General features: G+C 32.4%; 2 protein-coding genes and 1 long non-coding RNA gene across 3 annotated transcripts; 2 read left to right on the top strand and 1 right to left on the bottom strand.

Annotated features, from left to right (window-relative positions):
* Nucleotides 1-52,733: 52,733 nt before the first annotated feature.
* LOC120165851 (putative disease resistance protein RGA1) lies at nt 52,734-56,669 on the top strand. Its single transcript, XM_039175289.1, has 2 exons — nt 52,734-55,835; nt 55,914-56,669. Exons 1-2 carry the CDS (start codon nt 52,829-52,831, stop codon nt 56,609-56,611), a joined length of 3,705 nt encoding a protein of 1,234 aa, XP_039031220.1. The 5' UTR covers nt 52,734-52,828; the 3' UTR covers nt 56,612-56,669.
* Nucleotides 56,670-58,549: 1,880 nt separating this feature from the next.
* On the top strand, nt 58,550-61,759 carry LOC120165847 (thioredoxin-like 3-2, chloroplastic). The gene is made up of 5 exons (XM_039175287.1): nt 58,550-58,978; nt 59,926-60,000; nt 60,783-60,849; nt 61,332-61,349; nt 61,516-61,759. Exons 1-5 carry the CDS (start codon nt 58,632-58,634, stop codon nt 61,618-61,620), a joined length of 612 nt encoding a protein of 203 aa, XP_039031218.1. The 5' UTR covers nt 58,550-58,631; the 3' UTR covers nt 61,621-61,759.
* On the bottom strand, nt 61,518-62,601 carry LOC120165848. The gene is made up of 3 exons (XR_005519866.1): nt 62,570-62,601; nt 62,194-62,200; nt 61,518-61,637 (listed from the first exon to the last, which is right to left on the bottom strand). It is a non-coding gene; the product is annotated as an uncharacterized LOC120165848 (long non-coding RNA).
* Nucleotides 62,602-72,089: the final 9,488 nt, after the last annotated feature.

Genomic DNA, 72,089 nt, shown 5'->3' with positions numbered 1-72,089 from the left:
TGATATTCCCTTCAGACAAAAGAGGAACATATCCCTCTCATTCAATATTTGATATTCCCTTCAGCAAAAGCGGAACACATCCCTCTCATTCAAGATTTGATATTCCCTGAGTGACAGCGGAACATATCCCTTATCATATTTCAAACCATGAAGTTGACCAGACAAAAAAACACATTGTCTCTTCGTCTTTGCCCTATTCTTGTTGACACAAAAATAGGAAAAAGAGGGGCAGCTGTTGACACTCGTTTTTTTCATCCTAAAAATATATTATTATTATTATTATTAATTATTAATTTATATTTTGCAGATCCAATTTACAAACTCGTATTACAACAAATCCCGGAGCCCAAAAAAATCAACCCGAATACCCGAAGAGCCGAGACACCTCAGCCGAAGCCAACCGCTGTAGCTGAGCCATCAAGCTTCCACTGAGCCACCATGGGTCGTCACTGCATATGTCAACGAACATCTTCACAATATCAGACAAAATCCCATTCAAACCCACTCAAATCCCACAAACAATAAAAAAATTGAAACCTAATCGTCCATTAAAGAATCCTCAGTGGAACAACCACCAGGATGAAGCATAAAGACAGAGGGCTCGGTTCATCGAAGGGTGGAGAAAAAAAAAGGGATAAAGACAGAGGGCTCGGTTTTTCAACAGGGGGAATTCACAGGGGAACGAAAAGCTAAAAAAGATCATTTGTAATAGAGGATTGAGCCTCCATTGAAGAAAGACATAACCATTGTAATCATTCAACTTCAATCAAGAATAGAATACTGAACGGAGTTTTTTTAAGGTATATATATCATTTTCTTTGTTTGTTTGTTTCTTTTATTCAAATCGAAACCAACAGTGGAATCATAGGCTCATTAGGTGTTTAACAATTTCACATTTCATCAAGAAATCATACACGAAAATTATAAGCAAAATAAGATTTCGATATAAAAATAATAATATTAAAACAAAGAGGATTTGGGGTTGATTTACCTGAGTCGTGCGAATTCCAGTGGAGTCTCGATGACTCCATGTTATTGTCGTTTGGGTCTCGTTGACCAGTGTGAAGAGCTTAGAAGCTCTTTGATGGGTGTTGAAATCGGCTCTGTGTGTGGCCGAGAAAGAATTGGGAGAGTGGAAAGAAAGGAGGCGCATGTTCTGTGAAGTTGGGATTGGGTTTAGTACATATATTATTTAATTTAAGTTAAATGATAAGCTAAAGTTACAAACCAAATGGCAGTGTTTAGGTTTAGTGAAACTCAAGCCTGGCAAAAGGAAAAATCATGTGTGTGATCCTCTGATCTTTAAATTATTGTGTTTTGGTCTTCAAGTTTCTAAAGTTTCTGTTTATGGCTCCTAAGTTGACGTGTATTTCATGTTAGTCCTCAATTCGAGTTTTTTAAGTTTTTAATTTGGTCTTTATATTTTATGCGCATTTGATTTTAGTCCCGGATGCTAAGATATTTATTTATTTTTCATTTACACATTTGGTCTTCAAGTTTTTGCATGTTCTATTTTAGTCAATTTGGTTTGTTAAATTGAATTTTGCATTGTTTTGTCCTACTACTTTAAAAGTTTTTACTTTAATCCCTATATTTATCATCGGATCCCTTTAACTTTAGTGATAAGGTTGCTTTTTTAGTTAGTGGATCATTGTGCTTATGTTTAAAGTTAGATTCTTTTAATTATGTAATATATTTGTTGACTAACTCACGTGGTTGTTGTGTTTTATATATATATATTATGTATGTTTACTTTACTTTTATATTGTATATTAAAAGTGTGGTAATTCCCATAATATATTATATGTCTTTTACTTTGTAAACATATATAGTATATAATATATTTTGTAAACATATATTATTTAAGTATATATATATAGGTATATACAGTAGGTAGAATGTATATCTATTTTATTATCCATATTATGTAATACATATTATAGCATATATGCGTAACACTTTTTTGTATATATATTATAATTATTTTTAGTAATTTACTCATATATATATATATATATATATATATATATGATTTATGCATATTATTATTTTTATTAAACATCAATTTATTAATATATATATATATTTAGTTGATAATTTAGTATTGGTACAAAATCAATTTTTGTTTGTTTGCATATAGTTAGTCATTTTTTACATGAATAGTGTAATATCTTCATTAATATCACTTAACTCGATTTGAAATAAATTGACTAAGAGTAATATTCGATCATTTTATAATTATCGAAAGAAACTTTCTAATACGTGAATATTTAATCTATTTTAATATATAACATTAAGTATTAATACTAGAACTTACATTTTAGATTTGAGCCCTATGTTCCTTAATTTTCATAATTTGACATTTTAAGTTAGAAAAAGGCCTTGATTTACTTTTAGTTAATTAGGACAAATAAAATTTTATTTGATTGCGTTGTTTTTATAAATCTAAGGCACTGTTCACTTATTAATGAATTAATAGTATATCCTCCGCGATCGTGCTCAGGGGGTGACTACTGGTAATTCCCCAAATAAGTCGACATCTTTTTTTAAAACCACATCATGTTTTCTAAAAATGAGGCAATGTTCGGTTATTAGACAAAATAGCTGATCTTCCGCATTTACGCTCGGGGGCGAATACTATCGGTCTCAATAAACGAATACCCTTTTCAAACTCTGCATCCTTAATGATTTTTAAATTAAATAAAGATCGAACTCAAAATTTCCGATTTTAAATATAAGGTAATTAACTAGGTACCAATTTTTGGGCGCTTATGGGAGTGCTAATCCTTCCCCATGCGTAACTGACTCCCGAACCTGATTTCTGGATTTTCGTAGACCCCAAAACTCGATATTTTGATAAAAATAAAATGTTTTATTAAAATCACCCAGTTTTTAAGGTATTCCAATCACACCTCAAATGATTGGTGGCGACTCTTCACCTTTCGAAATAATTTTCAAAGAGAAAACCCCATCGGTATCGGTCTTTCCCCTTCTGGGCGAAAAACGGTTACGACACGTGCTATACTTTTTAGCTTTGCTGGGTGGTTTTAGCTCATTTGGGCTGTGTTTTTAGCATAACAAACTATTGGTGTCGGCGATTAATTCTTCCTCAAGCTGTGATTAAAAGGATTGAGCACCTTTGTGCTAAATTTTTCTACAAGGGCGATGATGTGACTGCTAGAGTCAGTTGGAAGCAAATTTTCTTATTGAGATCTGAGGGAGGTCTTGGTGTAAAGGATATAGCTGGCTGGAATAAGGCATGCATTTTGCAGCTAATCAGAACCATCCTTGCTGGGGAGGGATCTCTCTAGGTAGCTTGGTGTCAGGCATATATTTTGAAGGGTGAGGACTTCTGGCAGATAGAGGTTCCCAACAATGTTAGTTGGAGTTTCCAGAAAATCTTAAGATGAGGCATGACACTCAGTGTTTATTTGTTGGAGAGGGTATTGGTTTAGTAAAGGCTGTCAGGATTTGGAGTAAGATTAGACACCAATAGTCTTATTGTTTGGTATATTAGGCGTATTCCCAAACATAGTCTTATTGTTTGGATGTCTATTCTTGACCGTCTTCCTACTAAGGTGAGGCTTTTGAGAATGAGTATTCATGTGGAAAATGACTTGTGTGTGATATGTGGTTGTCAGATGGAGAACATATATCATCTTTTTTCGGCTGTGGATTTGCAAAGGATCTGTGGGAGGGCATCCTAGATCTTAGTAGGCTTTCTCGAAGGGTTAGCTATTGGAAACATGAATTTGCTTGGTGTCTTGCTCATCTTAAAGGTAAAATCCTACTTGTTAAGATTCTTAAGCTTGACTTGGATTGTCATGCCTATAGTGTGTGGGAGGAGCGAAATAGAAGAAAGTTTAGGGGTGCCTTCCGCTCAGTTGATTATGTTTTGCAAAGTATAAAGGAGGTGGCGCAGATTCGCCTCAGGGATTGGAAGATTTCTCAAGATTATGTGAACATTACTCTTTGTATGCGCTGTGGTATTGTTTGAGTTAGTTTTGAATTGGTCTTTTTTTGTGTTTTTTGCTGCTGTTGCTATTTTGTGCTGAGATTTTGTATTTTTGTATCAGGTTTTTGCTTTTTTGGGTAATAAGTGAAATTTATCCAAAAAAATAAAAATAAATTAGGAGTAATTTGAAAGTTAAGTAATTAAATTATAAAAAAATTAAACTTTGGTGACCAAAATAGGATTAAGAAGATAGTTGAGTGATGTAATTTACCCATAAAAAGTACCATGTGCAAATAACCCGTTAGGCATGATTTTGAAAAAATAAAAAATTTGATACTAAAACATATTAAAACTGATAGTTTAATACTAAACGTGTAATTTATCCCAAAATATAATATTATTAACGGAACGGAGAAGGAAAAAGGAATAAATTGCATGTAATGTACATCACTATAGATCCAGTATGGGTTCTAGGGACAATGTAAAACATGTTAATTTCTTTTATCCATTTAAAATAAAAAAATCCAAATCTATGCACATGGATCACTTCGTGGTTGTCTGCTGAATGGATCAGAATGCAAGTCTAGAATCGATTGGAAATTAACTTAAATCATATAAAATGCATATAGAAATATAAATTTATAATAATTTATTTCAATCTCACGCAAAATCATAACAACAACAACAATTATTATTATTATTATTATTATTATTATTATTATTATTATTATAAAGTTTAATTGTATATAAATTTATTTTACTGAGTTAGATATTCGAATTATTTTTTCTCAAACTATATATTCTTTTCAGCAGTTCAGATTTTTCGTCAACGAGTGTTAGTACAAGTGGTTAAGATTCAAAAATGTGAGCTTATAAGGTCAAGTTCGAATCCGACCATAATCACTTTTGGTGGGTAATCTGTAAATTCTTATTTACAGAGACGGACGCAGAAATTTGTGTCAAGGGGTGCAAACATAAAAGATTATATTAAAATCTTAGGGGTGCAAGATAATAAAATCTCAGGGGTGCGAAATTAAATAATTCATATAAAATACGAATAAAATATCTAAAATACAAGGGAATTTTAAATTTTTAGGGGTGCGACCGCACCCCTAGCACTCCCTCGATCCATCCCTGCCTACGTAGATCATAATTGGGTCTTAGATATACACTGACCCTGGACTGAAAAAGCCACCATAACTTAAACTTTTACGTACAAAAAAAAAAGCAGTTCTGATTTTTCTTAGTCAATCAATCATGTAAACACTCGTCTCTTAATGCACCTTTTCGAACATGATTTTTTTTAAAAATAATACTCAATTTTACTGTCGAGATCATTTAATAAATTTAAATATTGTATCGATCAAACTAAATATTTAAATTATCATTTATAAACATTTTGAATCTCACCATTATCTCATCATTAAGGTAGAACTCATATTATATATATATATATATATATATATATATATATATATATATATATATATATATATATATCCAATTATTTTTAGTTTTTAAACTAGGTACTTAAATTATTATTTTTATTGAACTAGACAATAAACTACCATGAGTAGCCAAACCCCAGTGTTATCTCTTCTATTTAAAATGAAATAACAAACTGAAATTATCACGTGACAATACAAAAAATTGCATCATAAAAAAAATTAAACATTTCAAAAAATCTCAAAACCTCTAAAAAAATTATAATATATTTTCTAAAATGTAATGAAAGAATCGAAAGATGAAGAGATTCAAATCCAATAATCATTAAAGACACCAAAATAACTTATAATTACTAAAAAAATTCGTAGACTTACTTGATCTAACGATACGTTGGCCTATACCCTTCCAGTTGTTAACGATGATATTCACGTCACTATCGAGAGGCAATATAAATCTTAAACAGTGACAAATAGAAAAGCTCTATAATTGATGAAATGCATTCATTTTAAAAGAACAATACCTGTGAATTGATTCAATTATCGAAAGGTAAAAGAATAATCATATCAAAGTGGGTATTTGTAATTCCCTTATTTACAAATTGATCCCTACGATCCAATTATAAATAGGTCTAAATTCTTTTTTGTTCATTTGAAACCATCATAATCATCTCTCCTATCTGATTCTATCTTCTTCCATTTCTAATATTTTAGAAAAAGAATTTCATTTGTTTGTAGAACTCTAGTGGTAGTGAAGTTGTTATTGGATGATGGTGCCCGAAAAATAGAGGTTCGTTGAATTTAGTAAATTTGATACGTTCTCTTCATTATTTATTTTGTTTGTTCAATATTAGTAAATTTGATACGTTCTCTCATATTTATTTTGTTTGTTTAATATTGTGTTTTTCGTTGTATCTCTATTTTCAATAATTATCGAATTTATCCTCTATGTATTTTGAAAATTATAATTTTATCATTTCAACACAGTTTTAAAATTATGTTAGTGTAAAAAATTACCTATTTTTCTGAATATATATTTTTAATATACCTTAAAAAACTAAATTTTTATATTTTTATTAAATAAACCATGATTTGAGCCATATGACAAAAAAGATTATTATCAATTATATATATACTTTAGCATCTTCATCTCATTTCACAATTTTTTAGTATATAAACATTACGATGGTAACTTATTTATATATATAATATTTGTTGATATAAAGTAAAATTTTTAGATTTTATATTATTTTAATCATTGGATAAAAAATAGAAAACTAAAAATTAACTATAAAAAAATAAAAGATCTATATAAAAAATTGTCCTTAATTTTAAAAGTTTTAATATCAGTCATTAAACTTATTAATCCAACGATCTAATAAAAGCCTTATAAAATTTAAAAAATGTATACTGTATAAACAAACCCTGACTCTTCATATTAAAAAACGTATGATATAAAGTCAAATTTTTGTTAAAAATTTCATGTTAGTTCTAATTGACATTGATTTTGAAGATTTATCGTAAATATTCTCTCTTTTTTGTTTTATAAAAAATATTGAACGTTAAAAATTTCAATTTTTTATTGTTTTGTGAAAAATAACATTAGTACAATAAATGATACATATCGGAAATTTGATTATAATAAAATGATAAATATAATTTTTAAAATTACTATAAAGATAACAAATTTGTTTTATTTAATTATTCCTCAATAGGAATCAAATTCAAAGAATATATAATATTCTTTTGTTAATCCCATTGAAAACGCATGCATATCAAACTCAACTCACCCCAACCAACCACTTGCCCCATTTTCTTTCAATCAGGTTTTTTTTAATATTCTTTATTATATTTCTATAAAAAAATCACATATTAAGATAATTTAGCTTTCATTTAAACATAACAATCATATTTGGCTTGTTGACCAACATTTTCTTCTTTTTTTCTATCATATTCCTTTATGTCATGAGTTTTAGACTCATCAAAAACACCATTTTCTTTCCCCTAGAGTCACCCTTCCCCTCTAGATAAGAGTAAGACTAGAATTAGGATTTGTCAAAAAAGAAAAAAATCCATTTAAACAAATGTAACTAAAATTAAGTAACATATATACTTAAATAATTAACTAACTGAACTATTAGTTTATGCTTATGTGGATGCCAGCTGTTTCCGCGTCAGTCAATATTGTTGACGTGGTGATATGATGATGTGGTATATATTTAAAAAATATTTTTTTAATATTACCTAACCTATTTTGGGTGGCAAAAATCCTTAAAATTATAACCTAATCCCCTCCGCCCAAATTCCCAAAATCTCAATATTAGATCCCTACTCAAAAACCACAATTCAAACCATTCCCAAAAGCTCAATATTAGATCCCTACTCAAAAACCACAATTCAAACCATTCCCAAAATTAAACTTTTCCCCCAAAATAAAATGATTCAAACCGATTCAATACATTCCCAAAATCCCAACATCTGCAAAAAAAAAAATCAAAAGAGAGAAAAAGCAGCTTGTCGAATGTGAAATATCGAGAGAGAAAAGGGTTTAACTCGTTGAGAGAGAAAACATCAATCGATAAGTTTTATGGTTTTGTTATTCCTTTCTTGCTCTAACTAGTTTTAGAAGTTATAATTTTTTAATCAAACGCCCACAAAGTTTTTGTCTTGTTTTGATTTATATACACTTTGACACACAATTTTTCATGGCCATGTTATTTTTTACTTATTCTTTTGGCCATGATCCTCATGCTTTTTACTAGAAAAGTACTTAGATTCTTTCATTTTTTTTGAAAAAAAATTATATTCCTTACAAGCTGCTTTTCATAGAAAACAGCGAAGATTCTCTATTTTTTGTTTGTTTACTAATTTAATTTGGATGAATAGAAATTTCTTCTATTATTAAATTGTTAATGCGTTTATTAACATCATGATTGTTGTGTTACATGATGGGTATTGAACCAGAAATTTTTATGTTACAATATCACCATGGAAGTAAATTTATACGTTCGCCTAAACTTGAAAAGTTACAAGTTGACCCGGATAGACTTTGTTATTGGGATATAATTGGGAATATGAAAGATTTAGGGTATGCCTCTGATTCATGGTTGTACTATAAGGTACTGGATGTTACATTCAATACTGATGCATTGGTGGTAGTTGTAGATAGATGAATCAGTTAGGCAATGTTTAGGGATTTTGATCACTAAGGGTGTTATAGAATTTTATGTGGACTAAATAAATAATTATACGGTAGGTGACACCATTAAAAAAGTAAAGAGGTAGTTGAGGGTATTGATTTTTCTAGCCAAAATAACAATGATATTCATGGGGGTAATACTAAAACTGAAGGTGTGGACACTGTGCATATTAATGAAGAGGAAATTGATGGAATTAAATATATACCTTATGTGGACACCGGTCTTGAATAAAAGAATGCTGGAATTGAAGCTGTAAACACTGGTATTGAAGAGGAAAATGTTGAAATTGAAGTTGTTAACACAATAAACACTACTTGAATTGAAGATATACACAATGATGATGATCCAAACTTCTATGAAGTTGGTATTGGTGAGGAAGAAGCATCAGAAGAGTCTCTTAATTTTTTTGGATGTTGAAATAGTTTTTGATGTAGATGAAGAAGTTGAATCAATTAGGGAAACGTTGAGAGGTAATGGTACCAATAGTTCATCAGTTGGTAGTGACAGTGAAGACATTATTGATTTTGAAGTTCATGATCATGTAGTTGTTGAAAATGATGTAGTACAAGCAGATAGACCAAAAGAGGATAATGGTAAATGGATAGCCTTGAAAGTGATTACTTAGATTCAGATGATCCAGGAGAGTATAATGATACTGATAATGAGGATAATCGAATATGTGGAGCATACAAAGGAAATATTAGAGTAGGGAATATATATTATAAGAGTTGTAAATTTTCTTTGTAGAAAACAAGACTTAGATTTACATATCACACTCAGTTCAAGGAAGCGATGAGAAAATATGCTCTCATGAAGTGTGTTTCTTTAAGGTTCATTAAAAGTGAACAAAAAAGAATGAGGGTGATATGCAAGAATTGTTGTCCTCGGTTATTATTTGCAAGCTTTGATCATAGGTTTGGCTGCCTTATTGTGAAAACATACAATCCTATCCATAAGTGTTTTAAGATAAATAAGAACAAAATGATAAATTCTAGGTTTATGGAGATGAAATTTAAGGATAGGATTTTAGTTGACCCAAAAATAAAAGTTGCTACTTTGAGAGAGATGTGCAAGAATAAGTTAGGTGCATATGCTAGCTATAACCAGTGTCAAAGAGCTGGAAAATGGGTGCTTCAAAATAAAAAAGGGTTCTTACATTGATGAATATGCTAATCTGTGGGGGTATACCGCTGTTGGAAAACATACTGTTACAAAACAAGACATTAACTTTGACTAGAAATATTAAATAAAATATTTAAATAAAATGATAATCATGTCATGGTAATTCACTTCCTTAGAATCAAATTTTCCTGATTTGTGTAACAGCTACAATAGATGAATTGCCCCCGAGGTTAGCACGACTCTCCAAATTTTGTACAACCGAAAATTAGATTATATCGAAACTCAGAACTAAAACTCAGAAACATCATGAATACACTACGGAGAATGAAAGTGCTTCAAAGCAAATAATTGCTTGGGATGATTAAAAATGAGAAGATTTGCCCACTATTTATAACCTAAATAGTGAGGGCAAAAAATGTCATTTCATTCATCACATTAAAGTGTCATTTAACCAAAATTAAATAGCATTAAAAGTGTTATCAATTCTAAACATTACCAATATCCCCCCACTAACACGAAAGCATTCCTTCGTAAAAAAATTATACCAATGAAATTAAATCACGAGAAGAGTAATAGCGAGATTAGTTGCTTGAGCACTAGTGAACGTATCTGAAACTAGCACATAGTGATGATGAGTAATTCTTCAATTAGATAAGTGAATGAATCTTGAACTTTCTAAGATTATGGTGAACTCATAACACACAACTAACCCTTCATCCACCGAAGTCATCAATGTGTCTACAAAGAGTATATACAATAGTGCATATATGTTTAGCCCTCTTTCTTCAGGATTATAATAAGTGTAATAGAAAGATGACCCAACATTTTTCGTAGAAGATGGCTAATCCTTCTCACTTACGTAGGTTATTTCATCAGGTTTATCTTAATATAAACCACCCAAACTGAGCTATGAAATAATTAAGAGCTTCTTTAATAACTCATCCTCACAATAGGTATGGTGAATTTCTTCAAGTTCATTTTAAATAAACCGCTCAAACTCTGTGATAAGAAATCATTAAGAATAAATACTCAAACTCATTAATCAGTGAATTCAATATGTCATTCTCACTAGGAACTCCCAAACTCTTGGGTTTGAATTCATTAAGAGTTTTAATAAAACTCATCATCTCTAGCGGTAAGTTCATCTAGTACTTTGCGATTAGGACCACCCATTCAACTCTAGGATGTGGACTTATTAAGAATAGATATTCAACCAAAATTGATAAATTCATCAAATGTTTCTCACTAAGACCACCCAAAACTTTGGCTATGAATTTATTAAGATCAATTAAGCTCATCATATGCATGTACATTATTCATCATAGGGATAGGTAGGTAGAAATATACACTATGAGTCTTTACATGGCTTTGTTTGACCACATTGAACTTAGATAACTAAGTTGGGTATCCACCATGAATTCTTCAACCAATGGGCTTTAAACCCACCCTCATCGATGAATCAATAAGCAATTTCTGACTTAACCTTTTGGTTAGCAGATCAATTAGGTTCCTCTCTAACTCTAGTCATAATTTTAAGACATGCCCCACATTTCTAACATTTTTAGGATAGAAATAAATCCAAAAGTGTCTTGAACAATGTTAAACAAATTCTATTAAACATATACTCAATCATACTAGAGTAAAGTTTATTATCAGTTTTAACCATGAAACTATGTTTTAACAAACACAAATCTTGTTTACTCATTGTATTATAAAATTTTGAGAAGTTACTAATCATTGAGATTAATATTCATAATCTCAAACGATCATGAAATTCTTTATGTCTCATCAATAATCATTCATGACTTTTTCTCATTCAAAAGGATTGTCAGTTTTCCTAATTCTTCATAAGAAATAATTAGGAAATTATGAATATTATGAAAAAAATTATTAGGAGTTTTCAACTTTTCCCAACAATAGGAAAATTATCTCAAATTTTTCATCAAGTGATTTCAACACAACTCCTTAAGATAGACAACTTTTTTCATTTACTCTATGTAAGAGTATATTCAATGGCTAGAAACCATCTTTTAGTCACACTAATGTCTATCACTTTTTCATTCATAATATTCAACATATTAGCCTTAAAGAGTTCTACTTAACCAAATTAATCTCTACTCTTTTATACTTCTACACTAAGTTTAAAGAGTTCTTAACACATCATAGTATTTTATAAAATTGAAATAGTGAGCATAATAGTGCATCATGTAGGTTTCTATGAAAGAGAGGTGGTACACTAGGCACATTTGAGTACCAGGTCTTCATAGAACTAATCCTAGACATGTACTTTCATACTTATAACACTACTTTCCAATAAATCATTTAAGAATTTTCTCCTTTTTAAGTTTTCTTAAAGAATTATGCTTGATACTTGTAGTCACAATAGTATCTTATTAAGCATATACATTTTGGGATCACTACTACCTTAGCCTTTGTAGTTTTTATTTACTAGTGGTTTATCTCATTTCATAGTATTTCCACTAGTTTAAAAGACTAATTCATGTGCCATTTTAAGAATGAATTAATATGCCACAAGTCTAAATAATCTGACCTCGCGGCTAGAGTTATAACCCCCAAATAGATTTATTCATTCTCACCATTCGTGCAACTTCATTCTTCGCATATCATCTTTAATAAAAAAAAGTACCCTAAATCTAACATGATATTCATTTGATTTAACATCTCTCTTAAATCTATTAATTATGCACCCAAATGAAGATTTTACATTTTTTGTCTCAAAAAATTATTTACTAACAGTAATATATAATTGATAGTAATGAACTCTTATATTCTCAATCATGTCCCTTCATTCAAACTTTATCAACTTTGCCTTCAGCTCAAAATAATCTTTAGCGGATAAGTTTATGATTGTCATGTTATCTTTATAAATTTCTCAAAAGAAATTATTAGTACGATAAAAATATTTCATATTTATTTTTACCTTAGTTTTCATGGATTGAACAACTTATCCCACACGGGAATAAATGGTTTCATATCTTCATATGAACTAATTATCCATATACACAGTTACGTTAGTATATATATATATATGTAGTTATAAATAAATTGAAAGCAATAAAAATATTGAAAATACTCATATTTTCAATAAATACTAACCAATATACCAAGGAACCAAAATAATTCATACCAACCAACAATGCATTATTATGTATTAAAAGCTCATTAAAGCAAAAACTATAATTAGTTATAGGCGTTTAATAATTTATAATTAATCACTTTTATTGATTAAACTAAGGTGATTACAAAGTAATATCTATTCTAAATACTCTCAACCATTTGATAATGAACGCTCAATCACCCTGTTGCAACCGCTAGTGCTCGTACCCATGACCTCTAGGAACAACAACAATTCCTTAACTATTGAGGTAAGTTAGTTCGTACATAATTAATATGTCAAACCTTAATACCATTTTTACACTCCTAGAGATTAGGCCCAAGACATGTGCGCTTGAGACCGGAACAGAGGTTCTCAAGAAGGTGTTGGGCGTGACAAATCCATCATACTTGGCCCAGTCCATGGAGAAAGCTAAGGATCCCATTCACATTGAACCTGCAAATATGGAAAGTGACATTTATCATAAGATGATCACAGGAGCTTGGAAAAATATGGCAGGGGATGATATCATATCAAAGAGGATTATGGGGGAATCTTTCCATATACAAGGAGACATTAAATAAAAGAAAAGAATTGGACTGATTGATTTGTATGGATGTTAATTTGATTGAGTTTCCTTATATAGGAAGATTTGTAATTAATATGGCTCATCTTATCCATTGATCTAGATTGACCTTAGTCGTCCAATGTAAGGAGATTCAACTATAAATAGAGACCTTCCCCAAATTATTTGTATTCACTTCACTTTTCATTTCATTTGGTGGAATAAAAGTAGCATTCACTCAACTCTCTCTTGTTTGTGTGAGCTATCTCCTTCCCAAGTTCTTTGTGCTTCCGTGTTGTACTAAGATTTCTAGCTTAGTGTTTTTCAGGCTGACTTAGGTGAAAAATGCCCAATAGTGGTTCTGAAGCATCTAAGGCCACACGTTCTTGAGTTTAAGGCTCCTAGGGCGTGACAAGTGATATCAGAGCGAGTTTGTTACGGTAAAAGATAAGTTTTCAAGCCGATTTTAAGAGAGATGACACCACAAAACTAAGAAAAATTCCTCGTTTCTATTGTGGGAGTTAAGACTCGTGCTGCTAAAAAGAAGTGAGGAAAGTCTAGGGATACTATTTTATTATTGGAGAAAAGGGTAACTAGGTTGGAGAAATTGGAAAGCCAGACCCAAGGGGAGGTGCAAGAGCTTCTCGACGAGCTTAATGACAAGACGGTTTGTGAGTGTGATTCGATTAAGGCCGAGGTGGAGGTACTAAGCCAAGAGATGAGTGAAGTTAAGAGTACCATCGAGGATATGTCTCAAAGCATCCTACAGTTTGAGGCTGCAGAGGAGGGACTCGGTGAAATGAGTCATCAATGAAATGGTCGAGAAGGTTTATGAGCAGATCAGGGGTCTCGAGAGCATGTTCTTGGCCATGAAAGCATACATGATGCGAGATATGAAGGAGATCCAGAGAGTGGTGTTCGTTTACAAGGTTTTCGTGATGAATGGGGGGTTAGGAGAAGCACCAACGGCAAAACCCAGGATCGATGTTCTGAAGCTGAAGGAGTCTAGGGGAATCCGCTCGGCACATAAAGTTGAGAAATTCATTGGGAGTATAAACCAATATTTTCGGGGCATGAGAGTCGAGGATGAAGCTAGTAAGGTAAATGCGGCTTCCAATTACTTAATTGATGTTGCTCTGTTATGGTGGTGACGCAGATGCTCTGAGGAAACGAACCAAGAGATCCCTATAAAAAATGGGAGGAGTTCAAAATGGAGTTCAAGGAACAATTCTACCCCAAGAATGTCGAACTTGAGGCGCGAAAAAAGCTATAACAACTAAAGCAAGATGGTTTCATCCTGGAGTATGTGAAAGGATTCATAGAACTTAAATTGCAAATCTCGACCATAAGAGAATATGAGGGATTCTATGCCTTCATGGATGGACTACAACGATGGGCCGAGATGGAGATCTAATGAAGGGATGTCCACAAACTTTCTAAAATACTAACTGTAGACGAGACCATAGCACAGTTTGAGACTGTGAAAAGCCAAGATACAAGGGCAATGGTAGGGAGATAGAGACAAGTTGTCCAAATATGAAACTGAAGAGCCTCAAAAGGGAAAGAAAATGCCAATAAGTAGAGGATCCCAACTATTTCGTATGAAAGATAAGTTCAGGTCATCTGGTGACAAAGACAGAGACCAAGAGAGAAACATAGAACATCTCACATGCTACCTTTTTGGGGACAAGTACATGGCAAGAGATTGTGTAACCCCCAGACCGATGCGGGTAACACGATCTGATCTGGGGTGTCACATTTGGGCCACCGGAGCGACTCACTGTAAAAATAGCGGAAAATTTAAAACTATTTAAATTACATGTAAACTAATAAAATCAGTTGTCACTATTTAAAAATAAAATAGATTTCCAGACTCATATATAAATCAAAATACAATTACATGCCCCCTAATCACATGTACCATACTCTGTAAGCAATGCCAGAAGAATTCCTTTACTAATGTCGATAACTGCACTGGTACAATTCTTTTTACCTACAATGGTGAGTAATAGAGTGAGCTTCGAAAAGCTCAGTAATACAGAACTACCAGATGATACTGAAAAACGTGCAGATACAGATAAACATATTTTCCTTATTGGTTCAGATATTTACAGATCTTTATGTTGAGCTGAGGTCTATTGATATTGCATGTAGTAACAAATAGTATTCATTTCAGATGGAAATATTTCGGATGTCTAGGTTTAGGACATCAGAAAAGGTTTTCTAGTGTGTTCCCAAAAATCATGTAACTTTTCAGATCTTTTTAAAACATATATATACATACCCCCATCCGTCAAGTCCAAAATGTGTAGTTTCCCCAGAACCATACACCCACCGTCAAGTCCAATAGGCCCTGAGCACACAGCCGAGGAGCCGGTAAGTAAGGCCTTGAGCACACAACCGAAGAGCCTCCAGGTATACTTCCTCCAACATTACCCCCAAGTAAAATATGTCCGTCCGTAAATGGATATATCAAAAATCAAAACATAAATCAGGTCAAGTATCATATCAGAAACCAGGTCAAGTAACAGATCAGAATCCAAGTCAAGTATCAGATCAGAATCCATGTCAGATATTATATCAGAATCCATGTCAAGTATCAGATCATAATTCAAATCAAAAATCAGATAAAATATTCATGTGAGTAAGGAACACACCAGAGTTTATGGATATTATTTAGAGGGACTGGATAATCTTAGCAGGTAGAGGAACACAGATCTTCAGTATATCGATAGAATATCAGAATTCATAATCACTATTAGAAGAGTTCAATAACTGACAAAATCATCAATTATTCAGAATATGACTTGAGTTGGTAAGGAAGAAATGAAGGTTCAGGACATTTACAATCTATGTCGATTGATCAGATTATCAAACAACTCTTAGATGAATAGCTCCCAAAACTAATGCTTGTCAATTGATCAATTCATTGTTCTTCCAGGGTATTTACTCTTTAATACCACAAATTCTTGTCCATAGATCATTTTCAGAATCATCACTGAATAGATCTTCCAATGTCTTTATTTTATTTTTACGCTTCCACTATATCATGAAATACTGACGTGCTTGATTTGTTGTTCATGATCCAGAAGAATAGTACATCGTGTATGTTCATTAACGTTTCCAGACTCATTCACATCACTTACTTAATCCTTAGTGCTTGAGGTTACTTAGTTCATTTAGCATTCAAGTCTATTCCAGTTACTTCGGGATTTTCCAGAGTAATTCCGGACGTTTCTGAATTTTAGATACATATTTTACTTCCGTTCAGTTCAGTTTGGTATTCGTGGTTGATTTGTCGAACAAATATCCAATTCTTAGTACCGAATGCAATCTAGAGTTGAGCTGAGCTGAATACTTCCAAAATTATCATTGAGCTAAACTTGAGTAGACGAACATGCATTCAAGTAATATCTATGTCGTTCAGGTACTGACATATTATTAAGGTTGATCGACTCACTTAAGTTATGTTCCATAACTTTTAAAGGTAGTCCAACACCTATGCTTATTTGGATTCATTAATTAATCCAAGACATTTACTTAATATAGGCCATAAGGGTATTTTGGTAATTTTGGTGTTCAATTTTATTCCATTCATTTCAGAGCTCGAGGATATCCAATCATTCCTGAGCTTGGTGATATTCTTGTGTCATTTCCATTACAGGGGTATTTTGGTCATTTTACAGATCCACGATATTTCAATATTTTTCTTCCATCCGGTCTTATTATTGAATTTAAAATTATCATTTATTTCAGTTCATTCGGACAATTCTGACATAAGAACACCCCCGATAAATTGTTCTTCAGGTATTTACTCATAATTCGGATATTTTCGGGTCAAGTACCTTCTCAGATTTTACAAACGGAATATCAAGAAATTTTTTGCACTAAGTCAGGATCTTAACAATCAAATACATACTTAAATTGAGTTAAGTACAAATCCTCAAAGTACTTTCTTATTCAGGGTCAACTCGGACTATTTTACCTCTCAAGGGTATTTCAATAATTTCTTATCCAGATAATTTCGATATTAGCTCTTAACGAAAAATAATATAATTTAGAGATCCTATGATTAATTGCTTTCTTGAACACTCTCTGATCTTGAAACGGTTCTCTTAACAGACTTCTAGTATCCTTCACAAACTCTCATAGGATTAAAACTGTTTATCCATAATTTCCAAATAAAACTAACATATCTTATACACATCAATATTTTTATCAGATCAATATGTCTATAAAATCCTCTTATCTAACTTCCATATTAAAATCTTGTCTTTTTATAACATAAGGGTATTTTCGTAATTTTACCCTACCGGAGTATTCTCATAATTTCTCATCCAAGTACCTTTAACATTTAACCTTTGATGAAATAAATTATAAGTTGCAGATACAGGGCTGATTTCTTTATCACTAATCACAAACTTGTAATTTAATCTAACAATTCCTCAATCTCTTATACTAGTCATTCGATCCGTAATCAGTTACAGAATTTCTACCACATCATATCGAGTGTATAAATTATTCAACTCCACCAAAGTGACCAACATTATCTTGTTCATGCATTTATCAATATCAATATGTTCCATAAAGCATAAAGAGGTAGTAAAGTATTACCTCGATTTTCGTGCAATACTAATCGACCATAAAAATTCCATTCGAACGCCTTTGATCTTCAATTCAACTTCCAATAATTCCTCAGATACATATCAACATAAATTATATCAGAAATGAAGCTTAATTACGATAAATGGATCGAATCAGGTGATAAATCAGTGAAAAACAGGTTACCGGGTTCAAATTTGGAGAAACGGACTTCGGATTCGGATTCAGGACGTCGAAAGCATAAAATATGACTTTTCGAAAATTTGGAATTTTCAGTCAAAATCAAAGTTAACGGGTTTGACCGGCAATTTTGAGGCCTTCAAGTCCAAATTTAAAAAAACGGATTGCGGAATCGGATTTGGAACGTCGAAAAATATCAGGATAGGTATACTCGGTCAAAAACAAAGGTCGTTTAATGCCCGGTCAAAGCCGGTAAACGTTTTGGTCAACGGTCAACGGTTCGGGTCAACGGGTCGGGTCGTGACCGGTCAAATGGGTTACAAAACTGGTCAAACCGGTCATTTTTCTTTCCCCACGCGCAGTGGCGACGCATGGGGGCACGTGAACAGTACCCTGATGTCGAAAAATTCTCGGAAAAATTCCTAAAAATTATTTTAAGCGATTTCGAGATACTTACAAAGCTCGGTTCAAATTTTTGAATGGCGGAGAGCTCGATTTCAATGAATCGGAAACTTTGACCGCTTCACCTCCTCACGTGCAGCTATTGACGGAGACTAATGATGACACCGGCAGACTTGGAATGGAACAAGGAACACGATGGTGCAGGAGGTGTCATAAACAGATGCTCGGATCGTCGTGAATCGATGAAAAACCAATTGAAATCGAATTATTACCGACGATACTTCCGACTGAAATTAATGACGAACGGCGACGATTCACGATGAAATGTTTTAGGGGTTTTGTTCCTTGGTTGACAACGAACACGATGGTGGTTTCGGCTCGTCGATCGGAGGTCGGACGGCGAGTAGATCGGAGTTGAAATGATGGTTGATGGAGTGGGAAAAACTGGAAAATGGAGCATTTGTTTCTGCAGAATACACGGGAAATGGGTATTATAATTCATCCCAAAAGAAAAATGGTCAAATCATGAATCTAGCCACTGAATTTCCTGCACTTCTTAAAACGGTCTGCCAACTTTAAAATCTTATAATTTAATCCTCAATTTTCTTCCAAAATACCAATTAAATCCAATACTTTATAATTTCTTAAAATTTAGCCCCTAAATTGGGGTGTTACAGATTACCCTAAGAGGGACAAGTTGGCTGCCATATTGAGTGAGGAGGACAAGCCAGAGGTAGCCACACTTGGCATAATTAGAAGCATCAAGACAGCTAAACCGAAAGGAGAAGTAGAGCAACAGAGGTACTATCAAGGTGAAGGGTCGCATGGTTGCGGGGATCGAGCCAAGGCATCCGATGAGGTAGACGAGCCTACAAATGATGAGGCTATGAGGCTTGGAATAATGATCCTAAGTTCTGTCAAGGTGAATGGGAGCCAAAAGAAAAAAGGGTTGATGTATGTGGACATCAACGTTACAGGACGGTCGAAGAGTGCTATGGTGGACACTCGGGCAACCGATCTATTTATATCCAAGAAAGCTATCGACAATCTTGGTCTCCAAGAGGAGTAGACAAAGGGGATGATCAATATTGTCAACTCCAAGAGAGTGCCAATTGCTAGAAAGGTAAGAAATATTGAACTACATATTGGGAAATGGAAGGATAAGATGGACTTCAAGGTAGCCCCATTGGATGATTTTGATTTTGTGATCGGTCTAAGTTTTCTTGATCGTGTTAAAGCTTTCATTTTCCCCTATGTCGATGCTTTAACCATCCTTGATCCCAAACAATAATGCATTGTGCCTTTGAAACGAGATGAGGGAAAAAGATATCAAGGGATTTACAACTATTCAGTTTGTTGAAGATGTTTCAAGGGAGGCGAACATCAAGGAATGGATAAAAGAACCTGAGCTCTCAAAGGACATGGAGACACCACAAATGAGTGAGGTGGTAGAGGCACCGGACTTCAAGGTGGAAGAGCCGATGCAACAAGGGGAACCGAACTTCAAGGGATAAGTGTCGATGCATGGAGCATCAGACTTTAATGAGAAATGAGGGCTGATGCATTTTTTGGTGAATGCAACCTAAAGGGACAATGTACATATCGAACACAACTCTTGTGTTGTTAAGTCTAATTTGCCATCTCCATTGAGTCTAGGTTGAGGAGGACCTAACCACAAAATGGGAGTAGTCAAAGGTTGGAAGGGATCGGGGGGGAGTTATCCAAGCCTTTGCCAAAGGATTGAGGTGGTCCTTTCGAAGGCAAGTGTAGATGGGTAGGAAAGGGTTCCTACAATCGAGGTGTACGCAATGAGAAAAAAGAGTACAAGGATACATGGTAGAAAAATCCAAGGCAAGCAGTCCATATAGAGAGACTGCAACAAGCCAAGGCACCATGAAGGAACCGAGATAGGAAAATCCACATTCCAATGGTGCAACGAGGGCATCACTAGGTTCACTGGGGGGAGAATGTCACACCCCTAGAGATTAGGCCCAAGACATGTGCACTTGAGACCATGACAGAGGTTCTCAAGAAAGTGTTGGGCCTGACTAATCCATCATACTTTTCCCAATCCATAGAGAAAGCTAAGGAGCCCATTCACATTGAACCTGCAAATATGGAAAGTGACATCATATCAGAAGATTATCACAGAAGCTTGGAAAATATGGTAGGGGATGATTTCATATTTAAGAGGATTATGGAGGAATCTTTCTATATCCAAGGAGATCTTCAATCAAAGGAAAGAATGAGGCTAATTGATTTGTATGGATGCTAATTTGATTGAGTTTCCTTAGATATGAAGATTTGTAATTAATAGGGCTCATCTTAGTCATTGAACTAGATTGATCTTAGTCGTCCATTGTAAGGGGATTCAAGTATAAATATAGGCATTCCCCCACCTCATTTGTACTCACTTCACTTTTCATTTCATTTGGTGGAATACAAAGAGCATTCACCCAACTCTCTCTTGTTTGTGTGAGCTATCTCCATCCAAAGTTCTTTTGTGATTCCGTGTTATACTAAGTATTCTAGCTTAGTGTTTTTCAGGTTGACTTAGGTGCAAAACGCCCAAGAGTGATTCTGAAGCATCTAAGGCCTCACGTTCCCGACTTTAAGGCTCCAAGGGAGTGACACCATGATTAATCACTTTTAAAAACTGTAACATCTTGATTTTCTTCTTCTAATTTCAATTAGATTTATACATCATAAAAATATGTCAAACCTTAATACCATAATTAGCATTAAAAACTATTTAATTACTTAATTACGATTATAAATATGTTGAACATTAATTCGTCAAAACTCATTCAACATCAATATTATTTATAATCCAAAGGTAGTACCACATCTTACCATTCCAAACGTTAAGACAATTAATATAATTAAGAAACTTTCAATGGCTTTAACATTTTAAAAGTCATTCAAATGGAAATTTTAGTCATGCTAACAATGATATTAAAGCCATACACGCACATTAACTCTTGAATGCATACCAATACTTATTCTTTACCACCCACGATCTTAATTTTAATCGCTCGATAAAGCAATAAACATATGCATATAATGTTCAATAAAATCGAAGCAGAATCATGCCAACACCTGTATTCGAGTTGATAATATTTTCATGCCAACACCTGTATTCGATATGATAATATTTTCCCTAAACAACAACTTATGAATTCACTTCCAAATTGTTTGAAAATAGACTTATGCAAAACGAGGAATTAGCATTGACTAGAAAAACTAAATAAAATATTTAAATGGAATGATAATCGTGTCGTGGTAATCCACTACCTTAGAATTGAATTCTCATCGATGTTTGTAATCACTACAATTAATGAATGCCCCCCTCGAGGTTAGCACGGCTCTCCAAATTTCGTACACCCAAAAATTGGAGTGGACTATGAACAAGGAGAGTGTTTCAAAGCAAATATTTACTTGGGATGATTGAAAATGAGAAGATTTGTCCACTATTTATAACCTAAATAGTGAGAGTAAAAATGTCATTTCATTCATCACATTAAAGTGCCATTTAACCAAAATTAAATAGGATTAAAAGTGTTATCAATTCTGAGCATTAACAATAGTTGCTGAGTTGATTTGTATCAATCCTGAAGCACAATCTCAATTCAAGTTCATAGAGATAATGAAATCAAAGCAATTTTTCATAGGATGTATATATGTTTTGCTGATTTAAATAAAGGTGTATATGCTTGGAAAAGGTCTGGCTTGAAATAGTAAGGGAAGCATGCAATGATTACAAGGCAACTTAAACTACAACAATCTGATGAACTTAGACAAAAGAAACAAAATCAAATGGAAACAAGAAAACTATGAAGCTTCAACTACACTTGGGATGAATTTGAAAAGTACTTGTAGGTGATGGGAAGAAATTATTTTGTTTTGAACTTATTGGTTAAACTTGACATTTTGTTATTGGATATATCTGATCATTTTGTTATTGGCAAACTTTAATATCAGATGTATAATCTCCAATTGAGCCATATGTATTGATTATTGGATGTCTAATTCCTAATTGAGCTATATGTACTGATTATTGTTAAAAAATGGAATTGTTTTGTTCATTGACATTTTGTTCAATGGATAATATTATTTACTTTTGTTTAAGCTTTATATAATTGTTGCATATATCATGTCTTATTTGTTCAAATTATATAAAGACACAACAAACATGTAGAAAGTTTCATTATCATTTAATTTCAGTGAAAGATGATACAAATTACCAACGTCACATATATTATACAAGATATTATTATCTCTTTGAAGTGCATATCATTTTTATCCTATAACAATACACTTTCTCATTTGCCATATCAATTTGTTTTTGCATTTCTTTTCTCTTGGTTAAACTTGCTTTAATTGAATCATCTTCATCTTTTTCATTCAACCTACTCTTAAATACATCATTTTCTTTTTTTTTCAGCTCATAAATGACAAACCTAGCTCTTTCTGAGAGTGGTTCATCACACCATCAAAAAACCCACAATCGTTTGTGCTAAAATTTGGGCAGTTAAAAAATATTCTTCCTAAATTATGAGTATTCTTTCATGCAGTCCACATCAAACAATTCACACCACATTGACAAAAAATATCTTCACGATCGTACTCCCAATTTGTTGTCGAACACACTTGACTCTAACGTCCTCTAGACAATGAGTTACTCTGACGACCTTCAAATGACGAGTTACTCTGATGACCTCCAGACGGCGAGCACGATGATGATGCCATATTAAAAGCAATGAACTTTCACAACCCCTTCAATAAACAATAATAAAGGTGAAAGAATAAAAATGACGATGGGTGAAGGAATCAAGCGAAATATGAAGGTGTTTTCGAATTCAAAAAAACAAAATAAAAGGAGAACAAAATGTGACTGAAGATTCATTACCTACTCGGGGATGACGATGAAGGAAGGGGTGACGATGAAGAAAGAAGATAGAGTTTTGAATCGAGATTTTGGGAATGTATTGAATTGGTTAGAATTATTTGATTTTGGGAAGATTTTTGATTTTGGGAATGGTATGAATGTGATTTTTGGGTAGAGGTCTGATATTGGGATTTTGAGAATTTGGGTAGAGGGGATTAAGTTATAATTTTAGGGATTTTTGCCACCCAAAATAGGTTAGTAATATTTTAAAAAATATTGTTAAGATAAATGCCACATCATCATATCATCACGTCAGTAATATTAGCTGACGTTGAAACAATTGGCGTCCACATAAGCATGAACTAATAGTTATGTTAGTCAAGACGGTCAATGGTAAAATATGGTGCAATTAAACAACTTCGAAAGATAAATTGATACGAAAATACAATATGAACGAAATTGATAAACTGAATCTACTACGGGAACACAAGTGATTCTTAAGCTTTTTCTTATTAGTCCACTGTAAAAAATTAATGACAAATCTAGAACTCATTATCCATAAACTACACGTTTTGGCACTAAATTATATTGTTTTTATTAATTAAACAAATTTCAACCGTTTGATCCAAAAAAAAACCTCAAGCAGTTGTATATTTATCTTAAATTAATTCAAATTTTATGAATAAAACTTGTTTGAATAGGAAAAAATTATAATTTATAATTTATAAAAATATCAAACTACTTGAATTTATAAAATTAATTCACTCTGAAAAGTTCATGGTGTAACTTTTTTTGTGGAAGAAATAAATTAAGATAGAAAGGGATTATGGTGGATATATAATCTCTTAGAGATTAGTCGGAATAAAACTTTAGATCCCGAGGGGAAAAAAAGAACAATCACTAATTGCATCCAAGGATACAAGGGCAACTTACAATCTAGTTACACATTCAATATTATAAAATTATACTCTTTTTCCTTTTAATTAAAAATAAAAAAATCATATTAAAATAGACTTGTTATTATATTAAATTTCTTTCTCATCAAATAATCAATCCTAGATATATAATGAAGATTAGGGTTATATTGGACGAAACATCAAAATTCGTGTAAGTCCATGTAATCACAAATCATTATAATAAATTTCTTTAGTATACATGCGATTTTTCTTTCTAAAACTTTTTCATATAAATTTATGTCTTCTTTAGTATATGATCATTCATATTTATAGTTGTTTGGTAGTATAATATAACATTCAAACTTTTTACTCCTTTAAGATTAACCTGAATTTATCACACCCTAATCATTATCAATAGTATTAGGGATGTAAAATGTTTACCCAACTGGCAAAAGTGACCAAGATCAATTTAAGTCAAAACTATTTATAATATGAGGTGGAGGTGATTGAAATAGATTCGAGTCCGAGCTGCTGTTGACCTAAACCCGAGTTGGACATGCAAATTTTTTATATGCACCGAACCTGAGAATTACCTGAACTTAAATTGAACTGATAATATGATAACCGAACTAGTCCTGCATCCGACCTGATATGAACCTGAACCCAAGATTAATCTGGTAAATAACTTATATTATCGACCTGTTATCAATCGGACATGTAGTTAACTCAACTTGTAAATGACCCGACTTGTTATTGACCTGATCTGATATTTACTTGACTTAGTATTTACCTGTCTTGTAAGTTACAATTGATGATGTTGTGAGATTTTTAATTTATAATATTATAGTATGACAAAATCCATTTTCACAATTAAATGTGCATGATAAACTATGATTATTAATGTGCTTACTTTTTATATTTATAAATCATAATCTATAAATATACTCAAAAGTTCTATTAAATTAATAACTTATGATTGATAAAGTTAAAGAAAACAATTCTACACAATTTAAAACAAATTATTAACTATAATCATTAGATTAATAAATTTAATTATCATCGTTATATTAATAAATTTGCTTCCTATATTAATAATGATTTGTTTATTATTTATTAATTTTATTAGATTAATTATATACAGTGATTAACGCTCAATCAGCCTTGCAGTCACTAATGCTCGAACCTGTGACCTCTAAGAACAACAATGATTTCATTTAACCACTAAAATAAGTTGGTTCATTCAACTTGATATTTATTTGACTTGTAAGTTATATACTATTAATATTTACAAACTTTTAATTGACAAATGATATTATAATATGGCAACAAACAAAAATAATTTTTCACCATTTAAAGTACATTCTTAATTATGATTGTTAGATTAATAAATTTATTTTTTATTACGTAATATATAAATATATTCAAAATTTTAATTAAATTCATATTTTACGATTGATAAATATTAAAAAATAATTCTTCACCATTTAAGGCACATAATTAATTATGATCATTAGAATAATAAGCTTAATTATAATCATTAGATTAAAAATATTGCTTTATATATGTGTGTGTAAATTGTAAGAAGTAAATCATTTATATTTTTATACCACTAATAATAATAGCTTCGTTATAAATAAACGAGACGAAGCAATAATAGGAACAAGAAAAACAAGTGATATAAGAGTAAAAGGGGAGATTTGTATTATTATCTCAATATAAGTTGTATACAATGCTTTTTTTGAGCTCCATATTTATAAGCATAAGGAGTAGATATCATGTAAAACTCTAACTCTAATTGATATTAAAGTCCTAATAATAAAGTCTATAAAAACCATATCTTATAGTTAGAGACAGATATCCACATAAATAAATATTCATAACACACCCTCTTGGATATCTATAAAGATAATGTGCCTTGTTAAAACCTTATTAAGATAAAAACCCTGTGGGAAAAAAATCTTAATGAAAGAAAAAAGAGTAGACATATCTTAATACGTATAACATGTTACCTCAGTAAAAACCTTACCAGGAAAACCCAGTGGGACAAAACCTTGGTTAAGGGAAAAGAGTACAACCGTTATTTACTCCCTCTCATGATAATATCACATAAGATCTTTGAGTATTACAACTCAATCTTGAATATAATCTACAAATGTTCAAGTAAACGATATATCAATGAATAAATCTTTTCAAATTATCACTAGAACTGATTCATCAAATATTTACATATTCTTCTTTCGAAGACCATGAAGGAGGAAACTTTAGAAAAAAATGTTTACTTTGATGTATCATCTTTTCAATTGATCTAATTTAAATACTCGGTCTACATGTCGAGACAAAACTTGTTTTCATGGTTCTTATCTCAAATATTCTTTAAACAATCAATATACTTTGGAACTCTTTAGGAATTATATTATACAATATCATAATTTGATCTTCATGCCTTTATAAAACACATAAGTAGGCTCTCATCGATTAGGATATACCATACACAATTAGATCGATTTATTCCATCCAAATATTTGAGTAAATATATTTGAACAAATTTTATAGGAATTTTTAAATGCTTCTAGCATTTTAATCCTTCGGGGACAAATATCATTATATATGGATCCACAAACCATTAGACGCACTATAAAAATTTCATAACTGCCAGAGTACGAATTTGAAGTATTTATGATTGAAATCGTATTGTATATTTTATGACTTCTCATTTATACCTTACATGCATTACACCTTTAGGTGTTTGGATTACTTGTCCATGTTTTGGAAGTTGATTTAACTTTACTGGAATAATGTCTTTCCATGTATCTTAATTATTTTCACATCTATACTCCTGGATAGATTTCAATTCAAGATCCTCATTTTAATTCTTTACTTTATAGAAATCTTGTTTGTAAAATTGTTGTCGACAACCTTTCTATTTTTTTCTTTTTAGTTCCATTCTTTTCACGTAATAACATAACTTATCAGGATCTCTTCATTATTTCATTTTTCAGGTACCTGAAACTCTTTTAGAGTTGTATTATTAATTATGTCTTGGGTCATTTCAAGAGTACCTGTCTCTGCTATATGATCATCTTATAATAATTTTTATCTACGAGAATTTTTAACCGTCAGAATTAATTCAACTATCATGCTTCTGGCATGGTTTACAATCTTTTGCTCTAACATGTTATCCTTTTAGGATTTCAATTCAAATTTAGAGCATTTTCAGCTGGTATATGAGACTTGATTACTTTCATTAGGTCAGTAAATATTTCTATCAATTAACTTGTAATGAATTATATTATGAACTTCTGGTACACATCACTATGTACAAGGATCTAAATAAAATGATAATTCATTTATATTTTCATCCAGCTGATTCTTCTCTCCCCCGATGAAAAAATAATTGAATCTCAAAACATTCAATAAAATGAGACTCATACTCAACATATAAATATCTATATATTCGCAAGGTTTAATACAAAATAAGTGCCTAAAGAATGGCTCGAAAAATGTTTTAGTGCCTAAAGAATTTTTTGCTAAAAATATAAAAACATTTTGGATGTGACACATGTCACTTAACGGTTTTTAATGGTATGCACCTAAAAATGTAACGAATAAAACTTTAGGCACTATTTTTAGTGAAAAATTCTTTAGGCACCAAAAGTTAATTTTGAGTATAATTTAGGTACTTATTTTTATATTAAGCATATTCCCAATCCACTTCAAATATCAATTTTTGTGCATTTATGGTGGACCAATATAAACATATAATGCACAACTAAAAATTTTATAAATAGAAAATATATGGCTTCTAACCATAAGCCAATCATAAGGAGGAGTATAACTTATTGACTTGATGCGTAATAATTCTATATTCACATATAGATACTAGAATTGTTGTTCTCATAGTTTAGCTATTGAAAGGAGGCAACAAATAAAAATTTTGCTAAACTATTTATTCATAAACAATAGACTTTGTAACAATTATTTAATTGATATACAATATACTCTTTAAAAGCCTGGAGTGTAAGCTCACTAAATTTAGCAAGACGAATAGTCTTGATTGCATAATCTGAAATATTTCCTTTTCTAATCGAGTAAATAATCTCACAAACTACAAGTTGTGAGTTGATAACACATATGTGATTTATCTCATAGATTCATATGCTAGAATCATATAAAAAATTCACTTTGTGGATAAATGGGCTCATATTTCAATTAGATATGCAAGACATTCAGTCTCAACTTTAGCTAGTGAAGTTCTAAATTCCTTTTTGAGAACAAATAACACAAGAACTTCAGGTTCTTTAAATTTATGCAAACCTCAATCATTTTCGCATTATTATTGATTGGGATGATCAACCAATCATACCAACTAATTAAAATTTTAAACTTGTAAACTTCTGGTTTACCATAAGATGTGATTAAATCTCATTCATAACTTGTAAACTTCTGGTTTACCATAATACATGTAGTACAAATAAAAGAAAATTAAATGATACAAGTTTCCTCAAAACTTGAAACTACATTATCCATCATAAAATTATTCATTTGAATAGGAACGCATTTAACTCTTCCAGATCTTTCAATAAATTTTGTACTACAAAAGTTAATATGATTTAGTATGAAAAATATAAAAAAAATCATGGTAAGTGTACCTGGAGGTTATTAACAATGTCATCATCATCATGGTTGTTCTTGTAACACCCCAAATTTCATGCTAGTAGTTTTGGGTCTACTCGTGAGGTTAGTGGGATGGGCTTAATTGGGTTAGTCTTGGGCCCAATTAGCCATAAAGAGGAGATTTTTGTAGAGTAAAAAAATGAGGATGAACCAGTAGAGTAATTAACCCGTTTTTAAAAGATGAAGACTTTTATTCTCTTTATGTTCTCATTCCTTTCATTTTCTTCCTCATTTCTCATTCTATTTCCTTCCTTATCCTCTCCAAAGTCCATAGCATAAAGGTAAGATTTTGAACCCATTTTCATGTTTCAAATTCGTTCTTAATTCCCTCAATAACATCATGGTAATAGATCAAGCTTTGGGTTCCATGTTTGTAAGATAAAATTTGGGGTTTTCATCCAAGCAATAGAGAAAAGTGATTTCTAGCTAAAAGAGCTCAGTTTCGAGATTCAATCAACAAGGTAGTGTATTTCTAATCCTTTGGAGTATCAAGTTTTCATAAATTTCAAGAAATTGCTATGATTTGGACACTTGAGTTTGTTTAGGGTTTATCTTTGATTTCATGATTCAACCACGTTTTAGGTGTTAAAAATGTGCTTTTAAGACTCCTTAAGACCAAACAACTTACTAAAACTTTAGAACAAGATTAGAAACCAACCCAAGTCATTTAGAATGATTTTGGGTGTTTTTTAGAGTACAATATTAGTTTTAGGGTTTGAGTATCGATACTAGCTAAATTGGGGATAAATTAGGGTTTTTAGATGGGAGTATTGATATTGTCAGGGTGAGTATCGATATTGGTAGCAGTATCGATACTGAGGCCCCATTTTCGTAGCAGAATGTATTTTTGGTACCAGTACTTATAGGAGTGTCGATACTTGACTCTAGGGTATCGATACTATAGCTAGAGTATAGATACTACCCTCTTTCTGTGATCAGTTTCAACCCGATTAAGGTCCGTAAGAGTTTGGGATAGTCTGTAAGGATAAAGCTTAGTCCAAGAGGGACGTAAATGGCCAAAGGGGCCCAAAGAGACTTGTGGGAGTGGGTTACAACCAGTGTAAACATAGCAGGCGTAATGCGTCCAAATATCTTTAGTAACCATGTAATAGATATTTATAGATGGATGATCAGTGCACAGGTGTACCAACGAGAAGTGCAATCAAGTAATCAGATTATGAGATAGTAGTGTCGTATACCGCAAGATCGAATTGAGAGTGTTGGACGTACAATTATTCCTTTAATTCGAGGGCATTGTGGGAAAGTGTGGGATTTGTGAATAGAGCATCGCTACCCAGAAATGAACCTTAGTAAGATATCGGGGCTAATCAAAACTATAGCCAATAAGCAATAAAAATAGTAATCACCGTGAAGTCTCGAAATGTGAAAAGACTTCTCCAGAGTCAGAGAATGACTAAAATATCCTTGAATAGCGTATAACCAGACCAGTACAAATTATAAAAAATAACAGACTAGTAACTCATCGTATAACATTCTAGATTATAGAATGAGCGAGTTAACATCTAGGGTAAATAGAAAATGATATCAGTAATAACTCAGAATAGCTAAAAACAGAAACAGTAAAAGTAATAGTAATAGTCCAAACAATATCAGTAACAGCTAGAAATAATAATAGCAAGGATGTCATAAAAGTAGCCTTTGTATGACACTCGGGAAACAGCTAGGACACCCGAGTTACTTTAGCAGTAGGATGATTGCCTTATTTGTCAGTATGTCCAGGTATATACCAGTAGGTGCTCATGGCACTTCTTTTGCCAGTTGGGTGCATATGTCCCAAGACTCGACAGGGTAAGTTGGTGGGTGTACATTTCCGTTGTAGATTCTAGATCTCATCCTAGTGTACCCGAGGGTATACCGACAAGCTAGAGGGGTGCATGAGCTCTGAGATGCAGATCCATCAGTCACACTATGATGCCTTCCACAACTTTATCTTTATTGTTTTGTATCATATATTAGTATCTGGTAGGATATATGCAGCCCCTTAGCCGCACCATAATGCCTACCTTAGCTAGTGTATAAGTCACAACATAGTCAGTATTACATTCAGATAATGCACAGTAGAGTCAGTATTACATTCAAATAATGCACATCAGAGTTAGTATAGCATTCAGATATTGCACAGCAGAGCCAATAACGCATTTAAAATAATGTACAATAGATTCAAATGTTAGGGTTAGAGACCCCTACTTTAGAGATAGAACAACCAAGCCTTGATTAGATAGCACTTGATCTAGATCATGCATGTACATATTTCTTGTTAGGACCGTCGGCGCACCCCATGACGCAGCAGAAACAAAACTCGACGGTCTCACCAGCGATCCAAGTACGAAAAACTGAAATCGGGAGGAAATGATGCGAATACTTACAGCGGGTTCCTTGAAAAACAGTAAGAACATCAGTGAATACTGATGGTGTAGATCGATTCGAATCGAAAGCCTCCACGAAATCACGTCTCGGCCTCTACTCAGTCCACCCGATTGAGAGCAATATTTGTTTTCCCCAAAACTATTTTGAGAGAAAACGTCTGAAGGGTTTGTGTGTGTGTTACAAAACGACTGCTAGACCTAACACACCCTTTTATATCCATTACCCTAACATCTTAGGGTTTTTTAAAATAGTTTTGAATTAATAAATAAAATATTATTTAATTAATTCAACTTAAATATACATTAAAGACTTATAATCAGAATTACAATCTTTAATGTTTACTTAAAACATTTATTTAATTATTCTGAATTATATTTATATATATATATATATCAATTAAAAGAGTTGTAATATAAATTACATTCTTTTAATGCTTACTTAATATATTTGGGATAATTAAATTCATATGTATATCAAATATACATATCTTAACTTTAGATATATTTTAGTAACGTACAACAAATTGTACATCTTTGCTCATTTCAATCCTAGGGTGTGACCCTGTAGGTTCTTGTAATTTTAGTAGTAATTATTAGAACAATTCTAAAATTGCATACAATGAGTGACATCTAGCAATATATCATTGTCACCTAAGTTACAAGAAAATATGATTCGACATATCATCTTGGTGATTAACTCTTTTATGTATTACATCCTTATGTCCTTTTATATCTAGAATAGGCACAAGTCTTGGAATAGTCACACTTGTATAGCACATCTATTGTTTCTTGATATCTAGAGTAGACTTTAATTAACGAATAATTTGTGATATCTCATATCAACTTATTCGAGCATGGCCATACGTTTCTAGTCTCACTCAATCAAGTGGCCTGTGATATATTTCCTATTATGTAGGAATGACAAATCCTATCTTAATCATACACACCCACCACATATATTAAGATATATTCAATAACAGTCTTTATAGAGCAACCAGTTACGGAGCTTGTTTAAATGCATCAAAACATACAACAATATATGTTGGGATAGTATTGATCTCAAGTCTGAGGATCATACATATAGTTATCACCATGAGCAATGTTATGAATGTCACGTAATAATCCAAGACATATGCTCATGGTGGGTCAATCCAATACATTGTTCTCTAACAATATAATCATGTATCAATTCTGACATCTCTATGTCAATGACAACTCATTGTCATCAATCAATAACATGTTAGTCTTAAGCGTATTATTATTGTTCATGCTCATAATAATACTTGACTATGGATCTTTTAATAATAACAATTATGTCATTACATGGACTTTATTATCTTCCAGTTTATGTTAAACACATATATATAACTGAAAATAATAGCGACAATGTCTTTATTCAATAAAATCGGTAAATAAAAGTATTATTACAATCATCATATGATTGGTTTTTGGGCATACTCTAACATTTCTTAGTACCATGTCTTCAGCATGCTTGTGTTTATGAATTTTTATGTTGCTTTAGATTATCTATTATACTGTTAGGCTTTGTAAGCTCAGCCTTCGGATGTTTTTCGTTGGCAGGTTAGTATCATGAGTAGTTCGTTGAGCACCATCGCAACAAGATTTTCCAGCATCTCCTTTAGAGTATTGTAACATTGCTTAGCGGCCATATATATTCATAGAACCTTACTTATGTATTCAATTTATTAAACTCAGATTGTATTATTTTGATTTTAGATTACGTGTCACAGAACTTCGATTTTGTAAATTGATTTTTATAACAATATGAACGTTTTATTTATGATACCATTCAGTATGTTGAAAAAGAAACGAACATGTTTTGAAAATCAGGGGTTGCCTCGGTAACCCAATGTGGTACTTTAGGCCCAATCAGATCTAGGTTGTTACATCTCTCGTATAAACATTTAAAACGACCTTCCTTTCATAGTAAAATCATAACCACAAATAAAAATATCGAATCTCATAAGTAATAAGAAAATAACTTGCATTTACTCCAAAGATGAAAAAAATCATTTAATATAAACATTAATCCACAATTAAAAGTAATATAATGACAATTTTACTGTTAAGAATCACATCTTGAATCAATCATGACCGAAAACAATCATTATATGAGCTTCGCATGGTGCAAAAGAAAAATATATTTTCACTTATCCCATATAAGCCATAAATATTTAAAAGAAATTAAGAGATTTAATTCATCGAGATTACTACTTTCGTGTTTGACACAATCAACATTTTCAGTTACATTAATAACTTTATAGTAGTGTCTCTAATGCAGTTAGAAACAAACCAAGTAACTAACCTGATAACTGCAGTCGTTTCTGATATTTTAAGATTTGTTGTTAGTCTCTCTCATATCAATAATGATACGTCGTAAACTCTTCTTAACCACTTTCATATATGAAACATTCCAAGACATGAAATAGAAACAAACATAGTAACCAACTCAATAAATGTAATGGTTGTCGTATGTTATGAATTTCTCTCATAGCAATAATTATATATGGTGATTGCATATTACTAACGTATAAAGAAAATCATAACAATCATTAGTATGCGCTAATAGTTCCATCTGACTCCACTCCAGAAAATAAAGCATGAGCAGAAACAAACAATCAAAGGGTTCATAAATTTAGGTCCATAAATTGAAAGGGTGTTCTTATTTATAACATCAGGAAAACATATTAACAATTCCAAAAATCATCTAATGATGTTAGAACGTATCATAAATTCACGTATATTTATAATATTATCAAAGACTTAATATATAAGATTTTAATAAAATACCAATATGTAATCAAACTATAGATCATCCACAAAATCACAACATGAATATTCTCTTGCATGTGTCATCGACATGAAATTCGATTTATCCTTATAATAGTTTATTAATTCTAAAGAAATATTAAAACCCAGAAAACCATTAAGATTAATCAAGCGAAAATACTTCTAATTTCCTTCAAAAGTCAACATGGGCTAATAAGGAAAATTAGCATAGTTCAAAGCTAAAATTAGCAAGCCATCAATTCGTGCAGAAACATCGTATAGAACGAGAATTCTTAACAAATCATAGAATTAGCATTCTTCAAGGAAAAATATCCAAATTAATGCAGAAACAATGTGTTGATGCTCATATCAAAGAAAACAGACAAGGCATAGAAACAAACTTTAGAAAAGAGGAAAATTCATTGTTTGCAGTAATCGAAATCCTAATTTTTCAAAATATAAACTTTGAACAATTATAAAATTTCCCATAAAAGACTAGAACATACAGCCAATACCTGGCTCCAAATCTTAAATTATATATATTGAAAAGGAGTCCTCAAAATAAATTTCTCCGCTATCATTGCAAACCACATAAATTTATTTTATAGTTAGGCAACAAATCATGTTAGCAAATTTTAACCCAGCAACACAACCAATTACTTCAAGCAGTTCGATATATTCATTGGACTTAGACATAAGTATTGTTTTGGCATCAAATACAAAGGAGCGCTAAATATTTTAAATATAAACCAATACATGATCCAAGTTTATTAGAATCCACATTTAATAGAATCGTTTTTTTCAAAATAAAATATTTAAAATATATTGCTATATTTTCAAACAACATATTATGATAACTATTATAATATCATTAATGATCGATTTCAATCAAATATTAACGTGTAATCAAACTAAAATAATATACTATCATATTTAGACAAAGAATAAAGTGCACTAACATATCAAAAGTAGTATGAAAATACTTATCTGGGATTGTAATGTATTGTATTGGTATGACTGGAAATTGAATATTTATCATGCAAAATCTCGAATGAAAAAACATGGATTAAAAATCTGATCTCAATATAAAAATATTGTTTCTGAGCAAGTCGTGCTGATAACGTGTTATAAATAAACGAGACGAATCAATAATAAGAACAAAAAGAACAAGAGATACAAGAGTAAAAGGGGAGAATTGTATTATTATCTCAATATAAGTTGTATACAATGTTTTCTCTGAAATCCATATTTATAAGCATAAGGACTAGATATCATGTAGAACTCTAACTTTAATTGATATTAAAGTCCTAATAATAAAGTATATAAAAACCCTATCGTATAGATAGTGGTAAAAGATAAAGATAGAAATCAACATAAATAAATATTCATAAAAAGCTTTAAATTATTAATTATTTATTCAAATTATTTTTGTTAAATAATTCAATTATTGATTATTAATTTTTAGATTATATATATTTATATAAAATGATTTTAATATCAATAAATGTAAACTATTATTAATGATATAGGGAGGAAGATAAGAGAAAAAATCCATTTAAAATTCACTAAAGTTTTAAAAATTATGGAGGAAAGAGAGAATATGAAAGGTTTTCATTTTAAAATTTTACTACAATTTTGAAAATTATAGAGGGAAGAAATAAGAGGAAAAGTTTTCATTTTAAATATTCATTAAAATTTTTAAAAGTATGAGTGTAGAGAGAAGAAGAAATGTTTCCATTTTAAAAGTATGTGTGTGTTTGTATGTGTCTGTATGTGTATGTGTATGTGTATATATGTATGTATGTGTGTATGTGTGTGTATGTGTGTATGTATGTGTGTGTGTGTATGTGTGTGTGTGTGAGTGTGTGTGTGAGTGTGAGTGTGTGCGTGTGCGTGTGCGTGTGCGCGTGTGCGTGTATGCGTGTGCGTGTGTGCGTGTGCGTGTGCGTGTGCGCGCGTGCGCGTGCGCGTGCGCGTGTGCGTGTGCGTGTGTGTATGTGTGTATGTATGTATGTATGTATGTATGTATGTATGTATGTATGTATGTATGTATGTATGTATGTATGTATGTATGTATGTATGTATGTATGTATGTATGTATGTATGTATGTATGTATGTATGTATGTATGTATGATATACATACATACATATCTATATACATATACATACATACATGTCTTATATAACATATATACATGCATGTATGTATATATACATGCATGTACATATGTACATGTTATATACATATGTACATGTATACATACAATGTCACGCATGTAAACATGCATCATGCATACATGCATACATCATATATACATGCATGTTTTACATAGTACTGAATCTCATACATACATTCTCATTTGTCATGCATCGATATATTTTTTATAGTATCTTCTAAATAAAATATTAATTAAGAAGTTAAACTTCTATTCACCAACTTTTAAAATGGATACAATTTAGTCCAATTTGGATATTAATTAAGTTTCACATTTTACAATTATTTCAATTTGATTCTGCATGTTGTTTAATTTATTTAAACTTCGGCTTGTAATTTCATGTTTGTTGAATATAGTCCTTAAATTTATATTATTTATTCAAAAAAATATATTATTATTCGAACTTATATTTTTACAATTTACTTCAAACCCTATAAATCACATCATAAATTCATTTCGAACCATTAGAGTGTTTAATTATTTAAATTCAGTTTGTAATTTCATATTTATTCAATTTAGTCCTTAAAATTATATTTTTATCTAAAATTACCCTATGACTATTTCTATTTTGTTATTCAATCCAAACCCTATAAATTATATCATAAACTTCATTTTAAGCCATATAAATTATATCATAATCTCCTAACTCTAAACTTTGTTTACCAATTTTTAAATGGATGCAATTTAGTTCATTTTTGGATTAATTTTAGCTTCATGTTTTACAATTATTTCAATTTGATCCGTAGATGTTTAATTTATTTAATTTTATCTTTAACTTTCATATTTGTTAATTTAGTCCTTAAAATTATATTTTTATCAAAATTGACTTATAACTATTTCTATTTTTTTTTTGCAATTACTCCAAATCCTATGCAATTATAAATTACAATTCGACTTTCATTAAAGGTGAAAAAATATCCACCAAAAATGTCCATTCTAAAGTCTATATGTACCCGAAGACTCGACCTGAAGTCCATCCGAACAAGAATTAACTTGATATTTAACTGATTTGGACCCGAACCGTTTTGACCTAAACTGAAATAAAGCCGACCTGAACTTGAACTAAATCTGATTTAAATTAACCTGAAATGACCCAAACCAGACCTAATTCAAATCGAACAATTAAATTGACCTGACATAACTCATATAAAATTGACCTGACATGACATGATCCAACCTGAAACCTTAACGATTACATGATTCTTTAAATCATTAAAATAAAATTTAACTTAAATGATCATGTACTCTTGAGGCTTTACTGTAAACTTACACAAGTTTTTATTGGCATTGCATGGAAGTACGTCCTAAAAGTCGAACATGGAAATCAAATTGCCATGTCAACGAAAAGATATTTGGAATCTGTGAATCCATAATCTGCCACGTCAATCTATACAGCTTGATCCAGGAAAAATTATTTTATGAATTTTTAATTACATCAGCAATAGTCTCAACTAATTAAAATTTCTGCATCAATTATCTTAAATGAAGCTTTGTTGGAAGTAGTTGAGATCTTGCACGTGGCAAAACTACATCAGAATCTTTTACCTTTTATTATGAGTATATTAGACGTTTACTCATTGAACTTTATTTTTTCTCTTATTTCACTCATTGTACTTTAATTTTTTAATTTTCTTACTGAACTTTAGACATTAAACTTTTTTGATCACTTGACCGTTAAATTTCTAAAGACGTTAAATTAAAATTGAAAAAAATTAAAAGTATAGTGAGTGAAATATGAGAGATAAAGTTCAATGAGTAAACGTGCGACATATTTTATATTAAAATAAGCACGTAAGCACCCCTCTACTGAGTAAACGGTCGAGTGACAAAAAGTTCAATGTCTAAAGTTCAGTGAGCAAATTAAAAAAATTAAAAGTACAGTATGTGAAATAGGAGAGAGTAAAGTTCAGTGAGTAAGTGTGTAATTTATCCTTTTATTATTTTCTCCATATTTAAAGACACGTGTCTCATGTTAAGGCAGTCACATTAATGAGATGACGTGTAAAGGTCTTTCATGGTAATTAAAACGAAGGCTGGCTAAATCGGGTACGCTACTACTTCCACGTGGTCCAATAACAACTCTCCACGTTTATGATATTTCAAATGTCGACTTCTTAGTATATTATAGGTAATTACAAATTGGTAACTAAACTTTCATGCTTCCTATTTTACTCACCATACTTTTAAAAGGTTCAATTTACTCACTCAATTTTATGGATTAAACTTTTTGGTCACTCACCGTTATATCAATAACAACTCGTTGGCGTGGAATATTTAATATTAAACATGTCACATTGGATTTCCACATAATAATAATAATAAGGGTAATTACAAAATTGATAACTAACTTTAATATGATTCCTATTTTACTCATCGTACTTTCAAAAATTTAAATTTTCTCACTCAACTTTATAGATTGAGTTTTGGTCGGGGGTGATATGAACGGAAGCGGGGTGGCCAAAAAACATGTTCGAACCGTTTACCCGACAGTTGAGGATGGAGGTAGTGACGATGAGAGGGCAAATCAACTTAGTTTGGTCAGAAAGAGGAAAAGACTTCGGCAGTGGCAGTGGTGAGATGAACGGACGGTCCAGGTGGCCGAAAATTAATGACGATCGATGGGAAGCTTTGGTTTCCTAATGAACCTTCAACAGTTTATATACTTGACGATCGACCACTAGGGTTTTAGTCGCAGTGGCCTGATGCTCACACTGGTACTAGCAGTGACGGTCAACGTCCAACAGCGACAGAGATCAACGACAGGCAACAGTGGATGATTGTTGGCGATGAAAAGTTTAACAGCAAAGTGACCAAAAAATCAATCTATAAAGTTGAGTGAGTAAAATAAGAATTATATGAAAGTTCAGTTATCAAATTTGTAATTTACCTTTATTTTTTTGACCTATCATAGCATACGTGGCTTTTAACAATTAAAAAATTATTTCTCTAAGCCACGTTATAACGGCGTGAGAAGTTTAATGGAAGAGTGACCTAAAAACTCAATCTATAAAGTTGAGTGAGCAAATTGAAAAATTTGAAAGTATGGTGAGTAAAATAGGATTCATGTGAAAGTTTAGTTACAAAAATTTGTAATTTACCCTATCTTTATTTCCCAAACTGCACGTCTGATTTATCTTAGGTCATGGTGACAATGTTTGACTCATTCTTTTCTCTAGTTTTCCTTTAAATTTCATTACGGAAATAAAAATCGAATTAATGAAAAGTTATAAAGATCATTATTATCTTAATACACCAATATACATACATACACACGTTCGTGTATATATTTGTGTGCTATTTCATTTAATCATTTTAAAAATAATATTAAAGTATTTTTATTAATGAGATGCCATTTTGATTAGTTGTATTCTAGAAATTTATAAATATTTAGTTCAACAAATATAAACCGAAAGATTAGGTATAAACGTTTGGATAAAATAATAAAATATAGTAATTTAATCGGTCTTAATTTTCGATCAAACAATTATTGTCGATAAACTGAATCAGCAAGGAATTAATGCAATAGATAAGTGGTTGATCTTTGACGAGCTAATAGCTATTCAAATCTAAGAAGATATGGAGTTATGGAATGCACGAGCTTCATCACTTTGCATTGTTCAAAAGCAAAACTATCCCATTGTCCACCGCACCAAGTTGTACTAAGACCAGCTAGCATTTTGCTTAGCTAGCACACATTTGAGTCGGTCTCACTACCCTATTTAAAGCCAACCCCTCCTCCAATTCCCCATCCAAAGCTATCTTCCCACAAACCAACAATGTCCACCACTCTTTTCTTCATGTTTTTTCTTTACTTCTTCCTTTTATCCTCCGACTAGGGTAACCGGACCGAGTTCTGGGGTAATCATTGCTAGTGCCACGAGACCATTGGCGTCAAAGGATCAAGATCTAGTCACATTCAATCCTAAAATCAATATGAAACATGGTTTTCGTAAACAAGATGTGAAGGGTTGCTTACCTAAAGGGTTTCATCGTACATCAGCACCTAGTCGATACATAAATGATCATACTTTCGGTTCGACAATGTGTTCAACGACCTCCGATGTCTCGACCAAACCATGAGAAGTGTCATCAAACTTGGATCAAAGATGAAGAATACAAGGTTTGTTCGTGTTATATATACAGTTTCCTTCAAACTACATATGTAAGTAGTTGATGGGGCTTACAGTTATAGAAGATAAGGGATGAAGAAATTAAAGGAAATGTAAGTGTGTGTATATATATAAAATAATGAATACTTGATGAATGATACATAAGGAATTTAAAAAAAACAAGGTTCTTTGATAAATTAAAAATTTAAAGAATGAAAATAAATATTCTAAAAAATATTGATATATTAGATGTAGAATTTAATTTGAAATTTCTTTGATATATTTTTTGAAACTAAATTATTTTTGAAATTTATTATTAATCTTAATTAAAGTGATATTCTTTCTCAACCTATTATAGACTCGATCGATTTGAATAGAAATTAATTACTCATTAAAATATTTCAATCAAATTGAATATATATATATATATATATATATTATATATATATATTGATTAAGCTAAGATAATTACAAAGTAATATGTTATATAATCTCAACAATTTGGTAACAAACGCTTAATCACCCTGTTGCAGTTGCTGGTGCTCAAACCCATGACCTCTAAAACAATAACTATTTATTAACTACTAAGGTAAATTGGTTCATGCAATTAAATAAATATGTTTGAATATGTGTTTGATGTTGAACATAATTAGTTTAAGAATGATACAAAAAAATTGGGAAATAATAACCCCTTAATTCTTTCAATACAAGTATACAACTATCCATTGTTGGGATATGGAGGTTGATGATAGACTTATATTTCGATGTGTATTGGTGCTTTATTTTTATATTTATATTTAGGGTAAAGTATACAAATGGTTTCTGATTATATGATATTGTTTTGATGAGTCTTTTGACTATTAAAAGTTACAAAATGGTCTCGCGACTATATATATTACTTTGTTGAGTCCCTCAACTATTAAAAGTTAAAAAAATGATCATCTGACTATTATTATATTCCAGACTCATCATTTTTCCTTAAAAATTAACTACAATCTAAGTTTGATGTTAATCTATAGTATAAGATATGATAGTTGTTTGAGATTTTGGAATCATATTTATCGTATATCATATAGCATATTAACATCCAGCTCAGGCTTACGTCAAATTTTTAACAAAATGATGAATTTAGAATATAATAAATAATCATATGATCATTTTGTAACTTTTAATAGTTGAGGACTCAACAAAGCAATGTCCTATAGTTAGAGGATCATTTTATAACTTTTTATAGTTGGAAGATTCAACAAAACAACACAATATAGTTGGATTACCATTTGTATACTTTACCATTTTATTTAACATAACCATATTTAAAATAATATTTTAGTATTTTAATCATTTATATGATGGTTGGTATATGTATATTTATTGATTTAATAATTAAACAACATTAATATCTATTTATTCAAATTATGATCCTTTCTTTTTCCAATTATAAAAAAATATCATTCGTATTATATATGAGTTGGTGTATGTATTTTTATATTTCTCGTACCACAGTTTCTGAATTGTGTGGTATGAAATGATAAGATTCTCATGGTAACTTTTCACGAAAAACCTTCGAAATAGAAAAGAAAAGAAAAAAATCTACACAGAGTGATTCTCTTTAGATGGAAAACCCTAGTGTGCCGTCAGGGCAAAACGTGTATGAAAACCCTGGTGGTCGCTCGCCGAAATATATTCCTACCTTCCCTTCTGGTCCGGCGATTGAACATTCGGCGTCTCCTTTACGGTTGAACGAGCTTCGATCATAAAAAAATGGGGGTAATGTTAGCGTCTGTGAAGATCAAACAATCTCTGCTATGGAAGCCGATGGGGGAGAGAGTGTCCAGGTGGATGCTGGATTTACGCAAAGTCATCCCACAACTGTTTCTAGGGTTAAGGAACTGTCTGGGTCGGGGAAAGGCATTGCGTCATATGCCAGTATGGTAACCGATGGGAATCGATTGTATAAAGATGGGGATATTGCGAGAAACTGCATGAATGATGAGGTTATCATAGTGGCTGAAGATGTCAACGTGGATCAAGCAGCGACGATTCCTTCGATACAATTTTTTTTATCGTGTTCACTATCAAATCGACCATAATATGCGCAATGCTATAATCTTCCAATTGTTGAGTCGCACGATTGGCTATAAGACTATGTTGAGTCGGATACAGATGTTATGGAAACCGATTGGGAACATGCAGATTATTGACCTGGACAATAACTATTTCCTTGTGCATTTTACTGATGAAAAGGATTACTCCAAAGTTCTCACAGAAGGGCCTTGGATGGTCTATGGAAGTTACTTGACAGTGCAATCATGGAACAGATCTTTTAGAACTTCGGAAAACATCTTTCGCATGTTATTGGCTGGATAAAGTTGTCGGGATTGCCTTATCGTTAAAATACCGAGTCCTTGTTTCACTATATTGCTTCTATAATATGAAGGGTCACCAAAATTTATTATAACACAGATGGTGGAGGGAGAGGGGCTAAACTCACGATATAATTCTTTGGAAATAAATAATTCACGAAATAACGTTCTCCCAAGATTAATTGATGAAGTAGGGTGAATTGCACAGTTGGCCGTAGGTCGCCATGCCTTCCGGGCGACCTACGATGTGGCTTCCGACGAGGGTCGAGAATGATATGATCGTGTCATCGAGAATGATATGATCGTGTGCATGGGACATGCACAACCCGACCATAGGTCGCCAAGCACTCCAAGCGACCTACAAGGTCGCCATGCACTCCCAGCGACCTTGTAGGTGGCGACCCTGTAGGTCGCCAAGCAATCCCGGCGACCAAGATGGTAGGTCGCCATGTACGCCCAGTGACCTTATAGGTCGCCATGCACGCCCGGCGTCCAACGTTGGGCCATGCATGGGATAGGTAGCCATACAATCCTCTCCTCGCGTCTGATTCCACTTGCAGCTGCTCAGGAGAACCTATTCCTCCTGCTCCTCGCGTGATTCCTCTTACATCTTCTCAGGAGACCTCATGCATGCAGCTGTAATAGCTGTATTATTGCAGCATGATTTGAGCTGCAAAGTGTCATAGCTTCGTGCCCTAGCTTCGAGCCATAGCTGCTCCCTCATGCCATAGCTTCGAGACTGTCCACTCTTGTTATCATAGCTGTATTGGTGCAACATAAAATCAGCTGTTGCATGCAGCAATTAGTGTTGTATTATTACAGCATTCAACGGTTGAAAAATTTACAGCCTTCAACGTGAATTATACAGCTCAAATTGATTGCAGCTTACCAACCGTTGAAAGATCATTATATATTGGATATGAGGGGTTTAGGGTAGAATCATTAGAAAGAAAGAAAATTTGGCGAGAGAAAGGAAATGAAAGGAAAAGAAGAAGAAGAGGAAATGGAGATAAAGGCTCAAACATCGTTCGTGAGGTAATTTTTAATTGTTTAATTTAGTTTATTAATATGAAATTATGAAATAATTAGTTTGTTAGTTTAGGGTTTAGGATAAACAGAAATTTAGTTAATTAGTTTGTTAGTAAATTATTAGTTTGTTAGTTTAAGTTATATTATATTTGTTAGTTTAAGTTATATATTAGATTATATAAAAAATTAGTTAATTAGTTTCTTAGTTTAAGTTATTAAATGTAAAAAATATTTAATTAATTTGTTAGTGTGTTTAAACGTATATTAGGTTGTTTGTTGAAGTTTAAGTTAAAATATTAAAAAAGTTAATTAGTGCTTAATTAGTTTTTAGTTTGTTATTTTAACTAAATTATATTATAATAAAGAAATAATTTATTAGTTTAAGTTATATTATAATATATTAGATTATATAAATTTAATTTTTTTAATTTATTGTTGTTTAAAGAAATAATTTTTTTACACGTACAGAGCATTATTCCACAACATTTTTCCACGTACATATTGATTCGAAGAAAGAAACAATAAAGGAAAGGAAAGGAAAGGAAATGAGCAACAATTTTTTCATGATTGTCCATTATAATGGACAGATTATGGAAAATGAGATCGGAGTAGTTTTTCAGTATGAAAAACCAATAAATATGATGTTCAAAAAAGACATCACATTTATAGAAATGAAGCATAAGATAGAAAGAAAAATTTGAGTTGCAGTTGATTGTTTGAGGTATAGGTTTATGATATGCCCCAACCCAGTCAAATATGCTACAGTTCCACTTGAAGAAGATGATGATATTGGAACCATGGTTGGATTACATGAGTCAACCAATATAGCATTTATTGAGTTATTTGTTGATGTGCATAACATATGTGATGTTCCTGGGTCATCAAGAGATGTGGCTCAAAATCTATCTAAAATGAATTTATATAGTCAGTTTGAGGAGCCGACATACAGGTTCCCGAACAGTTTTATGGCACTATTGGAAAGTGTAAATGAAGTCGGGGGGGACATCTGCAACAGAAGAGTATGAGACGAGAAACATACCGGAATTGGTTGTTGATATTGACGCTGAAAATCGATGGGGAGAAATTCATGATGATTCAAGCGAAGATGAAGAAACCGAAGAACCCGTTTTGGGCGGCGACGAAAATATTTTTGGTGGAGATGCAATTGATGAAGTTCCGGCACCGTATGAAGCTACTCCTCACATGTACGAGATAGACTATGATGCGATGAGGGCACCTGAATTCCAGACATGCCACATTTACCTCCATACCAAATGACTGAATCATTCGATAATTCTGGTGAATTTTCAGTTGGGGTGCAATTCAGAGGAAAAAAATGAAGCTACCCTAGCGATTAAAGAGTACTGCATAAAATGCCATGTTGATATCCATGTTGCAGAGTCCAACCAGAAAACCCTATATGCGAAGTGTGTAAAATATGGCCTAGAGTGCAAGTGGAAGATCAGAGTGTCGAAAAATCAAAGGCACGATGTTTGGGTCATCACGAGGTACAATGGTCCGCACACATGTTTGCGAAACTTCATTGAACAAGACCACCGACTATTGGACTCCGATGTAATATGTGAATACATGAAGGCGATGGTTGAAAAGGATCCAAGGATATCTTGTTCAGTGTTAGCTGTATCTATTCGAAGCCAATTTGGATATCAAGTAAAATATGGCAAGGTGTAGAATGCGAAGATGAAGGCAATGAAGCTGACGTATGGAGATTGGGATACATCGTACAATGAGCTACCACATTTGCTACAAGCAATGAAGCGATTTATCCCAGGAACCATAGTGAAGTCTCAAACCATGCCCGCATATGACGAAGAAGGTCAACTTCTTCCAGGGAAGAAAATATTTCATAGACTATTTTGGGCATTCAAGGCATGTATTGAAGGATTTCCATTTTGCAAATGTATGATCCAAGTATATGGTACGTGGTTGTATGGTCAATATAGGCATGTACTTTTGATGGCAGTTGCTCAAGATGGTGAGCGAAATATCTTCCCAATTGCATTCGCCATTGTTGAGGGAGAGACAACAGAGGCTTGGGATTTCTTTGACCAATCTACGTCAATATGTCGTTCGTGAAGATGGAGTTTTCTTGATATCCGATAGAGGAACGGGTATTTTGGCGGCAATTGAACGACCAAGAAGTCGTTGGATACCTCCGTATGCATATCCGACATTTTGTATCCGTCATATTGGCAAGAATAGTATCGACCAATTTCATAACGCACACATTCGTAGCGAGATAGTCAGCATGGGTAAGTTTTATTTTCAATATTTGTGCATTTTTTACATGGTTTTTTTAATTGCGGTTTAACACAGTATATTATGAAACAGGATACGAACTACGTCGACCAAATTTTGACAAGAGATTGGAGAATTTGAAGGTATTTTACGATGATCAGCGTGTTTGGAAGTGGGCTTCAAAAATACTGCGGGAAAAATGGTCACAAGCATACGATAAAGGTCAGAGATACGGACATATGACCACAAACCTTGCTGAGGCCATTAATTCGGTACTAAAAGGTACACGCCATCTCCTAATTGTGAGTGTGATGAAAGAGACGTACTTTAGATTGGCTAAAGTTTGGTCGGACAAAGGCAAAGAAATAGAGAGTCTTATAAATAGAGGTAAAACTTGGGCTCCTACAGTGGTGGAATCAATGGAAGCAAATGAGCGATTGGAAACATCAAAGGTTGTTCATAATTTCGACCGAGTTGGTCATACTTTTGTCGTGTCGTGCATACGCCGTAATGTCGGAGGAGAAGACCAAACATTTAGAGTTGATTTACGACAGAAATGGTGTGATTGTGGTCGTTTTCAGGCATGGAAATATCCATGTGCTCATGCAGTCGCTGCATGTATGTATGCTGGTGTAAGCGTATACACTTATGTTGATGAGTGCTTTCACTTACGTAGGATATTAAATATCTACAGCTATGCGTTCAGACAGATACCGAATGAATCATATTGGCCCAGAAAAGATCATGACGAATGGCTGCCAAATCCAATGCTTCGCAGAAGTCCAAAGGGTCGACCTGAGTCCACTCGTATTCATACCAGTATGGATTTCCATGCTAGAGAGAGAGGTCAAGCAAAGAGATGCGGATTATGTAGGGGTGAAGGCCATTCAAAAAACAATTGTCCTAATTTACCAAGATATAGGCCTCTTCATTAGTAATGATATATGTATTTCTATGAATTTCTATGTATTTATAAGATTTAGTAATGATTAGTAATGATGAAATTATTATTAATATTTAATGATTTTATAGTAATTTGATAGTAATGATTAGTAATAATGAAATTATTATTAATTTTTAATGATTTGATAGTAATGATTTAGTAATGATTAGTAATAATGAAATTATTATTAATTTTTAATGATTTGATAGTAATGATTAGTAATAATGAAATTATTATTAATTTTTAATGATTTGATAGTAATGATTAGTAATGATTAGTAATAATGAAATTATTATTAATTTTTAATGATTTGATAGTAATGATTTAGTAATGATTAGTAATAATGAAATTATTATTAATTTTTAATAATTTGATAGTAATGATTAGTAATAATAATTTATTATTAATATTTAATGATTTGATATTAATGATTTAGTAATGATTTGATAGTATTGATTTACGACTTGAACAATGAACAATGTTTGGTTCAATTAACCATATTTCGTTACATAACTAGTAATGAAATTAATAATGATTGATACTAAAAATCATTATAAATATGTCGAATTTGTTAAGGTTTGAAAAAACTAGTCTAATGTCAATATTAAATTTGTAACAAATAACAAACTAGTTTACAATTGTTGCCGATGTCGGGGTGTTGTTGAATGATAATGTTGGGGCGGACGTCTGATGCGTTGTGGCCGTTGCGGTTGCTCAGGAGTATGGTACCCATCCTCCTCATTCGTTGGGGGCATTTGAACTGACATGTGTTCAAAGTCAAAATCTGTGCAGCTGGTCATGCGTCTCAACCCAATTCACCTGACGACGACCATCTAAGATTTGGAGGAGGTCATGATCCCATGGACTCCGCGGAATAGGTTGGTGGAAGTGGAATTGCCTCAACACTCTATCCCCAAATTGGATCTCAACAAACGCAAAATTGATCAATGGTGTAACAGCACACCAATATTGAAACCCATCTAAAATATCGTGCGGTATCAACGCAAGTATTTCTTCATTCATGTATGGTCTCCAATTAAACTGTAAAATTACAAAAACAATAAAATTTATTTAAGTCAAATAATATAGTTACTTTAAATAATAATTAAAAATAACAAATTATACATACCTCCTTTTTTTGCCTTAATGTCGATCTTCAGCCTGAACTCTTTAATGTTGTTGTGCACCAACCCCGTGCCTTCAATTTTATGCCTCCATCTGTATATCAATCAAAACAAAAATATGGTCATTTTTATTTTATAATTAATATTTTATATTAAAATAGAGAATTCATATTACCTTCCGGCAAGCGGAAAGTCAACCGCAGTCCGACTAATCGGTGTCAGAAACGGAAGTCTATGCCAAGCCCATGACTGTAGCAGCAACAGACATCCACCGATTTCTGCTGTATTATTATCATTCACGACCAATGACGTCTTGCACATCTCACGATACAAGAACGCCAATATCGCCGATCCCCAACTATATTGCCTACTATTCTCAAAATTTCTTAAAAAAAGAAGATATTGAGTGTGAACATAAATACCGGATTTATCCGGCATTAAAATACCCCCAATCAACTGTAATATATATGCTCGTGTTGCATATATAATTTCGTACTCCGTACTATTTGGTTGAAGCTGAAATTCATTCTTCAACCATAACAACCTCACACGCCACCCTTTACACTCTGCTGGTACGGGCGTTTTCCCAAGAAACAAGCTACAAAGTTGTGCCACATTATTAAACTCATGTGACATTACCACTGGCATCCCATTTGTTTGGACCCCGAGTTGCAATGCCACATCCTCCAGAGTTATGGTACATTCACCACACGTCAAATGAAACGTGTGCGTTTCTGGTCTCCAACGCTCAATCAAGGCACTGATCAAACCTGGGACCAACTTGTAATCTACAAATTATTCTTTAATATAACTTTAACTATTCTTTAATATAACGTTAACTAATAAACTATTCTTTAATATAAATTAAACTAATAAATGATTTTTAATTATACTTTACTACTAAAAAACTAATTAACTAATTTTTTTTAAATATAAATTCAACAAACAAATATAACTTAACTATTTAACTACACAAACTAATTACATATTTTTTATATAACTAACGACTAACAAACTAACTAAATATTTTTATTAATATGTAACTATCAAACATGCTAATTAAATTTTTTATTTCTATATGATATACTTAACTAACAATAATATAACTTAAACTAACAAAACTAATAACTAATTTTTGTTTTACCCTAATTTATAATAATAAACTTAATATAACTTTAACTATTCTTTAATATAACGTTAACTAATAAACTATTCTTTAATATAAATTAAACTAATAAATGATTTTAATTATACTTTACTACTAAAAAACTAATTAACTAATTTTTTTTATATAATATAAATTCAACAAACAAATATAACTTAACTATTTAACTACACAAACTAATTATATTTTTTATATATAACTAACGACTAACAAACTAACTAAATATTTTTATTAATATGTAACTATCAAACATGCTAATTAAATAATTTTTATTTCTATATGATAACTTAAACTAACCAATAATATAACTTAAACTAAAAAATTAACTAATTTGTTGTTTTACCCTAATTTATAATAATAAACTAATTAACTAATAATTTATAACAATAAACTAATTTAAATAATATTCTTTATATAACTAAAACTAATAACTATTTTTATTATAATAAAACTTAAACTACTAATAAACTAATTTTTATATAATATAAATTCAACAACAAAATATAACTTAACTATTTAACTAACTACAAACTAATTAAATATAGACTAACTAACACACTAATTAATTATTTTTTTAATATATAACATCAAACAACAAATTAAATAATTAACTAAAATTTGTTTAACTTAAACCAAAACTAACAAACTAATAATTTAAAATAATGAACTAATTAAAATAATTAAAAAAAACTACCTCGATGTTGTGCTCTCCCTTTCTTCCTCCTCTTTTCTCTGCTATCTTCTCCTTTGCTATTTTCTCCATTTCTTTCTCTCTTAATTGTTTCACTCATTAACCCCATCCATCCAATATATAATACAACAACCGGGCATACTTTGCTTCAATTATAGGTGGCCGAGTCATTCACGTTCACGGGCTGCAATAATGCAGCAATAAGTGCTGCAATAATGCAGCTGATTTCACGCTGCATGGGAGCAGAGGCGCAGAGGCAGCAGAGCACGTGAGAGCTTGGGGCGAAGGCATAGGTCGTTGGGATCCCTTGGCGACCTACAATGTCGCTGGGATGCCCTGGCGACCTACAATGTCGCTGGGATTCCCTGGCGACCTACCCACGTTGCTATGCTGCCATGCACAGCCATGCAGAGACTCCAAGCTCGCCCAGACCCATGCCACGTTGCCATGCACCATGCACAGCCATGCAGAGACTCCATGCAATCCATGCTTGGCAAATGCTTCAATTGCGAGGTCGAATTTGTAATGAGACATGGCGCAATGTAAATGGTCCCACCACTTTGGGTTTTTGGGATCATTTGCACACCCAGGGTAGAAGGAAAGGGCCATGTCTAAACCACCAACATTGTTCAGGCTAAGCATGGACTGCATGGCGACCTTTGGGGGCTGCATGGATTGCATGGCGACCTACCTAGGTCGCTTGGCGTGCATGGTGACCTGGTAGGTCGCTGGGCGTGCATGGCGACCTACCCCTGGGACTGTAGAGATCACCCCATCTGAGCAATTAATCTGGCGAGGGCACTATCTCGTGAAAAAAAAAATTTAACGCATTATCTCGTTGATTTTGCGGAGGGAGGAGGTAAGTTTTCTAGGTTAGCAATTCTTCTTGATTTTACTAACTGCTTTTATCGTGTATGGTCATTCCAAGGAGGCAGGGACGGAAGTAGTAAGGAGGTGGGAGGGGCTGTGGCCCCCCAACCCAGCAAAAATATTTTTCTTACATTTAATTTATATATAAAATTTAAATATTTATGGGAAAATTATGAAATTGCCCCTTAACTTTAGAAAAGTTATACTTTGCCCCCTCAAGGTGAAATCCTAACTCCATCCTTGCAAGAAGGTTTGTCATGCTTCTAACGCTATGCCGAGAATAGTATGAATAACGTTGAATCCTATAAAGCTGCAAATACGTCTGATTAATTGGAGATCTCAGAGTCTAATATTTTTGGTGGATGGTTGTTGAAAAGAGAAGACAAAAATCTGCGCCTAACCCTGCTACGGGGAAACATTCTTTGAATTATTCGTCCAGATCTCGTTTTGTTGCTTTGGAAGGGCTCGATAACGCTGAGGATACTGCTAAAGAAAATCTTGATCCTAATCCGGAACAACAACCAAGGGCGGAGGCTGTTAAAACTGTTGACAACACCAGGGCTACATAGGGTGAAATACGTGAATCAAATCGGAATGGGGGCGTACTTAGCATCCAACCCGGATAAGAGAAAGAAGGCTTCTCAGAAGTCGGATCAATCGATGGTGGAAAGTCAGAATACGAGAGTGGGTAAACATAATCCCTCGGTTTCGAAGGGCTCACATTCGAAGGTTTTCATTATCGAACATGATTATATGAATACTTCTACTGTTCGTGCTAAGGGTCATGGTGTTCGAGTTAATTGTCACAAGGGCTTGACTGAGAATAATTGGAGTGGTTTCAAGTTTCGCAAAGGTCAGGAGAACTATGTCTAAACTATTTCCGCGCAAATTGAAAAACTAAAATTTTTTTCAGATCTTAAAAAAACCCAAAAGTTTTAAAATTTTAATTTTAATCCCTTTGCCACCGTCAGCCGCCACCAACTTTGTCAATCAGTCGGACACTCAACGACGTGTGACCAACCAACCACCCACTACAAAAATCCCCATGCTTTCACAACCGATTGAACACTTAAAAACAAATTTAAATGAAATATTTTGATTTAGGGTTTTGAATCCCTAAAAATCCCTTTAACCATGGTAATTGGCCATTTGATTGGATGCGACGGTCGATTGTCGGTCGTAGCAGTCGACCTTTGTCCGCTTGTAGGGGAGGAGAACATGGGCGGAGGAGAAGAGAGAGGGGGAGTTTTTTTTTAAAAAAATATTGTTATTATTAAAAAAATTAAAAATATAAAGGTAGGCACCTAAAAATATAACGGAGAAAACGGTGAATACCTATTTTTATTAAAAAAAATTCTTTAGACACCAAATTGTATTTTTAAGTATAATTTATACAATTATTTTTGTATTAAGCCTTTCTCAAATAATTGTTGAGACATATCTTATACTGGTGAATAATAGTTAATTTTATAATGAAATATTTAATTTTTAAAATGGCTTACTTTTATATAAAATTAATTTGAAAATTAATTCAAATTATTAAAAAAATAATTATATTATAAAATATGTGAAGAGTGTATGGACTTAGAGTATATTTTAACCTTTAACTATTTATGATAAATATTTTTGGTAATTTCCTTCTACTTTGACAATCAATGCCCTGTGAAAACCGTTACCACATCGTGACTTCAAAGTTCAAACGTGAAAATAGTAGCAGTTCACATCTCATTCAAAGGGAAGCGGAAGTGAATAATTATCCAAGAACTAAGATATTATTAACTGTTCCTTTTCTTTCATCTATTTACCTCAAATCCTACCTTCGAAATTCGAAAACGAAGACATGGCAGTGGCCTTGGTTGGCGGGGCATTTCTCTCTGCATCACTTCAAGTTCTGTTCGATAGGATGGCGTCTCAAGAACTCCTGGATTTCGTTAGGGGAAAGAAACTGGAAAAGGGTTTGGTGAAGAAATTGAAGCCGATGCTGATGTCTGTTAAAGCAGTTTTGGATGATGCTGAAGACAAGCAGATAACCAACCCAAATGTCAAAGATTGGGTTTCTGAGCTTAAAGATGCTGTTTATGATGCAGAGGACCTATTCGACGAAATTGCTACTGAAGTTCTTCGAATCAGGTTGGAATCCCAGGATCAAATTGCTTCAACCAAGGTAAATCGCGTTATTTCCTCTTTCAATCCTTTCAATAGAGGCATGGATTCTAAGTTAGAAGATGTTCTTGAGAGATTAGAATCTTTAGTCTACCAAAAGGATACTCTGGGTTTGAAAGAATATTATAGAGGTAAGAAGGCATTTCAAAGACCCGCTGCGACTTCTTTAGTGGATGAATCCGGTGTTTATGGTAGAGACAATGAAAAGGAAGCAATAATTAAGCTGTTGTGCTTAGAAAACGCTAGTGGAAATCAGGTAGATGTGATTCCAATTGTGGGTATGGGCGGGGTTGGTAAAACCACCCTTGCACAATTGGTCTACAATGACAAGAGGGTGGATGAGTGGTTTGACATCAAAGCTTGGGTGTGTGTTTCGGAAGAATTTGATGCTTTCAGAATAACCAGAACCTTACTTGAAGAGATCACTTCTTGCTGTAGTGCGAGTCACAATCTAAACCAGCTTCAACTTAAACTAAAAGAGCAGCTGTTGGGAAAGAAGTTTCTATTCATTTTGGATGATGTTTGGAATGAGAAATATGTTGATTGGGAAGAGTTGAGAAGTCCTTTCGGATTTGGGGCGAAAAACAGCAAGATTGTTGTAACTACTCGCAGTGAAAACGTTGCATCCATTATGAGGACGGTTCCAACTTATCCTCTTAATATCTTATCCGATGAGGATTGCTGGGAGTTATTTGCAAAACATGCATTTGTTGATACAAGCCCGAGCATGCATCCAAATTTGAAGATGGTTGGTGAAGCAATTGTTAGAAGATGCAAAGGCCTCCCTCTAGCAGCAAAAGCGCTTGGAGGTCTTCTAAGGTGTAATCTGGATGTTGATGAATGGAATAAAATATCGAACAACAATTTGTGGGACATAACAGATGGTATCCTTCCAGCCCTAAGATTAAGTTATTATTATCTTCCTTCTCATTTGAAGCGTTGCTTTGCATATTGTTCACTTTTCCCGAAAGACTATGAGTTCAAGAAAGAAGAACTTGTTCGATTGTGGATGGCTGAAGATCTTTTGCTGCATTTCAATTCAAAAGAAGATATGGAAGAACAAGGTAAAGAGTACTTCAAAGATTTAGCATCGAGATCTTTTTTTCACCAATTCAGGGCAGATAAATCTTGTTTCGTCATGCATGACCTTGTCAGTGATTTAGCTAAATTTGTAGCTGGAGAGTTCTTTTGGAGATTGGAAGGTTGTGATAATTTTTGTGTAATAAATCAAAAGGCACGTCATTTATCCAATGTCCAAGAACATTATGATGTGAGAAAGAAATTTGAGACTTTACCTAAAGCCAAAGGCTTGCGTACATTCCTGAGTTTAAAGTCATTGCCTGGGAATTCTTATGTTACCAATGACATAATGCATGATTTGATAGCCAAATCGAGGTTACGGGTACTTTCTTTGGCTAAATATTGCAATATCAATGAAATACCAAAAGAAATTGGTAAGTTGAAGCATCTGCGTAGTTTGAATTTATCAGGAACTTCAATTAAAAGTTTGCCAAATTCTTTGAGTACATTGTATAATTTGCAAATGTTGATCTTGTTTCGTTGTAGTAAGCTTGTTGAGCTGCCTAAAGACATTGGGAGACTGATCAATATGTATTATCTCAATATCAAGGGAACAAGATTAGCAGGGATGCCAAAAGGAATGAGTCAGTTGAAAGATCTTCGAACATTAACAGATTTTGTTTTAGGCGAGCAAAATGGTTCAAGTATTAACGAATTGGGAAAGCTCAAGAATCTACATGGAAGACTTGCCATTTCAGGTTTAAAAAATGTTGCATGTGCAAGGGATGCCAAAAATGTCAATTTGAAAGATAAGATTAATCTTAAGGAGCTGGAATTTCTATGGAAGAAACATACTTATGGTAGTGAAGCACTTGGACAATTTGAGAATGATAAAGAAGTGCTTCAACAACTGGAGCCTCATACAAACTTGGAGCATCTTCTAATTGGGTTTTATAGAGGTATGAGATTTCCAGAATGGGTGGGACATTCTTCATTCTTAAATGTAGTATCTGTGCACTTAAGGGGTTGCAAATTTTGCCTCTCCATGCCACCGCTTGGGCAATTGCCATCTTTGAAATCTCTCTCTATTTCCGGGTTTAGTGCAGTAGTTACAGTTGGTGATGAGTTCTATGGAAGTGATCAGTCTTTTACTAAACCATTTGGATCTCTTGAAATTCTAAGATTTGAGGATATGCTGGTGTGGAAAGAGTGGTCTTGTTTAAAAGTCGAAGCTTTCTGCCTTCTGCAAGAGCTAAGCATAACAGATTGTCCGATGCTAACAATGAATCTACCAGAACACCTCCCGTCTTTAACGAAACTGGAGATTAGAAATTGTGAGAAGCTTCGAAGCTTGCTTCCGAGGACAACTAGCATTTGCCAACTTAATTTACGGAGATGTGATGCACTGCAATTGGAGCCCTTGCCTTATGGGCTTCAAAAGTTGCAAATTCAAGATTTGAATATTGATGATTACATGTTGGAGAAGATGGTGCAACACTGCAGTCGTCTTGAAAAGTTAACTATGTTGGGTTGTTCTAATCTCAGAACCCTTCCTGAAGGTAAGCTACCTGTTACTCTTAAAGAATTGAACATTGAAAGGTGTTCTGTCTTGGACTGTTCAAAAATCCTCTTGTATGCATTCCTTGAATCCTTGGTCATAGAAGGCCGGTGTCATAAACTGGAATCTTTTCCATTGGGATCATTTCCGATGCTAAATCGTGTTTCTATTTGGGAATGTGAAGGCTTGAAGTCGATTCGTGCATTAAAGGATTCTCACCAGCATGTCACGTGTCTTAATTATTTGGATATCTACCATTGCACTAATTTTATATCTTTTCAAATTGAAGAGGGATTATCTGTTACCAATTTGAGTTCACTTACACTTTGGAATTGCATGGCTTTAAAATCATTGCCTGAGCAAATGCGCTCCCTCTTCCCATCCCTTAGGCATTTGTCAATACGGTATTGTCCAGAAATAGAGTTGTTTCCTGAAGAAGGTTTATCCTCCAAATTAAAAACTTTTGAAATCGGAAGATCCGACAAGCTAATTGCAAGCATGATGAGGAGAGCAGGGGGTTTGCAGGCACTCACTTCACTTAGAGGTTTTGAACTCTCAGGTGCAGAAGTAGAGATAGTGTGTTTTCCAGATGAACATATGTTGCCCTCTTCTCTTACATCTCTCACCATCTCCGATCTTCCAATCCTCAAGTTTTTGAATAGTAAGGCCTTTCAACACCTCGCCTCTCTTCGGGAATTGATTATCGACAGCTGTCCGAAGCTCCAATCCATGCTGGAAAAGAGTCTCCTTACCTCTATTTCTCATTTGTCCATTAACAATTGTCCCTTGCTAAGAAAACGTTGCAAAAAGGAGAAAGGCAAAGACTGGCCCAACATTTCCCACATCCCTGTCATTCACAATCATGGAGAACTCATAATGTAGCAAGACTCCGAAGAATTGTGACTAAAATGTTTCAATTTGCCATTATTAAAGCAGTATAATTCAGGTACTCCATTCGTTTTCATTTCATTTCACTAATTATTTTAGTTATTAATTTATTTATTTTCTTTTCGAAAAACCATTTGAGAGTTGTATACTGTGAACTCATCCTTGTTACAGTATTTAATATGAATTGTTTGTGCTGTTTAGTTTTGCATTTCTTTTATTTTTCTCCCACAGATTTTGATAGTTCTTCAAAAAAACCATTTGCTAGGACACCCCATCTTGGAACCATTTCATCCACAGTAAATTTAATGGTTCCATAAGGTGAACCAGTTCACTTCCGATCCAGACTAGCACCCTTAGCTTGTTTTATGGGACAAAAACCGTTCGGAATTTTATATATGTCATAAGCAGCGTTTCTACTGTCATGCCACCTAGCCACATGTGCCTACACTTAAAGTTATCACAGCCATACTGACCAAATGACAGTAACAAGAGGCCGTCTTTCAGGTTTATTGCACCGGTTGGGCGGACACGTATGTTGGAGAACTCTTGAGTACATTGTACAATCTGCAGATCTTAAGACTGTTTCATTTCTTCACATGGGGAAAAAGGAGAGTATCTAGATATTAGGGGAACAATGTTATCTAGGAGGCCAAAAGGAATGGGCAAGTTGAGAGTCTTCTAACATTAGTAGATTTTGTTTTAGGCAACCAAACTAGTTCGATGCTACGACGACTTGAGGCATGCCTCATCACTCGTTTTTAGAGGTATTTATGGCCGGGATCAAAGGTTGTATTTATTTTTTTACTATATTTGGGATCCAAGGTACTTAAGAAGATGAAATTTTAGGTATTTTTACTATATAGTAAGAGTGAATAATCTGAAATTTCTAAGAATCAAAGGTACTTAAGAAGATGAGTTTATAGGCATTTTTTCTTTGTACTCATAATATTTTATATTTATAAATTTGAATATTTAACAATTTTTATTATTGATAGTTTAAGATATTTGTATATTTGCTCCACCTACATATCGTTTTATATATTATGTTGTATTTTAATTACTCTTGTGTTGTATCCGTGTCAAGTTTAATGGCTTACTGATTTGAGTTGATTCAAATTAATAATGTAAAACAAATTTTACGTATTTTTAAGATCAACCTCTATATATATGAGATAGGATCATGTTATTTAATGTAAAATTCTTTTAGTTTTACATAGATTTAGAACCTTTGGATGAGTGAAAATAGATTGTTGAGATTGACTTTTTATTTTTTTTCCAGTAAATATCTTCACATTTCCTACTTTTATGATATACTTATACAATGTAAAACTCTTTAGTTTTATACATATTTAAAATCATTGGATGATTGAAAATATATGATTGAGATTAAAAGTAAAAAATGTGAAGATATTTACTGAAAATAAACAAGGAGTTAATCTCAACCATCTATTTTCTTTCATCCGACGGTCTTAAATTTGTGTAAACTAAAGAGTTTTATATCGTGTAAATGGATCTTAACTCTCTATATATATTGAGTTGAACCATACCCGAACTATAATTACAATTTTGTATTCCTACCAAATAAATCAAATAAGATAATATAACATTTTGTTGAACAATATTATATTTTAAAAATTTTAATATCAGAGCTAATAATATATTTTATAATTCAAACACATCCTTAATTACGAACACGCTATTTGTAATATTATATTACTTTTTCAAAAATAGTATTCTTCGTTGGGACATTACATGAGTGTAAAATACAAGGTTATGAGGCCATAATATTAGATTTTGGCAACTAAAATACTAAATGGCCAGCTGAAATTAATAAAAGGGCTTTTATGCAACAAAAGCGAAGGAAAAGCCCAATCGGCAGCATAAACAGTTCAGTTCATCTCGGTGCTTATTTGATGTTTGCCCATCTTAAGTATCATCATTCAAAATGAAAATCCTGGAACAGAGTTTTTAACTTCTAAATCATCACCCAAAAAAGAATATTTCCTCTCGTGCAATGACTTCTCAATCCTTCAACTTACGCTTCTCCCCACCCCTCAAAACTTTGATCAATTCCAATTCTCCTGGAGACAACTCACCTTGTTTTTCGGCATCCTTCTTGAAAACCCAATCTTCAAGCTTTGGTGGGTTTTCTTTGAAGAGAAAAGCTTTGGGTTTTGATGGAAAAATTAATGGGTTTGGGGGTAAATTTGTAATCGTTGGTGCTTGGAGAGAAGAAGGGAATTTGGAAGAGTTGGATGATGCGCCATTGACGATTGAATTGCAGCAAATTTGCAGTGAGAGTCAATTTGATCGAGTTATTGCCGAAGCTGAACAACTTGAGGAGTCTTTGATTATACTTTGGTTTGTACATATTTCTGGGTAGTTTATATGAATTTGGTTTTATATGAATTTGTCTACTTCCTTTTGCTGTTTGTTGAATCCGAGAAAACGAGTTAATTTTTCCAGTCAACGCTTGTAAGGCTTTGTTGAGAATCGGATTTCTTTTTATCAATTCTTTAATGTTTTCCTTCATATTTAGATATACGTTGAGCATTAGGATAATATTTTCCCTTCCCATAAACTTCATCCGCCATTCCCAAGATTTAAGCTTGAAACATCTTTCTGTTTCCATTTAATGAGATCAGTTAGCATTATGTGGGTTGATAACACAGATAGTGAAGGTATCCATGTCCGATACATACTTGAATGTTCGTAGGGGGATATGACCCTTCAAATGCATAGAAAAATTTTAAGGCATTAAACATTCTCATATTGGACACATAACCTTATTCGGCATTCTCACCGGAATCCGAGAAAAAAGTAGAGCCTTTCGGTTATTTGTAATTTATTAATTTTGCCTGAAGAATTTGATTTTATGTTCAATCTTAAATTCTCATTTATGATATTGATGTAACTTAGATGAAGACTATGGCATACGAGCTCTGGTGTAACTCTTAAATTTGGGTACTTGCTCAATATAGGCATGTTCTATTTTTTCTAAGATTTTTCTTGTTTGAAGGAATTCTTTGAACAATCATATTCCGTACACACCTTCAAATATGTTTTGGATATGGGTGTCAAACATGTGTGTTGAGAAAAATGAAGAGTCCGAAATAATGTAGGATGAAGATATTATTGTTGCAAAGTTTAATTTATCATCTTTAAAACAACCAATACAGTTTGTTCAGTTGAAATTAATGTCCAAAAAGATTATCTCTTTGCAGAATGTAAATCAACATGTTTTAGCACTTCATTTTCTTACCGATATTTCGAGTTTGATTGTAAAACAAAGTTATTTGAACTTGTAGGATGGCAAGCTGGTGCAGAAAATGTATATATTTGAAACCGAAATTGGAAAAGTTGGCAGCTGATTACCATCCAAGGTACCTTTCTTGTTGTTTCTCAAATCTTCAACACTATTAATTGTGTAAAAAAGTTGTTTTTTGATCATACCACAGAACTGGAAAACTAACAATCTCTAGTTTACAGCTAGTTTAGAGGAATTCAGCATCTCATGATGTTCATATACTCGGCTCCTTTCTACAAACCCTTGTTCCCACGAATGATAGATGATGGAGCCGAGCAACCACTTTTCTGAATTCATATAAGTTCTTATATTTTAAAATAAGGGTTTGGTTAGGGAGATTTTGATTTATTTAAGTACATCCTTCCATTGTTTCCTTCATCTTATGCGAATAAAATCCGACTATGAACCAATTCTCTTCCTCCTTAGTTAGCCCCCAACGTTTTGCAATTAGACCTTTCATTGTGTTATCTTTCTAGTTGGCTGATGAATTCGCCATTGAAGTACGAGGAGCCGAGTAGGAATCTTGTAGTACCTAAATTCAATGTTTAAACTTTTGCGTAGGTATACAAATTTCTTGTTGCCTTTGACTTTTGCAGTATTTTTTTAGGCTACTGAAATGCTTCAATTTAATCAATTCCTACTACTTTGCTTTCAATTTTCCTTTTATCTGTTGCTTCTGCAGCCCTAGATATCCAATGGCTAAAATGTATGTCCCAATTCTGCTATCATGTTGCATATGTATCAAAAATAGTTTATATTGTGTAGATTTTGTTTCTTGAATGAAGTTATTTGTGAATGATATCAACAAGCTGGCTTGGTTATTGAGATGATTAATCTTCCTTAGAATGGTTTGTTCAGATTGCGGTTTTATTGTGTAGATGTAAACTCCGTTCCGCACAACCTTGTCGCTCTTGCTGGAGTCACGGTAAGTGTCACGTGACTGTGGCAAACAGTTGCGTCACCAATCTGTCGGTCTATAGAACTTTGCTTTCAGTAGTTAAACTCTGCTATGCTACATCATTCAATTGTTTGCTTTGCGTAATGCAAAATATAGAATAGCAATCGCCTATGATCTTGAAAACTTGTTTTCCAGTATTTTGGGCACAATCATTAGATTCTGAACTCGTGTATCAGACACATTTTTCTCGAAATATTTGTGTTTTTGACTCTTTTGGATCTATATACGAGGATATCCTCCATAGGATATCTCGAACAGAGAAAGGAGCATCTAACATACAGTAATCGTATCCTTGAATATTCTTTTGCATTTCGGACTTGTTTGTATACTTTCCCACCGTAGGATCTCTTCTAAGACATGCATGATCTGCTGTATAAAGATAGTTATGAAATTATGATTGACTGAACTGATTATTCCTTTATGCATGTTTCGATTCGACAACTTTCCAGAAAATGCCAACGATACAGGTTAGTACTATTTATTTGAAAAACATAATTTCTATGTTCCAGAAAGCCTTTTTTCCTTCCTTTAAAAGTATCCGTGCCCAACACATATTGAAGGCATATCCGTGGTATCTGATGATGGTTGGTGGGGCACTTGTTCTGAAGCTGATAATGGTGTTTATTATTACAGTTATGGAGAGATGGCAAGAAACAGGCTGAGATGATTGGTGGCCACAAAGCATATTTGGTTGTTAATGAAGTTCGCCAAATGATAGAAAATGAATGTACGTCGTGACTGATAGCATCATCTTTCTTGAATTTCTTTTTTACCATAAACTTAGATTTATTTCTGTTTAATGTCTTCAAATATAATGGCTATGAATTGGTATTCGTTATGAGAAAGCAATGCTACTGACCCCTTCTGAGAGAGTTAAAATCAGATTTGTCTTTCCCTTTTTTGTCCATTTTTTAAACGTTGTATAGAGAAAGTTGGGGATTTTATTTCGGGTATCAGAGAGTAATTTTATTCTCATAATTATCTTAAATTAGTAATGTTGTTTATCATTTTTAATTGTATTAATTTAACTTTTGAACTTTTAGTTGTATTAAAAGTTATTAATATATATTAGATATTAAATAATATATTTATAAAAATAATGAATTCAATTAATTATATTAATAGTTTATTATATATAATGAAAATAAAAATATATTATATTATATATTAGTATATTAATAGTTTATTAAATACAATTTACCCCATATATGGTATGTTGTAAATATTAACTAAGTATTAGATTTGACTTGGAGATAATGCACTCCTATACAATTATAAGGGGGTTTTTCCCAATAACCCATGCGGGTAAACTATTTTCCTTGGATATTATTTTTTAATGGTCTCGATGAGTGGGTTCCAGGCGAGTCATTATTTTAATATCTTTAATGCGACTCGTCACCATTAAAAAAGTATTTTTTATAAAATTACCAAAAAAATTACAAGTTTTATTTTTTTTTTTAAATAGAGGAACTCATCATCTCTTCCTTCAAATTAAAAAAAAAATTAGTTGTTTTGTAGCCATTGGTCAACAGGCAAATGCAACAGTCACTTGGAACTAATCACCTCGAGGTGACTAGTTCAGGTGGATAAAATTTAAAAAAAAATTAAAATTCAAAGAAAAATAAATTTATTTATATTTTAAAAAAATATAAAGTAAATAAATAATTGCAAAAAATAAATTGTTTACAGAAAAATTACAAAGAAAATTTATTTATATTTTCTAAATTCTTGACGATGCCGAGGAGTTGTCAAATGATAATGGCGCGGGGCTCATCGAGTATGTCGGGGTCGTAGGCCTTGATTTCGTCATCGTCATCGTCTTCATATTGTCGAGGAGGTGTACTTAACACACTCTGAGATCCACCTTGGATATATAGTGATGAGCTTATGGTATTTGACGCCATCATTGTCGTCACTGGTTCGACTTGGCTACTTTGTTGACCATATATGATATGATCCCATTCACCCTCACCCGCATGTTCTGTCGAAGATGCTTGAGTGTGTTGCGATGCATCTCATGAACCTTCAACCCAAGTTAGTCGAGTCTCGGTTGAAGTATGATATGGATGATAGAAACCAATTCTACTAGTATTAGATGCATAATAGTAATCTTCATCTGCAGATGCTGAAACAGAAGAAGAAGAAGAAGAAGAAGAAGATGATGCTTTCTTCTTGGACTTGGACTTGGCGCATGTGGCCTGATGTTGTTCCCATTCTCCCCCCTCTTGCGATGTCGTGAAATATGGTTTTCCATTTGCTTCGTAATTTCGGAGATAGGGAGAATGATCGGAATATAGGTCTAGCGATGTAATGTCGTAATGCGGGGGATTGATAGTTGATATTGATTCCATAGCTCGATGTAGTAAGCATACTTGTAACATCCCAAAATCTGAGTCGGTCATTGGGTTAATTTTTGATTTTTCGGTAAAAATATTAATATCGATATTTTTAATTGAAAAATATTTTCTAAAGTGATTTAAATAGTTTGAAATATTGATTTGTATTTTTGGGAATTTAAAATTTGGTTTTACAAGGTGACTAAATTGAATGAATTGGAAATTGTGTTTTAGTGACTAAATTGTAAAATATCACAAATCGAAAATCTATGAAGCTTATTTTACCAAAGCTTGTGTGGAAGGTTTTTCCCTCCTTTCTTAATTGTATCATTCATCTCCTTTTTTACCAATTTTCCATCTATATTCATTCTCTTATATTTGTTTATTTTCATTTCTAATTTTCATTAACCGTTTCTTTCATTTTCTCTCATCCAAACACTCTTATATTTTCTCCCAAACTCTCTTAAGTTTTCTCTATTGGATGAAACTCTTCTTCATTTTCTATGCATTTGTTATTGATTTTTACTCATTTCTTCTTGATTTTCTCTCTTCAATCAAGATTATTTCTTCTCATTTTTTTTCTTTGCCGATTTTCCTTGATCTCTTTGGTGTTTCCATTGTTGATCTTCTTCTTTATTTCATTTTCCAGCAAGGTAATTCTCTTTCCTTGGTTCTTTTTGTGCTTCAACGATTAATGATTAAACGTGATTGATAATTTTAATTGAACAATTGTTTCAAAGAGAAATTGTGAATTAAAAGTGATTTCCAGAGGTATTTATTGTGTTATTTTTCTTGATCACTTTTTAATGTTTTATTGGGTTGATTAAGGTGTTTTTGATAATATTATTATCATACTAAATCAGTTTTTCAATCTCATTTGATTTCGATGTGGAATTCTTCAAAACAAGCTTGATTTTGACATTTTTCGAAAATCTGGGAACTAGAGTTAATTGATGTCAATTGAGAGGGTTCTATATGAGTTTAGATTCTGATATTAGTTGTTCTGAATCATTTCTTGTTGGAGAAAAGTAGTGTCGATTGGATCAGAGGCTTGATTTTTGTTATTTGTTGGGGAAAAGTAGTGTCGATTTTCGTTATTTGTTAAAAGCAAAATTTTATGCTCAGTTTTAGATGTTTTTGTGACATGTTGAATTGATTTTTAAGGTTCTTAAGGTGTGAATGATTGGTGAAAAATGGTTCATCAGTTGGTGGTTATTTGGTTAGCGTTTGGGTTCGAATAATGTGGTTGCGACATCGAGGTGAGTGGCTGTCCATTCACTTATGATGAACTTGTTCAATGTTGAATGAAGGTTTAGATATGTGTGAACAATTATTTTTAGGTTCTAAGTTAGTATACTTGTTGTTGATAATTTATTGTGTGAATTCATGATGTTTAGATTAAAGAATGCGATCAATGTGAACATCGTATCTTGTGACATGACTTATGGAACATTGAAAGTGAATTATCATTGTTAGCATGTGTATAAAAGCATGTCGATTATGAGTTAAGAATATAGTGAAAGAAATTGAATGAGATAGTTATGAGTTATGATGTATTAATTATGATTCATGATACATTGGGAGCAAGTGTTATATGCAAGCATGAGTGTTAAAGCATGTTGAATATAAGTTATGATGTAACGAAATCATGTGATCATTGTTAGTGTATATATGTTATGACATGGTGACTATGAGTTATGATGTATTGGAAGATTATGATTCATGGGATGTGAATTGGAAATATACAATTGATATGAAATGTGAATGCGATGCGTTGCAAATGATGCATAAATTTTCAAAATGTTTTCCAAAAATTTATATATAATGTGAATTTGTGATTAGACGAGTCGACCATCTTGTTGTCCATAATGTGGGTTGATCATGACAACCAATTATGATCGTGTTTCAAAATGAGTTTAAATCAATCTATGTGAAAAACTATGCATCATTGACAATCGCTCTTGGTAACTTGGATTAAATTGCTATTTGTTCTTAATGGGACCTTTGGATATGAAAGACATTCCTAGGAAAAAGTACTCTATGTGTTTTATATATGTGTGTAATCAGGTTATACGAGGTTCAGTTGGTGTGTTGAGCTATGCTCCGATAAGACAAGGGTAAGGTTGGGCGTTGAGCTTTGCTCTGCGTCGTTTTGGAACTATATGAGTCCACAAATAAAATGAGAGTTGTATGGAGTTAATTTATACAATGAATAAGTTGTATTTTGAACAAAGGCCATTGATATTTAATTGAAACAATGTACGTGGAATATGTGACTTTGCCAAAAATATAATTGTGCATAAGTGCATGTGATTCGCGACAAGGCATATAATGATTTAAAGTATGATTATAATATGGATTTTGTGTGGATTTATGATGCACTAAGTGAAATTTGTAGATTGACATTAAGGTATGATCATTGAGGTAAAAGCAAGTAAGGTTTCATGGCATTTAGGTATGCTTTCCTTTAGCCTTGGCATGTGCATCATATTTGAATGTTTAGTCATTCACTGGGCTTTAAAGCTCACACTCGTTGTTTAATATTTTTTAGATCTTTACTTTTTTTACTTGAGAGCTTAAGGGCAAGGCACTTGGAGGTGATAAAAGAAATGAAGTATTTGTAAAGTTATTTTGAGCATTGGTTACTTTGAAGCAATATGGGATCCTTAATTGAGCTTTAAGTTGATTTGTTCTTGTGACACTTGCTTATGTATAAGTGACCTACAATGACCTATGTGTAATTTGATTCTTAAATGAACAATGGAATGATGAATGTGGATGTTAGATTGCATGTTATACAATATTACTAAGTATGCCTAAATTGGTCAAAGTATGATTTTTGTCTAAAATACTTGTTTTGATCACCTAGACAAGTTATAATAGGATGTTATAATACATTAGACTCATAGGAAGCATGAAACTACCAATAATGTACAAAATGGATATATGACTTGTGGTTAATTTGACGTTTTATGCAAATCTTGATCTTGCATGCCAAATGTTTGAATTGTATGTTAATTGATGTTGTGAAGCATGCTAAATATGTGTTTGACATGTTCTAAGTGGTTTAAGTGTGTCCAAGCATGTTCATAGACCTTAGGATTGATTGTATGGGAGTTTGGTGGCTTGTTCTTGCATTTTTTTTATCAATCTTTTGCATTTTCGTGAAAAATGACCGATCCCTTTGAAAAAGAATCCATCATTTTTTTTAAAATGACCAATCCATTGAAAAGGGGATTCATCCCTTTTGAATGTTTAGCCACTGTTTTGCAAAGGATCGATCCTTTCATTGTTTTTTCGATAAAAATTGGTAAACATTCATTCATTAAATACCTAAAGAGTACCCTAAGTCCTTGGATGGTCCTTGAACTTTAAAATGTATTCAATTTGGTCCAAAACATGATTTTGCAATTAAAGATTCGTTTCAACTTAAATTTTGTTAAAATTTGTTATATGACCATATAATGATAATGATTTCATATTTGAACCTTAAATTTCATGTTTTTGGTTTATTTTCATATTTTGAAAAGTTTGTATTTTAGTCCTTAAGTTAAACATGTTCAATTAAGTCCCTGTTTGATATCCGAATAACCTAAAAATTTGTATGCCACTAATTAACATGTAATGATGAATATTGGTAACTTTAAGATGAGAATTTGACTTGAACAAGTATGTGGTGTGAAATATCCAAATTACCTATACATTGTGAATGATGTTTATCTCGCGATATTCAATCGTGTAAATATTGTGATTGTTATTCTTGTTGGTTACTGACACGTGTTGAGTGATGTATTTTTAAAATTTAAATTGCTTTCACTTATCGCACATGTTTAGGGTTTTTGTTCTGTCCAACATAATTGGAATATAATGTAAGCTCAGGTATCCGGGTTAATCTTCATAATCGGGTATGAGGTGTTACATTTGTTGGTGTTAGATCTAGGTTGTGAAAAAGTTTATGATGTTGTGTGTTTGTGTGTCGGGGTTAAAATAGGGAACTATATTGCCTCGTAAAAGTTTTGATTTTTCAATAACTTGCCTTTGATCATTCGGTGTCTCCCTCACTCCAGGCTTGGTTAAAGCACACTTTGATTATTAAATTCGATATTTTGCACTTTAAATTCATTTCCATACATATTTGGATAGTTAATTGATTTATTTCCAATTGAATTTATTCATTTTTAATTTGTTGAGTTATTGGATTCTTCCCACTCGAAATTCTAATTATGAATATAATTTGATTTTTACATTTGGTATTCTACATATTGAATTTACCTAAATTTGTATACTAATAAGTTATTGGATTCACTATATGAGGAATGTATCCCTTATTATTTCTATTGAGATGTTTGATTCTCTGCATTATGGATTATGATTGGGTGTGCAAATTGTGGTGTTATATGAATTGTTGTATATATACATTGAGTGGATTGATTGGTTGGTTCAACACATTTACATGATATAGAAGTGTTGCTTTTTTGATTCAATAGTCCGGTTGAGTCTAGTGATGTCACTATGGTTGTGTCAATGCATTGGTATTAGTGCTTAGTTGATAAAGTGAGTATGATATATTTAAAGGCGCTCTTAAGTGTTATGTTTTGATTGGTTGTTTGAATTGTTATTCAGAGGTATGAAATTGTTTCATGTGTGAATAGAAGTGTGATTATTCGGTGCACCTGAATTTTGTATTATTTTGCTAAGTACGTTGGTTTATTTTATCGATTTTAATTTTGGATTATTTCATGTGTGAATAGAAGTGTGATTATTTTGTTATATATGAGTATGAAAATATGTTTTATTTATGAATAATAATAAATATTACCACTTTCATTATAAATTGATTTTAAGATTTTACATGTTTTAATAAAAAAATTAATTTTTTTGAGATTTTTACGGTGGATCGCTCTAGAGGCCCTAATGTAACACTCCGTATCGGATCGGGTCACCCGTATCGGTCTGAGTGGGTTACATTTAGTGGTATCAGAGCCTAAGTTGAGTCAAATTTTTCTAGATAGACCAATTAGACGAATGTCAAAAGATGTTTGGTCAGTAAATGCCCCTAGACTATAATCGTACTTCTTTAAGCCGGAACTCCAAGGTCGAGTCCCTCTCTGTAACGAGGTAACCTAAGTTTTTATCCATTAGGGGTTGAACTATGCCTATAGGAATATCAATAGCATTTGTTCAAATTCTGTAAAGTGCCTCGTGAGTAATGTGAGAGTTACTTATCTGAGAAATTCTGACCCGACTCTAGAAATGAAATTCGAATATGATACCGTTCTATGAACTTAATCTCGGAACCAAGGCTGAATTGAATTTCATAAGGATAATTCCGTTCTGATTCTTTTATTGGAAATAATGGAGAGTTTTGACGAGAAAGTATACTCAGCTGGTTAAAGATTAGTAGAGGAGTCGTACTTCTGTAAAAACTACTTGAGGATATAGAAGAACTGATGAAAGCTTCATTTTTGTATTTCTGCGACTTGAATGAATTTTGAGGATGAAAATCTTTTAAGGATGAGAGAATTGTCATACCCCAATTGAGGGGCTAGAATTTGATAAATATAAAGTATCGAATTAAAGTAGTATCAAGGGAGAAATTGAGGATCAAATTGTAAAAATCTCAAAGTTTCAGTTCGATTTCAAAAGTTATGGGAAATTTAGGGACTTGAACACAAATTATCCAATTTTTGTTGGGTAGTGAAAAATAAATGTAACCCCTGATCGGTAAAACCCCAAATCCCTAAATTTATAACCCAATTTCCCAATTTCATAACCCTAGCCACCGTTCGGCCTCTCCAAAACCTCACCATCCAACCATTGTTGTTGCGCCCCGACACCACCAGCGTGACCGACGTACTCCGGTGACCAATCCCCAACTATCAACAACCCAGATTGATAGTCGAACATCGATAATCGAATGGAAAAATTTATTTTGTAGTCGTCGTTTCTCTTCTCGATTTCGGCCGTTCTAGACGCCAGTGAGCCACACCATCGGTACTGTCGTGCTCCTCATCCAAGCCCAAACAAAACCTAGCCAATAGCAGCACCTCACTGTCGTTCTATCGCCGGCGACTGTGAGTAAGCGGTTCGAATCTTTTTTTTTAAAATTTCGATTAGATTTGGCTGATGATTAAGGTTGTTTTGGATTGATTATAATGATTATTGAACCAGGGAGTAATCGACAACATAGAACAACCCTTGCTGATGTTTCACACGCCGCTGCGTGCGCGAGGGACTTGTCTCGGTATGGAGAAATTTCCATAATCGGGTCGACCCGACCCGCCTGTTTGATCTGACCCGACTCTCTTGTTTGATCTAACCAGTTGATGGTAAATAAATCTTGCATATCAACGACACAAGAATCTAGAATACAATGGATTAAATTTGATTTTGATACACTATGTTTTCTACGATACCTTTGTCACTATTTTTTTTATAAACTACATAAGTGGTTTCTACTTGTTTCTACTTGTTTTCGGCTGGTTCTAAAATTATTTAGAAAATTCTCATGATTGATGAATGACCTTCTAGTCTGATAGATAGTTAATTAATTAAAACTACAAAAAAATAGTTAAGTACAATTTATTCTCCTATATCAATAAAATTTTAATTTTTATCCTCTTATCTCAATTTGGTTAGGATAATTAAGTTTTTCATGGTTGAATTTGTTGGAATTTGAACTTGTCGATATATAGTATATTATTACAATGGTTTTTAAATTTTTGTTATTCATATAGTTATTTTATTTTTATATGATCATTAATGTAGATATGAGTAATCCTAGATTAAAAGAAGAAGAGGATATGTCCAAATACTTCAGATTAACAAAATTAATGGAACGTCTTTTTTTAAAAATGGTTGCAGAGGAGAGTCCTGGAGAATAAACTATCTAATAATTTCAGATCAATTTCTATAAATCGACAATTATTTTTGAAAGATTCCAAGTTCAATTGAGTGGTCTCTAACTATGCACTTAAAAATATCATTGTATTATTAGTGTGCACCGCTAATTATTTACTTGAATAATATTATTCTTTTAATGTGTTGTAGTCTTAATCATGTACTTAAATAATATTATTGGTTTGACATCATGTATTATTAATTATGTAATTACATTATATTGTTTTTATAATATCGTTAGGTAATACTATTGTTCAACATTGTATAATACTAATTATTTTTTGGTTGGTCGATTAAGCCAACACATTGCAGTATTATATTTTAAATTTTGTCATATATACTTTTATAGCAATCAATTAATTTTAAAAAATAAGGTAATAAATAATAAAATTTGAAATATGTTTTGTTTCACTAAAAACAAAATTTGAAGATTGTTTTCCGGAAACATATCAACAAGGGAAAATGATTTACACAACATCATTCAAATACTAGAAAATGAATTCTGAAATTTGTTTTTCAAAAAATGTAATTTATTTTCCATAATTTATTTTTCACCTTGTCAAACAGACTTATAATTATGAGTTTTAGAAGTTTTAAATTGGAATATAATGTTTATAAAGATATTTCAACGTTAACTGTTAAAATACTATTTTATAATCATTGAACTTAATAAAAATAAATAAAAATAGTTTTAAAATAACTTCAAGTCTATGTTCCAGTTGTGCACATATAAATTCAAGTAAACATATCTTTTATTTTATTTTTTATGAATCATGGACATTCGATCGATATAGACAAAAATTAATTATGTCAAGAAAAATATTTCTATTAATCTGATTATCTTTGCCAAGTAAAATTAATGAAAAATACACATTAAGAAAAATTATTGCATAATTATAATATCGATCCGAATATTCATTATTTTGTCGACTGGAATTTACGTTCCAAAAGCTGTCTCTAGTCACACGTATACAGACTAATGATATATTAATTTCATTATCTGTGTGGGTGTTTTTAGCTTAGAATGACATGAAATATTGAGGAGTTTCCATCACAAAGCATAAAAAAATTGGCACACTATGTTGATGGTTAAAGAATTTCTAGAATTCAAGTTCTTAAAAGAAAATTTTAATTCGTTTTTTTGTTCAAGGAAGAGAGCATAACAACTTCTAGTGGCAGTGGTACGGGAAGGAAGATTAAAAAGAGGATTTAACGTGTGACAGAACTCAATGAAACGTTCACGTTCAACAAAAGCAAAAGACAATTCACCCACAATAAACATTTTAGCAAGCTTCTTCCTACAAAAATCTTCATTAAATTCCTACAATTTTGGAACACTAACTGTTTCAGTAGTTCCATCTTCATTTACTAGGATTTTAGTTTCAAAATCAATTAACTTTTGCTTCTCATCTAAATCTGGTAATACGTTTTGCACTTACTAATGTGACTTGCCAAGGGAATAGTGACATTTTTAGTTTTGCAACCAATAACTTGTTGACAATACTTACAAGAAGTAAAACTGAAATCATCCTCATTATCTGTAAAATGAGTCCACCACTTGGAGCTTTTCTTCTTTTTATGATCAATTGTTGCTCGATCTTTCTTCTCCTTTTTCCTTTTTTCTAATGTTTGTCTTTCATCCTTATCAAAATCATTCATCATTGAATCCACAAATGTAGAATTAATGTTTTCATTCTGATCAAGAGATGATGAAATATCCTGCAAGCAAGAAACAAAATCAGATTCATTTGATATAAAGCAATAAAAAACCAGATTCATTTATATAAAATAATAAACAACTCAGATTCACTATTTAATTTACATCATCTTTTAAAATTCAACTTTTGAACACATTAAGGGACGTTTGGTTAGAGGAATGCGAGATTCCTATAAGAATGGAATCCGCATTCTCCCGTTTGGTTAGCCGGGAATCTCATTCCCGGTAATGTAAGATTACCAATAATAGATTTT

This window comes from Hibiscus syriacus, unplaced genomic scaffold (genome assembly GCF_006381635.1).
Source record: "Hibiscus syriacus cultivar Baekdansim isolate YM2019G1 unplaced genomic scaffold, ASM638163v2 tig00111616_pilon, whole genome shotgun sequence".
Classification (NCBI taxonomy): Eukaryota; Viridiplantae; Streptophyta; class Magnoliopsida; order Malvales; family Malvaceae; genus Hibiscus; species Hibiscus syriacus.
This window is presented reverse-complemented; position numbering and strand designations above follow the sequence as displayed.

Coding starts and splice junctions, on each gene's coding strand:
- LOC120165851 (XM_039175289.1), top strand. CDS start 52,829: ATGGCAGTGGCCTTGGTTGGCGGGGCATTTCTCTCTGCATCACTTCAA. Junction 55,836..55,913: donor TGAATCCTTGGTCATAGAAG/GCCGGTGTCATA, acceptor GGGAATGTGAAG/GCTTGAAGTCGATTCGTGCA.
- LOC120165847 (XM_039175287.1), top strand. CDS start 58,632: ATGACTTCTCAATCCTTCAACTTACGCTTCTCCCCACCCCTCAAAACT. Junction 58,979..59,925: donor GAGTCTTTGATTATACTTTG/GTTTGTACATAT, acceptor TTGAACTTGTAG/GATGGCAAGCTGGTGCAGAA. Junction 60,001..60,782: donor GCAGCTGATTACCATCCAAG/GTACCTTTCTTG, acceptor TGGTTTGTTCAG/ATTGCGGTTTTATTGTGTAG.